The sequence below is a fragment of the Ambystoma mexicanum genome, chromosome 1p, assembly GCF_040938575.1.
Source record: "Ambystoma mexicanum isolate Mex_15411 chromosome 1p, UKY_AmexF1_1, whole genome shotgun sequence".
In the NCBI taxonomy this organism is placed as follows: domain Eukaryota; kingdom Metazoa; phylum Chordata; class Amphibia; order Caudata; family Ambystomatidae; genus Ambystoma; species Ambystoma mexicanum.
Genome location: NC_090921.1, coordinates 1,437,906,864 through 1,437,978,952, shown reverse-complemented (window position 1 = coordinate 1,437,978,952; position 72,089 = coordinate 1,437,906,864).

The window sequence follows — 72,089 nt, the reverse complement described above, 5'->3', positions numbered from 1 at the left end:
GTGCCTGTCCGGACCATCCGCAATCAAAATCGAGGTGTCCGTAGAATGACGTGCTTGTCCGCATGTCTACAAAGTTGTGACACACCTTTAATTAGTTCGGGAATGCATGCCTGTCCAATGGACACCTGTGTGCATTCGTATCTTATCTCCTGGGTCCAGGTAACACCGCCCCTGTCCGGCAGGTCCGAAAATAGTGGTGATGTACTTTGGTTACTTTGAGGAGCCCACCCATGTCCGGTGGACACCTGGGCATATGCGCATCCCACCTCCTGGGTCATACGAACGCTGCGCCTGTTCGGAAATGTCCACTGCACGTGTGTCGCACTTTTTATTAGTTCAGGGAGTCCAACCCTGTCTGTAGGACACCTATGCACATGCGCACAATGTATCCCACGCAATAGGTATCCATGCGGACAGCCGTCCCATTCAAGAACATTTGCGACATCACCATGAGACCGCACCCATGCTGAGCGTCAGCCCTTATTATGGGCAAGGTCCGAACACCAATCCAAGGTGTTTTACAACAAAAGTACACCTTTCAGAAGTCCCAGACTATGCCCCTGGCAATCTGGACACTTTTGGGAACTTTTTGGGCCCGCTTTGGGGTTCCAAGCACTTCCCTGCCCCCCTATAAAAGGCCACACCCCAGAGCTGCTCCTCATTCTGTTTTTGGCTGTCAAAATAGAACAGTGGTCCAGATTGCTCCTTGCTGCTGCAATTGATGTCTGCTGAAAACAGTTTTCCAGATTTTTTCTTACTGGAATGAATTTCTGCTCAATTCTGCTGTGCTGTATTATGTTTGGAGCTGTGCTATAGTAATGTCAACCATGACTGCTGCTACTGCTAGTGCCTCAGCACCACTCGCATCCTCACCCTCACCACCACCACCACCTTTCCAAGGGCTTGGGGAGGGGAACAGTTGTGGTGATGTAGAGAGGGATCAATAAGAGCATGAATATGAGGTAGGGAAGTCACCATTGCCTGCAGCCAGAGTGAGTCTTGGGTGTGGAGGCTTTTTACCACCACTGGAGACGTGCCCAAGGCGCATGCAAACAAGGTGCAGTGCACTGAGTGTGACATTGTGCTCAGTCGTGGCAAACTAGGCTTGTACAGCGACAGCATCACTTCCATGCGGCAACACCTAAGATCGAACCACAAGGCCACAGTTCAGGGGGTTGTCCCCTTCAAACAAGGCAGTAGGTTGAGTTCCTCTGCAGCATCCTCCATACCTGCCCCTGCCACCACAAGGGACACTGCGGTGGGGCAGCGGATCCCTGAACCAGCCTCACAGCCATACGCACCGCAGCAGACCCTTAGCTTTTGAGGGTCACTGTATTTTGCATGTACTGCAATGCGGTACTCTGCAGGGGAGTGGATGAGAAAAACTGCCACCTACCTAAGTGAGGCCCACCCAACATCTACCTCTCTCCACCTCCCTTTCTTATCCCTGTGGTTGGTGCCCCTTCCCTACCCTCCCGTCCCTTCCTTTTCTTGTGTGTAGTGTGTAAAAACAACTTTAAAAAACAAAACAACTAAAAAGGATTTTTTTAGAGCCACCTTTCACAGTTCAAAAATATAATTGCCAATGAAATGATGCAGGTCCCTGCGCAGCCTGTGAATTCTGCAGAGAGCACGGTAGTCCGCGGGCATTTAAAAAAATGGTGAGGTGTGGCGCCATCAAAAATATTGCATTCTTTTCCAGTATAAAGTGGTGGCTCTCAAAAGAGCCTTTTTGTGGTTTTTGTTTTTGGAAGGGTTGAAGTGGCCAACACCTACTGGAAACATGCTTGCCATACTTGCAAAAAGAAATGCAATCCATTTTGGATTCCAGCATCAGTAAGATGAACTCCATCTCTGAGAAAAACTGTCATTGTGGAAGGAGGACATGCCAACATCCCTCAGAAGGCGCAAACAGCCTTGTTGACCTTGCGTCTCGCTTTCTCCATTTGCGGACCAAATGAAAAAGAACGCAGCCACATCTCTCTGTGGGCGATGCAAGAAAAAAATGACTCGGGAGTTTGAAAACATGTCCATGACTTGCCCAAGTGCCTCCTCCGTCGCAAACTGCAGAGAAATTCCGGTAACATGTCCTAAACTGTTCTCTCCATAATGAATAATAATAATAATAATGTCTGGATGAGGTAGTGTCACCAAAGTAGCACAAAGAGGAACCGAATTCCACCACTTCATTCTATGCATTCCATACCAGTGGGCATCCACATGATGGAATCCAAGATGTGCAGCCACTCCACAGTGCTCTGCATGCACTTCCAACCAATTTATCCAGCAGTCCCCCAAAATCCATACTCTCTGCCTCCTGAACGACACAGACATAACCATGGCCATCTGCACTCCTCTCAGCAAACAGACCTTCTGCCACAGTCTCTCCCTGCACACACACTTAGGAAACATTATTCACCAATCCCAGGTGGCCACAGTCCCATTTCCATGCGTGCCATCCTCAAAAGTCCTGGATGTGGCACGTGCAATCCTCGATTTACCACAGAGATTGCAGATAAATCGGCCAATTCAAGGGGATGGGTAGAGAAATTTTACCCAGGGTAGGAGCTTTTTCCTATTGTGGTGCCTCTGAAAAGAGCCTTTTTTGATGTTTTAGATGCTACTGAAGAAACACCTTTTGTTTTCTATTTTTCAGGGTTTTTTCTCTTATTTTCCTCCTTACAGCCATACACTCTGCCTCCTGAATGACACAGCCATAACCATAGCCATCTGCACTTCTCTCAGCAAACAGACCTTCTGCCACAATCTCTCCTTGCACACCACAACCAGGAAACCTTATTCAGCAATCCCGAGGCTGCCACAGTCCCATTTCCATGCCTGCCATCCTCAAAAGTCCTGGATATGGCACATGCGATCCGCAACCTACCATGGGGTTCACGGATAATGGGCCAGTTCAAGAGGATGGGGAGAGAAATTTTACCCAGGGTAGGAGATTTGTCCTATTGTGGTGGCTCTGAAAAGAGGCTTTTTTTGGATTTTTTAGGTGCTACTGAAGAAACAACTTTTGTTTTCTATTTTTTTCAGGGATTTTTCTCTTCTTTTCCTCCTTACTGCCTTACGTCAAACTCTGCAAAGCATCCATTAGATTCCCAAAAAAACATGCATTTCCAAGAAAGGACAACAAAACATCATCTCCAGAAAATTAGTGCGATGTTTTCATTGGAGAAAACAAACACCTCAGCACTTCCCAAAATCACATCCATGCCGCTAATAACAAGACACCTTACAGCATTTTGCTGGGGATTGAAGACATTGGGATAGTTCCATTGTGCTCTTAGCATTATTTGAGAAAAAAAAACACCTTTGCATTAGCCAAAAGCACCCAAACTTGGGGCACTGACGTAGCTCAAACGCTCTCGTCCACAGCGCACCACCAAAACATCAGGACTACCAAAAGTAGCCATGTTTCTACAAACAGCAAGCAGTGCCTGCAAATTGCAGACAGGCGCACTGCATGATAAAGCCTCCACGCCTGAAAAACCAAAATCTGCAGAAAAATCTCTTGCCTTTGCATAGCACTCCAGATCACATACAAATTAATCTCCCACCATCCATACAGTAGCTCCAGCCATCTTTACTACACAACCAACAGAGCAATGAAACAAAGTATTACCATCCTTTTCTCTTAAGCACACCCTGAACACCTGATTGGAAAATCCCCATAGTACACTCCCATTTCCATGCCAATCATGCTAAACAGCCCGGATGCAGCACGTGTAATCAGTGGACTATCATGATGTCTGCAGATCTCGTAAGACAGAGGCAGCCCTTCTTCCCTTTCCACTTCACTCTCTTTACCATTCCCTCATTGGCTCCTGTTAAGCATTTGCACAACCATCCACCAATCGCATCCAAGACCTCTACATCTAACTCTATCATCTCTGTTCAACACTGCATATTTACTGTTAAACACTCAGACTACAGGTCTCCTGTGATTGCAAAGCATCTCCAGCAGAAAGTACTGAAAAACTATCCAAGATTTCTGCTTCCAGATTCATCCACATCTCCATCCATCAACACAAACTACCGGTATGAATACTTTTTGTACATTACATTTCCAACTCTTTTATAAATGCCTTTGAACAGGGTAACTGCCACTTACCCTGCATAACCTACTCAAAAAGCATACTGTCATTTGTCCCATCACCTATCATGAAGTGGCACTTACAATCCTATGTGCTTTCAAAGTTTTCATTTACCCATATCACACATTTTAATGTGCAAACTGTTATTCTCTTCTTTCCTTCTGTCATTTTTACAACCACTTCCCCCAATAACACACCTCCTATAAAATTCCTAAAATGCACCCAGAAAAGGAAAACTGAATGTATCTTACCAAAGCATAGCAAGTACATAGATTGCATGCATAATATTATCTTGCTCAGTTTGCAGAATACAGCATTACTTAAAAAGCACAATAATGTATGTATGCATTGTCAACAGTGTCATTTATAAATGTGGATAAATAAATCAAACAACTGAAATGATTTCTCCACCCATGTAGCAAGCATCTATCTGCAGAAAAGCTAATGGAATCCCATGCACAAAAACGTTCTCCTTTCTAATCTGTACATCTTTCTGAACCTTTTTCTAGCCCTACTACAGCTTGCACTAATCCATTTCCAAACTAAATAGTCCTACAGCAACATACACACTCATACGGCAAACTTATATAAAAACCACTGACCCCCTTAGCAAAAATGCTGATGCTCCCAAGTCCCCATTAACATACAGAGCTATCCAATTTCACAAATACACTAACTCTTCCTGCCAAGACACCCTTCTACAATTTTAAATAATGTATTCTCCAAATGCAATCACTATGCCATTGACAGACATATGTCCTTACTTCCTCCTTTCGCAGTTGCAGTGAACACCACTCTCCTAAAAGCCAGTGGCATCTGAAGTGGAAAATACAACCTCGAAGAAACCTACTCTCAAAATCCCACAAAGTAAGTGCAATACTATCGTACTGTTCTACCTCTTACTCAGACAGTGCAGTGTTCTTGTATTGTAGGCTACACAATTCCATCAACCCAACAATATTTGCTTCACTCTTACTCATTGCACCTCAGCCAGTGCCCACTTCCTATTGTCATCTGAACGCCATTATAGTAACACACAGATACTAATACAGCCTTCCAAACCTAAAGGAACACCCATTATACAATCACACACAGCATGCCTACCCTTATATTCACACACTCATGCACAGTGCGCACATATACATTGCAAAACCCCCACTCCCACACTTTCCTTTTTTCTCCAACAGATACTACAGAATTCCAACCAAAAAGCAACTCCATAGAAAACAATGCATAAATAGAGCAGATCAAACTAAAAGCATACAAAATAGCCATCCGCTTCCAGCAGAATTTGTTCAGAAAGTACAAACAAAACAGCTAATACAGTCACTAAGGTAAACAGAAGCACCTAACAGGAAAGAAACTTTAACTCCTCTTTCAAAATGTCAAAATAAAAAGAAATGTACTAAACAGATTGCAATTACCACGAGTGCTAATAGAGCACCTACAAATGGTTACATAGCCACAAGTAAGCATTCCAAAAAAAATATTTTACAAAGAATTTTCCACCACAGAGACCTTCAGAACCTTATAAATACATGAGAAACATCACACTCGACCCTAAAACTTACTGCAGAAAATCGATCCTGGAAGCTCTTGTAGACAGTAAAGAAAATACTTTATATTCATTTTAAAACAGAATGAAACCACTAACAAAATTAAAAAGTAAACTACAACCAGTACTTTGCAACAAATGCAATATCAGCATAGATACCTTTAGCAACATCTGTGCAGGTGAGTGGAGTCACACCAGCAGCACAGAGCCATATTTCAATGAGGAACCATACAAACAAGGGCAAACAAAACAAATTGCCACACGTAGCAGTGCCCAAGGCTATGAACAGGTAGACAATACCATAATGCAAGAAGAAACACTGCTTTCACAAATTTCCCCATCAAACTTAGCATCAACTCTCCATTCCACCGAACCAATATGCCCCATCTACAAATGGATGTGCACATCAATGTGTAACATGCACCAAAACTCTAGCAAATCTTTGCAGCAGTTCCTAAATCACTATGTGAAAGACAACAACAAAGCAAAAATGAAAATACTACAAACTACGGACTCCTGTCTAGTGCACAAATACATAGGAATACAAACACATTCATTAGCCAGCATTTCTGGACCTGTGTGCAAAGCACCTTCCAGCATATCAAAATGTTAGCTACACACCATTCTGCTGTATGAAATCGTGTTCACAAACTGTGCTATGCAAAAAGACTTGCTTTAGCACTGGAAAATTTAAAAATAATTCTCCTACATGGTAGTGCCAAAGAACTGCTCGAAGAAATACACCACAACCAAAGCAAATATTTTGGAACTGAAGAGCACTTACAAAATCCAGTAAATTTAGAAAACAGTAGCGACAGCCTTGCAGATGTCAACTTTCTATTAGACACATACAAAAAAAAGAATAGCAAAGTTTAAAAGCACGTCTGCTGAAGTATCAAACCAAGTATGTGTGTGTTGTCGCAGGACTTTTTATACAAAGAGCATGAAAACTATAGATATAATGTACATAATGGAAGACAAAGAGGAATAACAATGGTCCCAATTAGCTCTCTACCTTATAGCAGAAAAAAAATACGATATTACTAACCCCTCAATACTGTGCACATGCTACACCGCAAAACTTCACAATAACCAACTGCCTTCACGGGCTATCAGTAATAATTTGGAAATATTCCCACTGCCAAAACAACTCCAACAGCTTAATTTTTATGAGACAATTATAATCCAAACAGTACACCCATTTCAGGCAATAATATCACTTCAACCAAAAACAGCAAAGTCACCTCCATCGGAATTACTGAAAGGCATTCGTGGCAAAGTAGTTTATTTGCCATTAGATCTCAAAGAAAATGTAGACACTGTAGGAAGGCAACGGCCAATAGAACAATCTTTGATTATCCTGGTGACTAGTTGTACCTACAAAAGACAAAAAGAATTGGCAGCAACTTGGGGACTTAAACAAATTTAGAGAAGCCCTGCAATATCTCAAAAACAACAATGAATATTACAAAGAAATAAACATTGAAGAAAACCTGAGGGAAACCACCTAAATAATTCAGGCCTCCCAAGCATGTGGTCAATTTGATCTTCTAGATCCTAATGCGCCTCCAATATTTTAGACCACTATACAATTCACCCACTGCACTCCAAAGACACCATAAACTATGCACTGGAAACATATCAAATGTGGCAAACCAAAGGATCTCCAATCAGTATATGGGAAAAAAAGTTTAGAAGAACAATCCTTTCCTCTACATTTTCCTGCTAGAAAAGGTGGAAGATACGATGAAAGAAGCACACAAATAACAGCATCAAAATATCACTCTTTACAAATGTAAACCCCAGATTCAGACAACACGTGGAATATATATTCCACCTCCTCTTTGAAAGTGAACTAGCAACTCTATGTTATGGAGTTGCACACACATTGAAAACAGGTTCCAATTTTCAAAACATGTCTGCTACGCAGCTACTTCACAAGGTGAGAAAGACAAAGTTTTACATACAAGTATTACAAATCTCTTGTGAAACATGCGTGGTACTAAAAAATACACGTTCCGATGGCACACAGGTATACGGTGCATGTTTAGCAACCTTGGCCCGCCCACATGGTTTGTCACTTTAAGTTGTGCAGAATAAGCAGGTATAGATATCAAAACACAAGGTGAAATCTGCTCTCTTGACCCTGCAAATGTATCATGGTACTTCCAGCATCACTTTATTGCCATGCTGTACTTCATTTGTAATAACAAACGTCCTCCCCTCTGAGAAGTGGCACACTTCTTTTGGAGAAAAGAATATCAAGCCAGCGGAACACCACACATCCACATGCTTTTGTGGATTAAACATGCACCTAAATTTGGTCAGGAAAGTGATGCATCTGTTTTGCAGTTCATTCACAAATATATCACTTGCAAAATCCATTTAAAAAGTACACATAGTGACCTACATGCACAAATTCTGCATTTTCAAAGACTCAAGTGTGGCAAGTACTGTCGGTGCAAATATAAAAACAAAGACATATGCTATACCAAATTCTGCTTTGGTTTCACTAGACCAGTTTCAGCAACAGGACAAGTAAACAGCTTCATGTCTTCGGTTAGACACAGTGTGAAAGGTAAATCTCCTAAGAACACATACTGCATAAAAAGAACCGAAGCATCACAGAACATCAATGATTACAATGCAAGCATTGCCCTCCTATGGAAGGCAAATATAGATGTACAGTACATTGCAGGCAATTCCACTACAGCTGCACGATATGTCACAGCCTACTTAACCAAAGCAGAAAAAATAGAGCTGAAAGACCTCTGGGACACTGTCACAGAAATTGAACAGCTTTGGCATAAAAATACTCTCCCATAGTGAATGTGGCTGCTACGAAGCTGCAGGCAGTTTAACCAGCACCACCTTATATAGGAAATCTGAAAACATAATCTGGCTAAGCCTGTGTCTTGCTGCATTCTGGAAAATAGTTCTAAAATTGTACTAAGACATAGAAACAATAGCCAAACACGATCCCAAAAGCCAGGACATTTTGAAAAACAACTTATTGGACACATACTACCCAAACAGGAGTACTGCTTTAGAAACCATTTGCCTATACCACATAGCCCAAAACTTGGCATACAAAAATAACATTAAACCAGATTAGAAAAAAGTTAAACACATAGTCGAAAGTTGTGAGGGCAGCTTGGTTAAACTTACCAAATGTAGCCTGATTAATCATATGAAGATGTCATTAACAACTCCTCAACACAAAGAACTGTACTACATGGCCCTATTGCAACATTTTAAACCAAGGAGAAAAGAAGAAGATGTATTAGACAACCATGCCTCCTATGAAGATACTTTCAATGCAAATGAAAGCACCATAACAGATATTAAATTTTACACAGTACAAAAACATGTTGGAAAATGAATGCCAACAAGAAGAAGAACTTCAAGCACACAAATATAGACACTCCTGAGAGCAGGCAACATTCTCTGACAGGAGGCCAAGAGCCACTTGGACAGCCACACATATAAAATGAGGCAGCATTAGCCATGACTGAAGTAGAGAACACCATGTGTCAGTACAAGCAATCTGCAGAAGACTTTGCTCTACTGAAATCACAACTAAACAATGAGCAGTGTACCTTTTTCCTAGAAGTAACTATGGTATGTAAGTGGTCAATCTGGTTCAGGCAAAACATTCTTAATAAAAACCATCTGTAAATTCCTCCAACAATTAACAAACAACAATATTTCAGCTGTTTTAACTGGCCCTCAGGTTTAGCTGCCTACAACCTAGGTGGTGTCACTTTACACTGATTGCTACTCCTTCCAGTAGAACACCAAAACAAATTAGACTACTGCAAACTTTCAACAGAAACTGCTATGGAGCTACGCAGTGTTTTGAAACAAATGAAAATGCTCCCAATAGATGAGGTAAGCATGGTCTCCATTCTCATGTTGGCTTTGATACACCTCAGATTTCAAGAGGTCCTCGAAGCAGACTACGAAGAATTCTTTGGAGGAAAACATGTTATTGTTTTCAGATATATCCTTCAATTAACACCAGTGAAAGGTGAACCCATTTTTAAAACCTTAGGACACAAACTCTGCCATAAAACCCTTGGCAGCATAGAAATGTAAATATCTGGCTGTTACGCTCACCTGGACCCCACAGGGGTGTCGATCGGACCCGGACAACTGCGGTCTCCTTCAGCGTGATGTGTAGTGCAGAAATGACTGTCTGGACTGGCCCGCCTAGTCTTGTCTGCTGGACCCGAAGAAGTATTTTCCTGCAAGTGGAGACAGGGATCAACCACCTGTGGGTTTTAGTGATGGCCACCCAACTGTTCTCGCTCTCCCCCACTAATCACCTCCGATAGCCCCTTCGTAACCTCACCTTATGTTCGTAAAAGATGAGCTCTCCATCCTGCGTGTCTTGCAGGGGTGCGTAGATACCAGTTACTTCACTGGTTTGAAGGCGTTGGCAGAGTTCCGGTAAGTATTGACTCTGAAGTCCCCGGCGGGATTGGTAAGTATCAAGTTCAAAGAGTTCAATGTGCCCGATGTTCACTCTTGTCCCCTTCCTTCCTTAAGTTGCAACTGAGTTCGTGAGAAGAATGTCTCGTAGCTGCTGCGGGCGTTCAGGTAAGAGTCTGTGTTACCCAACGCTGTCCAGTAACTATTGCATGCGTTAACGTGTTGTTTTTCTCCCTCTTTACAGATGCGGCATAAAAAAATGTGGAGAGTTATGGAATAATACCGCCGGTGGTAAATCAGGTAAGTCTATGGTGGTAAGAGGTTGTATTTGTTGATTCCCTTGGCTCACCTTGTTTTTTCTTGTGTCCCCTACGTGCCGGATTACGGCGAAGAAATGATGGAGACAGTGCCAGATCGAAAGATGCTGTGAGAACTGGTGAGTATGGCGCCATGCTGGAGCTGGCGAAGTGACGCGTGAAGGACTGATGTACTTTCCAGGTCCGGAGATGAAATGGTTCCGGAATTTGGTGAGGAATTTGAAATAAGTTCATTTTCTAACCTTGTCCTTTTCTTCTTCTTCATTCTAGGAGCTCCGGATTCTAGGCGGGCGTGGCAGAAGACTGGATGCTGGCTGCAGGCACGCGGGCGTGGCAGAAGACTGGATGCTGGCTGCAGGCACGGTGAGCGTCACACTGCTGGATGCAGAATAACGCGAAGCATGTGCTGCTGTTCGGGTGTGGTTTAAATAGCCTCCAAAGTAGTTCCACGTAAGAAGTTCCCTAGAGCCACGCCCGAGTAAGAAATAGTCCTTGTAACAAAATAGTCCCATCCAGGCCTCAAGTAGGCTTGGACTCTTTTGCAGCATGGTCTGCATCAGGTAAGTAAAGTCTATGAGCCTGGTGCCTATGGTGCCAGGACTGATTTCTATGATGAGCCTGGCACCTAAGGCGCCAGGACTGAACCCAGACAGCCCCTAGCCGGGGCTGCTGAGGTTTAAACAAATGTCTGGATGCCTGCTCCTGGAGATGAGGGCCTTGGTCCTGATGCCCGGGGGTAGGCATCATGACACTGGCAACATTTCCAATACAGAGAACGAACTGAAAACATGCATCAGTCTGCAGAGCTCATCTATGCCAATATTTTAAAAAGCATTCGGATTGGTGTACTATCTAAGGAAGCTCAGTCTACCCTTAATACCAGATACATCCATGAGCTATAAGGGCATAACACATATGCTACTGATGTCATGGAACAATTAGCGCACACAATTGTCAATTGTATGGCCTTAATGCGAAATCTAGCAAGCTGCACTCAATTCAATGAAACAATGCTGAAAAAAGAAATGCAACCACTAGTACAAATTTACTCCACAGACAAATTGGACGTACCCGGTATGATAGTACCTATGTGTTAACAAGCCATAGTTCAAATAAATACCTTAGAAAACTCTATCTCTAACACAGCTGGTTTAGAGAATATGTTAACATTGTGTTTAAACTGTAGAGTAATGCTAAAGCGTAACCTTGATGTGGAGCAAGTTTTGGTTAATGGGGCACTTGGTACAGTCGTTGGCTTCCAGACATACCCACGTGACAACAACATTGTCAACAACCACTTTGACAAACTTTCAGAAGTTAAAAGGATAGGACGCTCAACAGCCTGATTCTTCATTTCAAAGACATGCATGTGCACAGAGAAAATCTTTCTCTGTCTCTAGCATACGCAGTCACTATTGATAAATTTGAAGACTCACAAGGTCTCACCTTAGATCATGCATTGATTGATATTGGCAGCACAGTCTTTTAAGAAGGCATGAGTTACGTAGCACTGTCACGCTACGCACACTTGATGGACTATTTCTAGTCAATTTTGATGCAAGTAAAGTCAACACTGACATTCCTTGCATCGCAGAGTACAATAGACAATGTGCACTCTACACACCCCATCTCAAAATGTACCCTTTTCCTCAAAAACACAAACTTTGTGAAAGAAAATTAATGCAATCAGTACTTATACGTGATCTTCCAACTGTACCACTAAAGAAATTGAAATCAGCTCATACTGCATCAATTACCAACACCACAGAAAAATGTACTGAAAAGGAAAATACATACCCAACTGCACAAACAAAGACAAACCACGTGCACTTCCATCAAATGACTCAGACACATAACTATCTGGTCCATTGAAATTTTCCAATACAACTGGTGTACATTGCTATGCAAATGTAGCAATCAGTGTTCTATTCCATTTGCCACCAATTGTTGAACACATTTACTTAAACGGCTCGGACCAGTAGTGTTTACAAATACTCCTTAACAGAAATGCACAATACTGAGAACACTTACAGTGTCTCAGGTATAAGACAGGAATTGGACTTCTGTGCTAGAATGGTGAGATTCACTATAAACACACAAGAAGATCTACAGGCATTTCTAATGTACTTAATACAAGTTCTAGAAAGCAAAAACACACCTATAAATGAAATCTTCCAGATTTCATACATGTGTAAGCATATATGCACTCTCTGCAACCATGTGATGCAGGAACAAGTCCCTAACAAGCTCTTTGTCTATATAGCTATACCTAACTGTGAATCTATTCCATTTCAGCAGCTTGTACAATTTGCAAACCATAGCATATTATGTACTACTTGCAATTCCATTAAACGTTCCACCTTATAGATACAATCACATAGCCAATACGTAATAGTAATGCTTTTAAAATACAATGCAGATGGTACCAAAAACAACTGCAAGAAAACCTTCACAACAGTATCCATAACCAAACACACAGGCACCACAACAAGTGCAGGCCAGTATGCTGCATACATTAAAAAGCAATGTGGATGGTTTCAATGCCATGGTAGTTCCATTACTCTAAAGCATAGATTACCAGCAAATATTCCAAATGCCTACTTAATATTCTTGAAACCAAAATGTACTCACTGATTTACAAAATTAGAATAACCTACTGCCCAACACCCACCAGTACATATATCATTGCAAACAAATAATTACCTTCTACTCATTGGAACTGGAACAACTGCAAACAGCAACTACCCAACAAATGCATCAGTTTTCCTGCTATACAATGTTTTCCCCAATGATTATACTCACAAAAACAATAAGTGAATAAGTGTAGAAAAGACACACTAATATTGTTTCCTACATAGTACTTAAAAAAGTACTGAGTATGAGGGTTTACAAACTGTTGTCATTAACACCTGAAACCACCAACTAGTCCAATAAGGCAACAGCTGTCTAACAATGCCCATACCAATGCAAGAAATACGCACATATTAGTAACTACACACATAGTGCTGCAAAGACACTTCACAATAGTGCAAAATGTAAATGTACCAACAAGAATGCACTTTCTTGAAAATATACCCTACAAAAACGAGAAACTGTAAACAGTTAGAATAAGCCAACTCGTATCTAACTGCAATCATAATACTTCAATATTGTCAAACGGCTAAACTCGACCTTCGGCAACCACCGTGCAACAAACATACCCTCAACAACTTTCAACAGTTGGAATATGCCAACAGGTATCTCACTCCCCTCACAATTCTGCAATATTACTGTGCAATACCACATTACTTACAAAACATCAACAGCAATGAAACACATAAAGACGTACTGCTAAAAAGAGAAAACAGATAAACAGTTAGAATACACCAACTGGTATCTAATTGCAACCATACTACCACACTTCCAAAAGAAAAATCATACACCATTTCAATTCCGCCTGCTGCAACAGTGCATCTTAAACATTGCTCTAACTAGTGCAGACGCCACTAAAACAGACTGTGCCACATAATAACAAATGAACGTAGAAGGTTTTTTAAAATCCTGCATGAATTTTTTTTTCCCCACAGACCCAATGATTATGCGAAAAAACACATTGCACAGTACACTTGTTTAAAGCATGGTACTTATGAAGTACTAATTATGAGGGTCCACAAAGTATACAAATGTCTACAATACAATGCAATACAACATCACAAAGTACCTAACCTAACATGTTATGTTTTCTTTTATCACAGAGAATGAAACAACAATTACTCCTACATTTCCAGATACCATGTTCAAAAACTGCGTAGGCCCTCAACAATACAAACAGTAAGTATAACATTATTGATGTACTATTTCTTTATAAACTGCAAATTGCAATCTATACACATATTTCTGCAATCCATATACCAGTATCACAATGTTGAATACATAGTTATATTATACTGTGGTGCTTGTACCCTGGGCCTAGACTCTTGAGTGCATAGCCTACATTCTACGGTCTACAGCTATGCACCCAATATTCTAGAGCCTGTCCACAACCACCACAGCATAATATAGCCATGCATGCAAACGTCTACCCACTTATCACAGACCACAAACATAACAAAGCCACCTGAGCCCCTATCCACTTCAGTTCACATAGTATTGCAGTACTTCCAGCCAATGGACAAACTCTACTAACTGCCCGCAACCAATACCATCATAATACAGTAAGCAACCAAACAATCTGTCCAGTGGCCATAACCCAAACGTAGAATGCATCCCCTTCTAACCCCGTCCACTTCTATACACATAGTATTCCAATACGTGCAACCAGTCAGCACACTCTTGAGTCTAATAAGGCAGCTGGCTGAGGCCTGTCCACTTTTCTACACATACCATTACCGTACTTCCTCCAGTGGGCACACACATGTACTCTTCAATACATTATCTCTGGCCATGCACCCAATACTCTACTACCTGATCACAATCACCACAGTATAACACAGCCATACACCCAACAATCAGTACTCTGGCCACAACCCACAGAAATATGCCATCCACCTGAAGCCCTGTCTACGGCTACACATACAATATTCCAGTATGTGCAACCGGCCAACACATTCTTCACTCCAATAAGCCAGCCACCTAAGGCCCTATCCACTTCTTTACACATACCATTACAGTACTTCAATCTAGGAGCACACTTTTAACTCTAGATTGCATAGCCTCCAGCCATGCACCTAAGACTCTAGTAGCTGTTCACAATCACCACAGCATAACCCACCCATGCACCCAACAATCAGTATACTAGCCACAACCTACAAACATAACCCAGCCCCCTCAGGCACTGTACATTGTGTTCGACAGCAGCCTGATAGAGAATGTACACATGCTCAAATGTGAACATTCAATCGAGGCCGAGATATGTGGGGAGCCATTAATGAATATATCTTGCGTATTACAAGGCACCAACCTGAAAATCCAAGAAACCTGTTCCCACCCAAATAATATATTCACATGGCCTCCTCAACCGATGCTCGCCAAAGTGCCATATGGGAATCTACTTTGTTCAGCAGCTTTACTGTTCAGTAGATCGACTTTCAGCAAGATTTCCAGTTTTTGTCATTTTGTGGGTCTTGAGTTCCTTGGTAAAACTCAATACTACAAATACCAAAGGGAATTCTTATATAGTCATGCTTGGAATGTGGATCAGATGTCAATAGACAGTAAATTGTCTAGCAAACGTTTCTGGCGATGGACAGTGTGACATTCTAGGATTTTCCACAAATTACTGCACTTACCACTTTGAAGACATGGAAAGTAAAAATATTGTGAATTCTGTCGTGGTGCAGGTGTCTGAATGTTCATTGTCTGTTGCCATGGAGAAACATAACCATCAAATCCATTCAACTTACAATACACGTGATGGCCACCGACAGGCACGTTTCAATAGCAAAGGCAATGCGAGAGCAGTTTCCACACATTCAGCATCAGTTTGATGTATGGCACATTGCTAAAGCAATCAATAAAAAAATTACAGCTATAGGGAAAAAGATGGGTTCTGAAAACCTTAAGAAATGGTGTCAGTCCATCAGCAACCATCTTTGGTGGACCTCCCAAACTTGTAATAGAGCTGTGGAGATTCTACTTGAGAAATGGTGTTCATTGATGCACCATTGTACCAAAGTAAACTCATGGAGAGAAAACCGACATTTCCACAAGTCTGCACATGGGCCTTTGGCGAAGGAGGAGGAACGGAAGAAGAAGTGGTTGGTGCCATCTTCATCTCCACACAAAGCACTTGAAAAGATTGTGTACGATAAAACGCTTTCCAAAAACCTGAAGAAACTCACTGATTTCTGTCACACTGGAGATTTTGCAGGTGTTCCATAATATGTGCCTAAAGTACATGCCCAAAAGGTTGCACTTCAGCATACACAGCATGGAGGCGAAAACGACATAAGCTGTACTGGCCATGACAATAACGTTGGTAGGTGTCAATCAAGAACTTCAGGAAAATTGGGGTTGCCACGTTACTACAAGGCTTTTACTAAATGAAGTAAACAAAGTGTGGTCAAGCCAATATACGAGGAAATGTATTTTACATTTGTCAAAGATCTGACATTGACTGTGTTTGCCATACACACTCATGGACTGAAAGCTGATTTTGTTTACAGGACCCATACAATGCCACAAAACATTGCAAACGAGCCTTGTCCTCCAAAAACCGAGGTTGTCGTAAATCATAGTTCTGGGTTCAAATGATTTGTAGCTCTCTATAAAATGCGTTTACATTCACATCTGGAGGTATCAATGCCAAATCATAAATGCCAAAAAAATGAAATTTAAATGCAAAAGAAACTGAAATTGGATATTGAATTGAATGTGAATTTAATGTGAATTCAGTGTAAATTCGAAGTAAGTAAGATTCCTTTGTTCACCAGACTTAAATAGCGCACATCAGGATATTTGATGGCATAGTGTTGAGGCTCTTAACCTATTGCCTGTCTGTTTTGGCAAGTGCATTCTGCCTCGATCAATTCATCGTGTAATACTTTCTGTGTTCTCTGTGATATATTGGTGAATATATTGATAATTTACAATAGACAATTTTAAAATGAATATTGGTAAATTGAGTACCCCAATGGTGCAGAAGTTAGCTCAGTGTGTTAAGCACTCATTGCAGAGATGTGTGTTCATATACAAGATTACAATAGCATATTCCTGTAAGCATGGCTAAACCTTTCCTATGTCTGAAGTTTAAACCTGCCTGCATATGTACTTGGTCTTGTAGCACAACAGGTGCTATTATCAGCAATATACTTGCACCAGATGGGGGTTGCAATAAAAACAAACAAGTCATCCTTATGGTGAAGGTCTAGAAATTTGTTTCTTCAGATGGGGTGTTGTAAAACCTAAGTAATCACCTACAATGATGAACATAAACTGTTAGCCAAGAGATGACTAAGTATCCAAATTTGGAACGAAAGCATTCATCCTTGCATCCTGGCTTTGCCAGCAGACAATACAGTAATCCCTGTCTCCTCATCTAATATCTCATACATAACTGTACTGTCTCCTCTAAGGTTTGCCTCCTCGATGTCAGTGGTATAGTTTATCCCATTAGTTCATCTTTCTTTTTATGTGGACCATTTCAGTGGAAGGGGTGGGAGGCAGAAGGGAGTAGACCAGATGGTGCAGGACTCAGGCAAACATATTTTAAAGTCTGCTCTACTATTTAACATTTTAAAGTTCAGCTTTACTCTTTTCATCTCTAATGGAAACACTATTTGAAAACCATGTCCCACTTATAATCTTTTTTAAAGTTTTAACGTAATTCCTTTGATTGGTGGAGGGGAGCCCCAAAGATGTCCGTGGCCTGGGCCCTCAAAGTGCTTAAGATGCCCTGCCGCCCAGGTATGCTCAGCCATCTGACACACACAGTGTGTCACACACACTGTCTGAACATGCACCTTTGATTGGTAAGATACTGTACATAACAGTATTACATGGGGGGTTGTCTACAATTGGTTTTTTGCTCCTCCGTTTATACATTGCAGCATTGGTAAGCTAGATAATCTTCCATGTACCAAATGCTAAAATCTATATAACTCACACAATTTGCACTGCAAAAGACATGATAATATCCTAATAGTGTTCTTCCTCAATGCCTTTTTCCCCCTGCATTTTTTGCCAAAATCAAAAGGTAAACTTCTCTGCCTCTGAATGGAGGATTACCAATAAGCAGTGTTTTTTCGATCAGCTGTATGTGGGACGATCAATATGGCCCTATAGGTCCATTTGCATTTCCGGCAATAGGGAGCAACATGTCAGCATTCATGATGTAAAAAGGTGGAGAAGCAAGAATGTTCACTTTTTAAAATCCAAAAAAGACTTGTCTTCTCCCTCATGTAGCACCAGGGTTGGTCATTAAATTTTTTGCTAATGTGCCATATTGTAAGACAAGGACACACAAGGACCAAAAACATTGTCAACTCCAAATTACCTGCAAAATTAAAAAAATGTTTGTTTCCTGGAGTTTATAATTTCTTGTGAACATTCTTTGAAAATTAAAAGCACTTGCAGCATTGTAGACTATTGTTGATGTGTTATTGACATATTCCTTAAAGAAATGCTATTTATGAGAAGGTACGCTTTGTGTGAGCATGTCAGTTTTTATCTTGTGTTTATCTTCCTGTTTCAACGGGCGTGGGTTATGACGTGGCAGGTTCTACTACGCTGGCCACAATGGTAAAGAAAATAACTGGAGCAGATTGTTGGGTCCGATCCGCAGAGCGAACAGAGAAATGGGTCAGTGGAGCAGAGACAGCTATCACACATTTTTTGGAACCTAAATTTTACCTGTTTTTAAAAAAAAAACTGCTCTGCGGATTTTCACCAAATTTACAAAAGCATGCTTTCGGGACCAAGCCACCGCTCATGGCATAAATTTGATGAAGATACAGTAGTTTTTTTTAAAACAGGTAAAATGTAGGTCCCAAAATATTTGTGCTATCTGGCTCCGCACCACGTCCCCATTTCCCTGTTCGCTCCGCGCCAAGATGCATGGCTGTATTATGCTGTGGCGATTGTGACGAAGTACTAGAGTGTCCAGTGCATGGCTGGAGGTCATGTACTCAAGTGTCCAGGTGTGTGCCCACTGGTTGAAGTACTGGAATGTTATGTGTAGAAAAGTGGACAGGTCCTCAGACAGCTGGTTATTGGATTGAAGCTGTGCTGACTGGTTGTACATACTGGAATACTGTATGTATAAAAGTGGATAGGCTTCAGGTGGCTGGGTTATGTGTGTGGGTTGTGACCAGTGTACAGATTGTTGGGTGCATGGCTGTGTTATGCTGCAGTGATTGTGACCAGCTATTAGAGTCTTGGGTGCATGGCTGGAGGTGATGCACGCAGGAGTTCAGGAGTGTGCCCACTGGTTGAAGTTCTGTAATGGTATGTGTAGAAAAGTGGACCAGGCTTATTGGATTGAAGAGTGTGCTGACTGGTTGTACATACTGGAATACTGTATGTATAGGAGTCGCTAGTGCGTCAGGTGGCTTGGGTATGTGTGTGGGTTGTGGCCAGTGTACAGATTGTTGGGTGCATGGCTGTGTTATGCTGCAGTGATTGTGACCAGCTGCTAGAGTCTTGGGTGCATGGCTGGAGGTGATGCACTCAACAGTCTAGGAGTTTGCCCACTGGTTGAAGTACTGGAATACTATATGTACAGAAGTAGGCAGGGCATCAAGTGGATGCCTTATGTGTTTGGGCGTTGGGCACTGGGCAGATACTTGGGTAGTTTACTGTATTATGATGTATTGGTTGTGGGCAGTTAGTAGAGTCTTGGGTGCAGAGGCCATGCATCCAAGAGTCTGCCCATTGGCTGGAAGTACTATAATAGTATGTGAACTGAAGTGAATAGGGCTTCAGGTGGCTGTGTTTTGTTTATGGGTTGTGGTAGGTGGGCATATGTTTGTATGCAGGGCTGTATTATGTTGCAGTGTTTGCGGCCAGAGGTCCATGCACCAAAGAGTCTAGTCCCTGGCTACAACCAATGCAATATAATACAGCCGTGCACTGCACATTGTGATACTGGTATACGGTTGCACAAATATGTGCACAGAATGTAATGTGCAGATTACAAAGAAGTATGACACCAATAATGGTATACTTACTTTTTGTATTGTTGAGGGTCTATGTAGTTTTGATATTGTATGTCTAGAAACGTGTACAGGGCCTTAGGTGGCTGGCTTATTGGATTGAAGAGTGCATTGACTGGTTGTATATATTGGAATACTATGTGTACAGAAGTGGACAGGGCCGCAGGTGGTTGGCTTATGTGTGTGGGTTATGGAAGTGTATAGATTGTTACATGCATGGCCGTATTTTGCTGTGGTGATTGTGACCAGCTACTGGACTTTTGGGTGTATGGCTGGAGGTCATGTGCCCAAGAGCCTATCCATTGGCTGTAAGTAGTGTAATGGTATGTGTACAAAAGTGGACATGGTGTGTGTCAGGTGGTTTTTTGGACTGTCTCGAGATTCTTGGGTGTATGATACTGTATGCAGTGGGATGCCATTGTGGCCAGCTACTATAGTTTTTGGTGTACGGCTGCAGGTGATGCACTCAAGTGTTCAAGAGTGTGTCCACAGATTGAAGTACTGTAATGGTATGTGTAGAAAAGTGGACAGGGCCTTAGGCAGCTGGGTTATTGGAGTCAAGAGTGTGGTGACTGGTTGCATTTACTGGAATACTGTATTATAGAAGTGGGCAGGGTCTCAGGCGGTTGGCTTATGTGAGTGGGTTGTAGACAGTGTACAGATTGGTGGGTGCATGGTTGTGTAATGCAGTGGTGATTGTCATGAGCTACTAGAGTCTTGGGTGCATGGCTGGAGGTGATGCTTTCAAGAGTGCAGGAGTGTGTCCACTGGTTGAAGTACTGTAATGTTATGTGTAGAAAAGTGGACAGGGCCTAAAGCGGCTGGCTTATTGGATTGAAGAGTGTGGTGACTGGTTGTACGCACTGGAATACTGTATTTATACAAGTGGAGAGGGCCTCAGGTGGCTGGATTATGTATGTGGGCTGTGGCCAGTGTACAGATTGTTGGGTGCATGGGTGTGTTATACTGTGGTGATTGTGACCAGGTACTAGAGTCTTGGGTGCATGGCAAGAGGTGATGTATTGAAAAGTCCATGAGTGTGCCCTCTGGTTGAAGAACTGTAATGGCATGTGTAGAAAAGTGGACAGGGCCTAAGCCGGCTGGTTTATTGGACACAAGAGTGTGCTGACTGGTTGCACCTACTGGAATATTATGTCTACAGAAGTGGACATTGTCTGAAGTGGATGCCTTCTGTGTTTGGGTTGTTTCTTCGGTAGCTTACTGGATTCTGATGTATTGGTTGTGGGCTGTTAGTAGAGTCTTGGGTGCAGAGGTCATGCATCAAAGAGTTTGTCCACTGGCTGGAAGTACTGTAATACTAAGTGGATAGGGGCTCAGGTGGTTGTGTTATGTTTGTGGGCTGTGGCATGTGGGCAGATATTTGCATGCATGGTTGTATTATGATGTGGTGGTTGTTGCCAGGTTCTAGAGTATTGGGTGCATGGCTGGAGGCCATAGATTGTAGGCTATGCACTCAAGAGTCTAGGCCCTGGATACAAGCACCACAATATAATATAGCTTTGCATTCAACATTGTGATACTGGTATATGGATTGCAGAAATATGTATACAGATTGCAATTTGCCGTTTATAAAGAAGTTTGACACCAATAATTGTATACTTACTGTTTGAATTGTTCATGGCCTATGTAGTTTCTTTGCATGATATTTGGAAATGTAGGAGCAATTTCTGTTTCGTTCTCTGTGATAAAAGAAAACATAACATGTTAGGGTAGGTACTTTGTAATGTTGAATTGAATTGCATTGCAGACATTTGAATAGTTTGTGGACCCTCATAATTAGTATCCATAAGTACTATGCTTTTGTGCAATGTTCTCAGTTCCTGTATTTGTTCGCATAATCATTGGGTCTGTGGGAAAAAGAAATCCATGCAGGATTTAAAAAAAGCGTATATGTTTAATTGTTGTTAAATTGCACAGTCCATTTTAGTGACGTATGCACTAGTTACAGCAAAGTTTAAGGTGCACTGTTGCAGTAAGAGGAATTGAAATGGTGTATGATTTTCCTTTTGGAAGTGGTGATAGTATGGTTGCAGTTAGATACCATTTGGCGTATTTTAACTGTTCATCTGTTTCCTCTTGTTAGCAGTATTTCTTTATGTGTTTGGTTGCTGTTGATGTTTTGTAAGTATTGTGGTATTGCACAGTAATATTGCAGAGTTGTTGGCGTATTCTAACTTTTGATCGTTTGGAAGTTGTTGAGGGTATTTTTGTACCACTGTGGTTGCTGAAGGTTTAGTTTGGCAGTTTGACTGCTGCAAGTAATATTGAATTATTATGGTTGCAGTTAGGCACCAGTTGCCATACTCTAACAGTTTATAGTTTCTCATTTTAACAGAGTATGTTTTCAAGCACGTTCATTCTGGTTGGTACATTTATATTTTTCACTATTGTGAAGTGCCTTTGCAGCACTATGGGTGTATTTACTGATATTTGCATATTTCTTGCATTGGTATGGGAATTCTTAGACAACTGTTGCTTTATTCTACCAGTTGGTGGTTCAGAGGTTACTGAAGAACAGTTTGTAGACCCTCAAAAAGTACTATGTAGGAAACAATATTAGTGTGTCTTTTCTCCACTTATTGTTTCTGTGTCTATACTAATTGGGTTATTGGGGGAAAAAAAGTATAGTAGGGCAACTGATGACTTGTTGAATTGTTGCTTCATGCTAAGTTGTTCCAGTTTCACAGAGTAGAAGGTTATTTTATTTTTGCAATTATATTTGTACTGGTTGGTATTGGGCAGTAGGTTATTCTAATTTTGTAGATCAGTGAGCACATTTTGATTTCAAGAATATTAAGCAGGCATTTGCAAGATTTGCTGTTAATCTCTGATTTAGAGTAATGGAAGTATTGTTGCAATCAAACCATCCACATTTCTTTTTAATGCATGCAGTATAGTGAGCTGCACGTGTTGTGGCGCCTGTGTGGTCGATTATGCCTACTGTTTTGAAGGTTTTCTTGCCAAGTGATACTTGTCCATGTGTGAAGCTAGTAAGCTTGCAGTTGTTTTTGGTACCATCTGTATTGTATCTTAAAAGCATTACTATTACGTATTGGCTATGTGATTGTATCTGTAAGGTGGAATGATTACCGGAATTGCAAGTAGTACATAATATGAAATAGTTTGCATTTTGTGCAAGCTGCTGAAATGGAATGGACTCACAGTCAGGTATAGATACTTAGACAAAGAGCTTGTTAGGGACTTGTTCCTGCATCACATAGTTGCAGAGAGTGAATATATGTTTCCACATGTATGAAATCTGGAAGATTTCATTTATAGGTATGTTTTTGCTTTCCAGTACTTGCAGTAAGTACATTAGACATTCTGGTGGATCTTCGTGTGTTTATAGTGGATCTTACCACAGGTGTTGCTAGGTCTGGAAAAGATCTGGGGCTACACTAATATCGTGACTGGCGGGACTCGGGGCTAGCTAGCATTTTGGTTGTAGACCCTGAGATTCTATTCGGGGCTCCAACCAAAAGACCCGGGGCTATAGCCCCTTAAGCCCCGCCCTAGCAACGTCTCTGAATCTCACCATTCCAGCACAGTAGTCCAATTACTGCCTTATTCCTGAGACACTTTAAGGGTTCTCAGGATTGTTTGTTGCATTTCTGTGAAGGAGTAGCTTTTGTAAACCCAACTGGTCCAAGCCGTTTAAGTAAATGCTTTCAACAATTGAAGGCAATTGGAATAGAACATTGATGGCTACATTTGCATAGCAATTCACACCAGTTATATTGGAAAATTTGAATGGACCAGATAGTTCTGTGTCAGAGTCATTTGATGGAAGTCCATGTGGTTTCTTTGTTGTGCAGTTGGGTATGCATTTTCCTTTTTAGCTGTGGTTGTGGTAATTGATGAAGTATGAGCTGATTTCAATTTCTTTGGTGGTACTGTTGGGTCATCATGTATTAGTTCTGATTGCACTAGTTTTCTTTTACAAAGTTTGTATTTTTGAGATACAGGGTACATTTAGAGATGGGGTGTGTAAAGTGCAAAGTGCACGTAGTCTATTGTACTCTACAATGCAAAGAACGTCACCATTGACTTTACTTGCATCAACATTGACTAGAAATAGTCCTTCAAGTGCACGTAGGTGTGACAGTGCTACACAACTCACGCCTTCTTTAAAGACTGTGCTGCCAATATCAATCAATGCTTGATCTAAGGTTAGAGCTTGTGATTTATGAATAGTGACTGCATATGCAAGAGACAGAGAAAACTGTTCTCTGCGTACCTACATGTATTTGAAAATAATGAATCAGGCTGTTGAGCGTCCTATCCTTCTAACTTTTGAAAGTTTGTCAAAATGAATATTGACAAACTGAGTGATGTTGTCAAGTGGGTATGTCTGGAAGCCAACAACTGCACCAAGGGCTCCTTTAACTAAACCTTGCTCCACTTCAATGTTACACTTTAGCATTACTCTACAGTTTAAACACACTGTTAAAACGTTATCCAAACCAGCTGTTAGAGATAAAGTTTTCTTAGGTATTTAGTCATGCTGTGACTTGTTCACACATAGGTACTATCATACAATGCACAACCAGTTTGCCTGTGTAGTAAATTTGCACTAGTGGTTGCATTTCTTTTTTCAACATTGTTTCATTGAATTGTGCACTGTTTGCTATAGTTGGAATTAAGGACATACAGTTGACATTTTTGTGTGCTAATTATTCCATGACATCAGTAGCATATGTGTTATGCCCGTATAGCTCATGGATGTGTCTGGTATTTAGGATAGACTGTGCTTCCTTAGATAGTATCCCAATCCGAATGCTTTTCAAAATGTAGGCATAGGTGAGGTCTGCAGACTGTTGCATGTTTTCAGTTAGTTTTCCGTATTGGAAATGTTGCCAGAGATTTACATTTCCTATGCTGCTAAGACTTTTACAGCACAGTTTGTGTCCTAAGGTATTAATAATAGGTTCATCTTTCACTGGTGTTAATTGAAGGAGATCTCCGAAAACAATAATGTGTTTTCCTCCGAATAGTTCTTCGTAGTCTCTTTTAATGACCTCATGCAATCTGAGGTGAATCAAAGCCAACATTGGGTTGGAGACCATGCTCACCTCATCTATTAGGAACATTTTCATTTGTTTCAAAACTCTGTGTAGCTATATAGCAGAGTCTATTGAAAGTTTGCAGTAGTCTAATTTGTTTTGTTGTTCTACTGGAAGGAGTAGCAATCGTTGTAAAGTTCCACCACCTAGGTTGTAGGCAGCTAAACCCTTGGGGGCTGTTACAACAGCTGAAAGTTTGTTGTTTGTTAATTGTTGGAGGAACTTGCTGATGATTTTCATTAAGAATGTTTTGCCTGAACCAGCTTGACCACTGACATACAGGAGTACAGGTTTATAGAATTGGCAGGTAGTTGTTTTAGTTTCGTGCTGCACACCATGTTTAATTTCTTTAGTTACTTCTAGGAAAATGCTACGCTGCTCATTGTTTAGTTGTGATTTCAGTAGAGCAAACTCTTATGCAGATTGGTCATACTGAAACACGGTGTTTTCTACTACAGTCATTACTAATTCTGCCTCATTTGCTATGAGTGGCTGCCCAAGTGGTTTTTGGCTTCCTGTCAGAGAAGGTTGACTGGTCTCAGGAGTGTCTATATTTAGTTGAGCTTGAATTTCTTCTTCTTGTTGGTGTTCATTGTCCAACATGGTTTTGTACTACATAAAGTTTATATCTGTTATAGTGCTTTTACTTGCATTGAAAGCATCTTCATAGGAGGCATGGGTGTCTAATAAATCTTCTTCTTTTCTCCATGGTTTAAAAAGTTGCAGTAGGGCCATCTAGTACAGTTCTTTGTGTTGAGAAGTTTTTAATATGAGCTTCATATGATTAATCAGTGTTTGTTTGGTAAGTTTAACCAGGCTGCCCTCACAACTTTCGACTATATATTTACCTTTTTTTCTCATCTGGTTTAATGTTATTTTTGTGTGAGAAGTGTTGGGCTATGTGGTATAGGCCCATGGGTTTCCAAGCAGTACTCCTGTTTGGGTAGTATGAGTCCAATAAGATGTTTTTCAAAATGTCCTGGCTGTTGTGATAGTTTTTGGCTATTGTTTCTATGTCTTGGTACGATTTGAGAACTCTGTTTCTGTATTCAGCAGGACCAAGGCTTAGCCACACTATGGGCCTCATTACGAGGTAGAAGGTAGCCATGGTGCTATCAGGGCCATGCTACCCCCCTGCCCGCATTCCGGGTCGGGGTTCTTGGAATAGGGATTTACCGGGTCATTCCAACCTTGGAGGACCCAGTAAGTCCACATTCCGAGAACCATTCCCCATTCCCATCCGAGCCCCCATAGGGCTGAATGGGAATGGGGATGGAGCTTATAACGGGCCGCTAATTGCTCCCGGAATAGGGCGGTAAGGGTTTACCAGCACCGGTCTACTTCCCGGTGCCCGTTAACCCTTACCGCCCACCTCGTAATGAGGCCCTATATGTTCAGATTTCCCATATAAGACAGTCCCGGTTAAACGGTCTGTGGCTTTGCATTTTTATGCCAAAGCTTTACAATTTCTGTGACAGTGTTTTGTCAGATGATATGTCATCCCAGAGGTCTTGAAGTTCTGTTTTCTCTGCTTTGGTTAAGTAGGATGTGACATATCCTGCCACTGCAGTGGAATTGTCTGCAATGTACTGCATATCTATATTTGCATTTAATAGGAGGGCAATGATTGCAATGTAATCATTGATGTACTTTGATGCTTCGGTTCTTTTTATGCAGTATGTGTTCTTAGGGGATTTACATTTCATACTGTGACTAACTGAAGACATGAAGCTGTTTACTTGTCCTTCTGCTGAAACTGGTCTAGGGAAACCAAAGCAGCATTTGGTGTAGTATTTGCCTTTGTTGTTACATTTGCACCGACAATACTTGCCACACTTGTGTCTTTGAAACTGCAAAATGTGTGCATGCAGGTCACTATGTGTACTTTCTGAAGGGATTTCGCAAGTGACATATTTGTGAATGAACTACAAAACAGTTACATCACTGTCCTGACTAAATTTAGGAGCATCTTTAATCCACAAAAGCATGTGGATGTATGATGCTCCTCTAGCTTGATATTCTTTTCTACAAAAGAAGTGTTCCACTTCTCAGAGTGGAGGAAGTGTTTTATTACAAATGAAGAGCAGCATGGCAATAAAGTGATGATGGAAGTACCTTGATACATTTACAGGCTCAAGAGAGCAGAGTTCTCCTGGTGTTTTCATGTGTATACCAGCTTTGTTTTATTTTTCTACGCGTAGGAAAGCGTGCAAGTCTTCCCATGCATATTCTGCACAACTTAACCATGTTGGTTGGCCAAGGTTGCGTAGCATACATCGTATATCTGCATGCCGTCTGAATCAGTATTCTTTCGTACTACGCATGTTTTCCAAGAGATTTGTAATACTTGATTGTAAAACTTCATCTTTCTCTTGCACCTTTTGAAGTAGCTGCGTAGCAGACATGTTTCGAAAATTGTAACCTGTTTTCAATGTGTGTGCAACTAAATAACATAGAGTTGCTAGTTCACTTTCAAAGAGGAGGTGGAATATGCATTCAACATTTTGGCCCTCATTACGACCCAGGCGGTAAGTTACCGCCTGGGCCGTGACTTTACCACAATGGCTTAAACTACGTTTACGCCATGGTGGTAGGCGGATTTACCGCCCCATTCCGAGGTCGGCGGGGCGGTAAGTCCCCAATCCCCATTTACCCTTCCCCATTCCCATTTTTGCCCCATAGGGCATAATGGGAGTGGGGAAGGCGTTAATTACGCCACCGTAAATTACGGTGGCGTAATTAACAAGATGGTCCCTTAGCGCCATGGATTTTAACACCTGCTAAAAGCAGGTGTTAAATCCGCCATGGCGCTAAGGGACCTCGTACTCAGGCGGTAAGGGTTGGCGCTGTTTACGGCGCCGTAAACCCCTTACCGCCTGAGTTGTAATGAGGGCCTTTGTCTGAATTTGGGGTCTTCAGAATACATTCGTAAAATGCAGTATTCTGATGCTTTTATTTGTGTGTATCTTTTATCATACCTTTCACCTTTTCCAGTAGGAAAAAGTAAAGGAAAGGCTTGTGTTCATATACTTTTTTCCCATATGCTAATTGGGAATCATTTGGTTTGCCGCATTTGATATGTTTCCAGTGTTTTGTCTATGGTGTCTTTGGAGTGCAGTGGATGAATTATATGGTGGTCTAAAATGTTGGAGGCTGTAGTAGGATCTAGAAGTTCAAACTGGCCATTTGCTGAGGAGTCCTGAATTATATCGGTGGTTTCCCTCTGGTTTTCTTCAATGCTTATTTCTTTTAGTATTCATTGTTGTTTTTAAGATATTGCAGGGATTCTCTAACTTTGTTTAAGTCGTTTGTTTAGTTGCTGCCAATTAATTTTGTCTTTTGTAGGTACACCATTCACCAGGATAATCAAAGATTCTTACATTGGCCATTGCACTACTAGAGTATCTACATTTTCTTTGAGATCTAATGGCAAATAAACTACTTTGCCACAAATGCCTTTCAGTAATTCAGAGGCAGGAAACTTTGCTGTTTTTGGTTGCAGTCATATTATTGCTTGAAATAGTTGTACTGTTTGGATTATAATGGTCTCATTCAAATTAAGCTGTTGGAATGGTTTTGGCAGTGGGAATATTTCCAAGTTATTACTGATAGCCTGTGAAGGCATTTAGTTATTGTCAAGTTTTGCAGTGTAGTAGCTAAACAGTATTGAGGGGTCATTAATGTTGTATTTGTTTTCGGCTATGAGGTAGAGAGCTAATTGGAACCATTGGGATTCCTCGTTGTCTTCTATTTTGTACATTATATCTACAGTTTTCATGCTCTTTGTATAAAAATTTCTGCGACAACGCACACATACTTGGTTTGGTACTTCAGCAGATGTGCTTTTAAACTTTGCTATTTATTTTTGTGTGTGTGTGTGTAATAGAAGGTTGGCATCTGCAAAGTTGTCGCTATTCCTTTTTAAAGTTACTGGATTTTGTGCTCTTCAGTTCCAAAATATTTGGTTTGGATGTGGTGTATTTCTTCGAGCAGTTCTTTGGCTGTACCATGTAGGAGAATGCCATTTAAATGCTCCTCTGCTAAGGCAGGACTTTTTGTGAAGTACAGTTTGTGAATGAGATTTCTTATAGTAGAATGGTGTGTTGCTAACATTTTGATATTGTGAACAGTGCTTTTTCAAGGAGGTCCAGAAATGCAGGCTAATGAATGTCTTCATAGTCCTGTGTATTTGCGCACTGGACTGGAGTCCATAGTTTGTAGTATTTTAATGTTTACTTTGTCTTTGGCTTTGACATACTGATTGAGGAACTTCTGCAAAGATTTGAAAGATTTTTGGTGCACCTTACACATTGATGTGCACGCCCATTTGTAGATGGGGCGTAATGGTTTAGTGGAATGGAGAGTTGATGCTAAGTTTGCTGGGGATATTCTTGAAAGCAGTGTTTCTTCTTACATAATGGTATTGTCTACCTTTTCATACCCTCGCCCACTGTTATGTATGGCAATTTGATTTGTTTGCTCATGTTTGTATGCTTCTACATTGAATCTTTGCTCTGTGCTGGTGGTGTGACTCCACTCACCTGTACAGATGTTTCCAAAGGTATCTATGCTGAAATTGCATTTTTGTTTTGCAAAGTACTGGTTGTAGTTTACAAATTAATTTTGTTAGTGGTTTCATTTGGTTTAGAATTAATATAAATACTTTCCTTTGGAAGAGCATTGCAATGTCTACGACAGCTTCCAGGCTCTGTTTTCTGCAGTACGTTTTAAGGGTTGAGCCTGATTTCTCCACTGTTTTTAGAAGGTTTTGAAGGACTCTGTTGTGGAAACTTTTTGTAAAACATATTTTTTGGAATGCTTACTTGTGGCTACTTTGCCATTTGTAGGTGCACTGTTAGCACTAGTGGTAGTTGCAATCTTCTTAGTACATTTCTTTTTATTTTGACATTTTGAAAGGTGAGTTATAGTTTCTTTCTGTACACATTTTGTTGGAGGCGGGTGGCTATTTTGTACACTTTTAGTTTGATCTGCACTATTTCTGCATTGCTTTCTACAGAGTTGCTTTTTGGTAGGCATTCTTTACTATCTGTTGGAGAAAAAAGGAAAGTGTGGGTTTGGAGGCTGTGCAATGTATATGTGTACACTGTGCATGAGTGTCTAGATATGAGCGTAGGCATACATACAGAGGTGTGTGATTGTGGAATGGGCTGTTACTTTAGGTTGGGAAGGCTGTATTGGTATCTGTGTGTTGCTATACTGGCGTTAAGATGACAATAGGAAGTGTGTACTTGTTGAGGTGCAATGAGTAAGAGTGAGGCATATGCTTTTGGCTTGATAGAATTGTGTAGCCTATAATACAAGAACACTGCACTGTCTCAGTAACAGGAAGAACACGATGACAGTATTTCACTTACTTTGTTGGATGTTGAGAGTAGGTGTCTTCTGAGTTCTATTTTCCACTTGAGACGCCACTGGATTTCAGGAGAGTGGAGTTCACTGCAATTATGAAAGAAAGAAGTTAGTATATATGTGTTTTAATGGCACAGTAATAGCACTTGGAGAAGACAATATTTAAAATGATGGGAGGATCTGTTGACAGGAAGAGTTAGTGTTTGTGTGACATAGGACAGCTTTGTATATGAATGGCGAATTGGGAGCATCAGCATCGTAGCTATGGGGGTCAGTGGTTTATTTATAAGTGTGCCCTTTGAGGTGCACATTTGCCAGTATGTGTGTTGCTGTAGCACTATTTCGTTTGGGGATTGATGAGTGCAAGTTGCTGTAGGGTGAGAAAAAGGTTCAGAAAGATTTACAGATTGGAAAGCAGAATGTGTCCGTGTGTGGAATTCCATTAACTTTTCTGCTAGATGCTTGCTATATGAGTGGAGAAATAATTTCAGTTGTTTGATTTATTTATCCACATTTACAAATGGCACTGTTCTCAATGTACACATGCATGGCTCTGCTTTTTAAGTAATGGTGCATTCTGCCAACTGTGCATGGTAAGTGGCAGGCACCCGGTTCACATGCATGCAATCTATGTACTTGCTATGCTTTGGTAAGATACATGCAGTTTTCCTTTTTTGAGTGCATTCTAGAAATTGTGTAGCAGGTGTGTTAGTGGGGGAAGTGGTTGTAAAAATGACAGAAGGAAAGAAGAGAATAATAGTTTTCACATTACAATGTGTGATATGGGTAAACGAAAACTTTCAAAGCACATAGCATTGTAAGTGCCACTTGTTGATAGGTGATGGGGAAATTACTGTATGCTCTTTGAGTAGGTTATGCAGGGTAAGTGTTGCAAATGTACTGTACAAAAAATATTCATACCTGTAGTTTGTGTTGATGGATGGAGATGTGGATGAATCTGGAAGAAGAACTCTTGGATAGTTTTACAGTAATTTCTGCTGGTGATGCTTTGCAATCACAGGAGGCCTGTAGTCTGAGTGTTTAACAGTAAATATGCAGCGTTCAACAGCGATGATAGAGTTAGATATAGAGGTCTTGGATGTGATTGGTGGATGGTTGTGCAAATGCTTAACAGGAGCCAATGAGGGAGTGGTAAAGAGAGTACTTTTGGCTAGAGGTGCTTTTCAATCACAGGAGACTTGTACTCACAGTGTTAAACAGTACATCTAAAGTACTGATCTGTGATCACACAGTTAGATGTAGAGTTCTTGGATGTGATTGGTGGGTGGTTGTGTGAGTGCTTAAAAGTAGCCAATGAGAGAGTTGTGCAGAGAGTGAAGTGGAAAGGGAAGAAGGGCTGCCCCTGTCTTACGAGATCTGCGGACACCACGGTAGTCCGTGGATCACAGGTGCTGCATCCTCGGCTTGCCAGCATGCTTAGCATGGAAATGGGAGTGTACTATTGGGATTATCCAATTTGGTGTTAAGGGTGTGTTTTACAGGAGCAGAGGGTTATACTTGCTGTGTTAGTTGTATGATGAAGATGGCAGGATATTGTTTTTGGTTACTTGGTGATAGTTGTGTTTCTGATCTAGAGAGGTATGCAAAATCCAGAGGTGTGTCTGCAGATTTTGGGTTTCCAGGCATGGAGGGTTTGTGGTGGAGTATGCCTGGATGCAATTTGGAGGAACTGGTCTCTCTTTGTAGAAACTTGTCTACTTTTGGTAGTCCAGACATCTTGTTGGTGCACTGTGGAGGAGAATATTTGGGGTACTTTAGTGCCCCAAGTTTGATTCCTGTTTTGAGGTTCTTCGTGGATAGACTACACTATATTTTTCCATGTGTAAAGGTGGTGTTTTCAGAAATATTGCCAAGAGAAGTATGGGAGCAACCAAATGTGTTTAATCCCCAGCAAAATCTTGGAACGCTGCTTGTGAATAAAGGCATGGGTATAGTTATGCAGTGTGCACATATGTTGATTTTTTCCAATGACAACATTGACTGCCGTAATATGCATTTATTTTAATGCTGATGGAGTTGTGTTGTCTATTATGGGCAATGCTAGTTTTTTTCGGAATCTGAGGGTTGCTGTTAAGAGGCTGATATAATGAGGAAAGGAAGATAAAAAAGAAAACTAAAAAAACAAACAGAAAATAAAAGGTGTGTTTTTGAAGCACCTATAAAAAAGGCTCTTTTCAGAGCATTCACTAAAGATGAAATACCTTATCCTGGTTGAAATGTGTTCCCCCACACCTGTGCAAAACACAATATGTCTGAAGACACTGTGGTACTATGCGGATCACATGTGCCACATCTGGGACTTTTGATGATGGCAGGCATGGAAATGGGACTATGGAGGCCATGGGATTGTACAATAAGGTTTCCTGGGTGTGGTGTACAAGAAGAGATTGTGGCAAAAGGTCTGTTTGCTGAGAGTGCAGCTGGCTATGATTATGGCTGTGTCTTTCAGGAGGCATAGTGTATGTATTTTGGGCGACTCATGGATACATTGGTTGCAGGAGCATGAAGAGCACTGTGGAGTGGCTGCACATCATGGATTCCATCATATGGATGTGCACTAGTATGGAGTGCGTAGAATGAAGTGGCTGAATTTAGTTCCTCTTTGTGCCACTTTGGTGATGCACTATCATCCAGACATTATTATTATTCATTATGGAGGGAACAGTTTAGGACATGTTACCGGAATTTCTCTGCAGTTTGCGATGAAGGAGTCACTGGGAAAGTGAAGGACATGCTTCCAAACTCCTGAGTAATTTTTTCTCGCATTGCCCAGAGACGGATGTGGCTTCCTTCTTCTTCATTTGGTCTGCAAATGGAGAAAGTGAGGTGCAATGTTAACAAGGCTGTTTGCACCTTTTTGAGAGATGTTGGGATGTACTCCTTCCAAAATGAAAATATTACGTTTCGTAAAACGCACATTTTTCAGAGTTGGAGTCCATCTTACTGATGCTGGCAATCAGCTTTTTCTGAAAATTATCAAAATGCATTGCAGCCCTTTTTGCAAGTATAGCAATAATTTTCCAGTACGTGTTGGCCACTTCAACCCTTCCAAAAACAAACAAACAATACAAAAAGGCTCTTTTCAGTGCCACCACTTTGTCTCAGAAAAGAGTGCAATGCTTTTGATGGTGCCACCAACTGCTTTTTTTTTAGAGGTCCACAGACTACCGTGCTGTCCACAGACTTTACAGGCTGCGTGGGGGCCTGCATCATTACATTGGCAATTCTATTTTTAAACTGTGAAAGGTGGCTCTGAAAAGAGCCCTTTATTTGGGAGGGTTTGTTGGTTTGTATATTTTTGGTGTTTTGATACATGAGACACAAGGAAAGGAAGGGAAGGGAAGGGAAGGTAAGGAAGAACCACCAACCACAGGGATAAGAAAGGGCAGGTGGAGAGAAGAAGATGTTGGCTAGGCCTCACTTAGGTAGGTGGCAGTTTTTCCTCATGCTCCCGGACTGTAAACTCGAAAGCACTTCAAAATTGCTCCCCCCTGCAGAGTACTGCATCACAGTACATGCACAATACAGTGACCCTCGAAAGTTAAGGGTCTGCTGTGGTGTGAATGGCCTGCAAGGCTGGTGCAGAGATCCCCTGGCCCACAGGAGTGTCCCTTGTGGTGGCAGGAGCAGATACAGAGCATGCTGCATAGGAACTCAACTCACTGCCTTGCTCGAAGGGGATGACCCTCCGAACTGCCACCTTGTGGTTTGACCTTAGGTGTTGCCACATGGAGGTTGTGCCGTAGCTATACAAGGCTGGTTTACTGCGACTGAGCACCGTCTGGCACTCAGTGCATTTCACCTTGTTTGCATGATATTTGGGCACATCTCCAACGGTGGTAAACAGCCTGCACACCCAAGACTCACGCGGGCTGGCAGCAATGGGGACTTCTTCTACCTCATTGTCATACTCTTCTTGATACCTCTCTACATCACCACATCTGTTCCCCTCACCAGGCCATTGTAAAGGTGGTGGTGGTGGTGAGGGTTGGGGTGGGGGTGCTGCTGAGGCAGAGGCAGTAGCAGCAGGAGGAACCTTGGATGTCATCAGGAACCAGGAACAGCAGGAACACAGGAATGTGAAGTAGCTAAACAGCAGCTTGTAGCAGTAGTCCTTGTGAGCTATTATCAATAGCAATGAAAATAATGCAGCAATGACAGCAGTGACAGCAAGTGCCCAATCACAAGCAGTGCTCTGTCTTGGAAATCCAAAAGCAGAATGAGGAGCAGCTCTGGGGTGTGGCCTTTTATAGGGGTGCTGGGGAGCACTGTGCAGACAGTAGTGCAGTCTGCAGACACTTTGAACCCCAAGCTATGCTCAAAAAGTTCCAAAAAGTGTCCATATCATCAGGGGCATGGATTGGGACCTCTGCAAGCATGAAGTTTTACAGTAAAACTCCTTGGATTGCCCAAAGAAGCACTTTTTTGTTGTCAGTGGGTCAAACCGTATCCACGAATAATGGCCAACACTCAGCGTGGGTGCAGTCACATGGTGATGTCGCGGATGTTCACAGATGGGACAGCTGTCTACAGGACACTTATTGCGTGGGATACGTTTTTCGCATGTGCATAGGTGTCCTGTGGACAGGTTTGGGCTCCCGAAATAATTAAATGTGCGACACATGTGCTGCAGACATTTCCAAACAGACACAGTGGTCGTAGGAACCAAGAGATAGGATGCGCATGTGCCCAGGTGTCTGCCAGACAAGTGTGGGCTCCCAGAACTAATCAAGGTACGTTATCACTTTGTGGACATGCCGCACATGTGAGATGTTCACAGGACCCATGAGATGAGATGTGCATGCGCCCAGGTGTCCGTTGGACAGATGTGGGCTCCCCAAACTAATTAAAGGTATGTCACAACTTTGAGGACTTGTGGACAGGCACGGTGTCCTACGGATACCTCAATTTTGATTGCAGACAGCCCGGACAGACACAGTGTCAGTAGGACACCTCCATTTTGATTAATTGCAGACATCCCGGACAGTTGCGCAGTCCGCTGACTTTTAACAGGCTTTTAAAAAAAGGAAACTGAAGTAAGGGCATATGGGAGAGAAAGCTTACGCTGTTTATTATTATTATTAAACTTATTTTAATACATATTTGTAGATTAACATAGATAAACAGTTACAGTAAAGGGGACATGCACATCGAGCATCTATCTTCTCTCTTTCTCTCTCCAACCCTCTCTTTCCTCGGATTCCAAGCTGGAACTCTTATACTTCAGCCACGCTCTCCTGTCTTGTGAATGTGCTCGCTGTCCATCACAGCTGAGTTATTTGAAGAACAGTATTTGCACACATAAATACACACAATTAGGAAAGGGAAGGTGTAGCAGAAATAGAGACGAATAAAAGGGAATTGGTGTTTTCCACAGGCTGGGCATCAAGGGAGGAAGGGATTGAGGTCTCATCATAACGTTTTTGGTTACAAGGAATGTATGGGGATGGTTGGCTGGACAGGGGGAAGAGGCACAAGTGCAGGTGGGTCAGTGATATTTAATATTGTCCATTATATGTCTCACTACAAAAGCTTTCAAGTCCGCAAAAGTGTTAATTAATTGGTCAATTAACAAAAAAAGTCACTGTATTTGATAGGTTTTTAGTTGCACAACTTAACAAAAAACGTCCCTTTAACAATGTTTTTTCACAAAATATATATATATATACATATGTTAACTATGTATTTTGTACTAATTTTTAGTTTTGGCTATTAGGTGGCACTAAAAGCACTACCTTTAAATCCAAAAATATAGTCATTCAAGCAAGAGCTTTAACATAAGAGCTTGAAATAGGGGCTTTGGATGTAGGTTTGTAATGCTTTTCAATGCACATGACATATGAGGATAGATGGGTGTATGGATGTAGTTTGTCTATGTGTCCCACCCATTTAACGCCCATTGCTATGTGAAATCTATAGGATTTTCCTCCCATTCCCACCCATTTTCCATCCAACCACACCTCTTGTACTGTTTTGGTTGAATTTGTACTTTGTGGGAAATTTGTCAGCCATTTTTACTTCCAAAATGGCAGCCGCCATCTCTTAATGTTATTTAAACGTTATTTGACTTGATTGATGCTTTAAAATATATTTACTGCAGTTTTCAATTTATATTGCTCATTTCACAGTATTTATTATTAAAAATAGACATATGAGGATGGATGGATGTAGTTTGGCTATGTGTCCCACCCATTTAACACCCATTGCTATGTGACATCTATAGAATTTTCCTGCCATTCCCACCCATTTTCCCTCCAACCACACCTCTTGTTGTACTATTTGGCTGAATTTGTATTGTGTGGGGAATTTGTCAGCCATGTTTAGTTCCAAAATGGCAGTCGCCATTTCTTAATGTTATTCAAAAGTTATTTGACTAGATTAATGCTTTAAAATATATTTACTGCAGTTTTCAATTTATGTTACACATTTCACAGTATTTTTTATTAAAAATAAACAAGGTCGTATAATAGTTACATTTTGGTTTAAAATGGCTCTGAAGATGTACATCTAGTGATTGTGGGGGATTGGTTTAGTGTTTTGGATGTAAGAAGCACCTGACTGGGTGTGCAGTTTCTTAGTGATGTCACTATTATGTGATTGGGTCTCGAGTATGGTTTTTTGCCACACAGCAGACATTTTCTTTCACCAAATCCTAGTTTTTTTTTTAACTCTGACTTTTCCATCATTCTTCTTGTATCTGTCCAGCGTGCAAGCTCGAGCTTCATTTATCACTGCTAGTCGGCTCCCTATTTACATGCCCTTAAACTGTTACCAGGGATTTCACATCCGACAGAGCCTGCATATCATAAGCCTAGCATTCAACAGAGTTTTTGGCCATCTTATCTGATGTTGTCTAGTAGACAACTTTTCGACTGTTGAAACTTTAAGGGGTGTGTTCAAATTTGGATTTGACAGCACAGTAGACACTGCACTGCTTACCTTTTAATGCACGTCCACAAAAACACAGGATGCCAGTCACTCAAGGTTTCCCTCGTCGTGTGCCCTTTCATTAGTGGGGGACAAACAAAACCACAAATCCCAGAATGCAAAGTACTTTTGACTGATGTGGCAGAATAAATGCTGTTATTTGAATATGTTTTTGTACCAGATAGTGGCAGGACCTCTCGCAGAGCTTTCCATGCTTCAATCCGAGTACAGTGTACTCTGGCTCTTTCTGGGACATGCCCTTCCACGACTTGACAGGGTAAATAAAAAGCTAGGAGACCACCCCAACCTGCCACAGCTCACTAGAGTCACTCCTGCTCCTCCTTTTCCAGATCCAGATGGCAGCCACGGCCACCTGAACCCAGCTGCACAGTGCAGGGGGTGCAGTAAGCCAATAGCACTCTGGCCCAAGCCCCCATGGTCACAGTTGAGCAGCACTGGGATTCAGGGAGAGCACAGGGGCATACTCTTGAAGCACCAAGCAGACTAAGCTTTAGCATGGGTAGATTGTTTTGATGTGCTCGAGGCAATGAATTTTGGCAGCTACGACGGTCCGAAAAGAAATGTGGAAAACAAGTTTGAAGCTCAGTATATTTGGCTAAGCATTTCATCATATCATGGCCACAGACGCCATTTCCTATTAACCATTCCCGCGCTCATCAGACATCAAACCAATTGCTACAGAAATGGAAATGAAAGCAGTGATAACATGAGCACAATTCTGTTTTGCCTGCAGTACTTTCAACCATGACGTGTTCTCAAAAACTTTTTGAGGACTCTGTGGATTATAAGGTCTGGAAGGAAAGAGTTTATCTCTTAGCCCAAGCTATTGCATTCGAAAACTGAAAACACAATGAAAGTATTCAATTAGTCGCACGATGCCAGCAGAAGGTAAACCAATTTACATTGTCGGTTCAGTATTTCTCCTTCCATACAGTCGAGTACATACCTTCGAAACCTGTTGAGTCACCAATGAACACAAACTAATTTTTGGTTCTATGATTTCACCAACGTTGTATGTTTCAGGCAGTTGTTTATTAAGATCTTTAGCCGTCCCACAAGGCCATCTATACCCAACGAGCAGAAATGTCTTCCGAGCTATTCCTGACAATCCGATAACATCATGTGTGAAAATGAACTAAAAAAGGCATGTTCGTCATCAAAAAGATACTATTGGATGTGTTACGGAGGGGGGCAAGTTTGATGAAGAGTTGAGTCTTCGATGACTGCAGGAAAACTGGCAAGATCAACTGAAAGTTTGTGGCTGAGGTGTGGCACCCCAGACAAAGTGGCAGGCGCGCTCGAACGAAGGAGGCCGAGGCAGGCCCAGCAGCCCAAAGGTGGATGGTGGTCTGCAAGGAGAGCGCAGTGGGTGGAAAGCGAAGCAGGAACCAACTACAGCTAAGAGCACTGTACTGGTACTGAAGAAGAGTTTGCTGGAAGCAGTCCGCAACACAGCGCGCGAGCTGCTCACGGCACACGTGAATTGCAACGGATTGCCTACTGGAGCGAGAGGTGTAGCCCCCAAGAAGCGGACTGGATAAGGCACAAGAGACACACAGGCCTGGCGGTGCGACAGCGTGTTGTCACCACGGGGAAGGAGGGACGGGGAAGGAGGGCCTGCATGTTGCAAAAAAGCTGGGCCTCGGCACAAAGGCAGGACTGCACAATGTCGGTGAGAGGAGGCAAGACCAAAAGTAAGCAACCCACTATGGACATTTTTGCCAAGCCGCAACAGACTCCGACCACCCCGGTACAGGGTGCTGCCGCCGCGCCTGCAGAAATATCCCCCTGATTCTAACAGCCTTTACGGAGTTGAAGGCCTCGTGGGGTACAGCGATGGCAGACCTAAGAACTGCTTTGGAAACCAAAATAGATGCGGTTGGGCTAGAAGTTAACTGTTGCGACAGAATGTGAGAGCACTGGCTGAAAGAACAAGAGGCCTAGAAAGTACGGTGAAAACCAATACGGAAACCAGCACGAGTTACGCAAAGGAAGTCCACTTTCTGAAGCAACAGGTCACCAACTTGGAGAACCACGTGGAGGTGGCTGAAGGGAGAGCGAGACGGAGCAACATTCAGGTGGTCAGCCTACCAGAGGAAGAGGAAGGTCAGGAACCCACGGGCAATGTGGAGAATTTGATCCTAAAAGAAATAGAAGCTGCCAAACTTTCCCAAGGCTTTGCCGTTGAACGGGCACACAGGGCCTTAATGAGGAAACCTCGACCTGGAACCCCCCCCCTCGGGCAATAATACCAAAGATCTTGAACTATAAAGATAGAGAGAGATCCTGGAGTACATTCGCAAAGGTGCAAATTCAAAAGGGCATCTGCAACCATTCCGGCATATCCTGACTACAACATGTTGGTACAGAGACAGCGTTACAGCTATGTGGCGATCAAAAGGAGAATGTGTATGGCCGGAATCAAGTACATGCTTTTCTATCCTGTGAAGCTCAAGGTCCTGCACAAGAGTAAGGTGTACTATTTCGATACCCTGGAGGACACGGCGGCATGGCTTGATATGCAGGGTTGCCCATACCAAGGCGAGCAGAAAGACCACGGAATCATGATAAGTGAGGGCGACATGTTATGTAGAATGCGAGAATGGGGGAGGGAGGGCCCGGGGGAAAAAATGAAAGGATTGCCGCATGAATAACAAGGGTGGGCGAGGACAGATTACATTGAAAACTGCAAATAAGAGACATTTGGACTTGTTGGACTAGAATATTAAATGTGAATGAAAATTGGGTAGCACCAAGCGCGCTTACATAGAAGCAAATGGGAGCGGCAAGATGGAGACGACCTACCCCCAATAGTTAGAGTAGTAGGGCCACCATTAGGGCGAGCTCACCCTGCTGAGCGGTGAGTAAAGGCAATTGCCAGAAAAGGGCTAGATGTGGGGGTACCTGAGATCCAGACATGGAGCTGGGTGACAGTTGGGTAGGGTGTTGGGGCGGGAGGAAATGGAGGGGAGTGAGTTGGGGCAGGGATGGGGGGAGGAAGGGAGGGAGACGCGGAAGTTTGGGGGGTTTGTTGTTTGGGGAAGTTCATGCTGGGAGACGAGCCTGCATAGAATGGGGATGTATCTGGTCATGGACTGCACTTGTGGGGGGAGAAGAGAGACTCTGATATGCCATGGGGGATCTTAAAATAATTACTTGGAACGTCAGAGTGCTCAATATTTATCTAAAGAGGAACAAGGTCATGTTATACCTACGCAGACAAAAAGTAGAAATAGCCCTGCTGCAGGAAACCCATCTCACACAAGACAAGATGGAGATGATCCGGAAAAAATGGAGGGGGACTATGGCGGGGACATCATATTTGGCATATGCCAGGGGAGTGATCATTTGGGTGGCGCCACATGTTCCGTTCCAACTGTTACAGTCCGTGGTGGAGGCAGACGGGAGGATGGTCATGATGAGAGGACTGGTGGAAAACAGGGAGATAAGCATTATAAACATGTACGCCCCGAATCAAAACTGCGGCATATTTCAGAAACTTCTGCAACAAACTTAGTACGTGCTTGGGAGGGGCGGTGATTTGGGGAGGAGACTTCAACTGTGTGTTAAACCCTATGGTAGATAGGTCAGATGGAAAAATGGACAGACCCACACCATCCGCCAGAGCACTGCGTTCGCTGTTAGAAGATTTCAGGTTTGTGGATGTATGGAGGGCACATCACCCTCAGGAGAGGCAGTATTCGCACTACTCAGCGCCACAAAATGTGCACACTAGATTGAATTATATGTTTGCCACGCAAGATTTAATGACTGAGATAACGGAAATGGAATATAAAGCGAGGGTCCACTCAGACCCTCGCCACTAATCCTGAGATGGCAATATCGCCCCCCCCGAGGGCAAAGATCCTGACATGGCACCTCAGAGCAGAGGTGCTAAAAGACACCATCTTCCGGAAGGACATGAGGGAGGAAATGGTAAACTATTTTGAGATAAACGCTGGCAGTGTAAAGACAGCAGGCATGCTTTGGGAGGCCTTTAAAGTGGTGGTGAAGGGAGTAGCTCTAGCGAAATCCAAAGGGCTACAAGGAGAGATCCAGGCTGAACTGCAAGATACGGAGAGGGAACTAGAAAGGGCACTAAGGGGAAGAGGAAACACCAAGGAAGATAATGAAAGAATCCTTAAGCTGCAGCAGAAATGCGCGGGGCACTGGGAGAGATTGTGCAATTTTAATTATAAGAAGTATGCGGAGAAACAGCATGCGGGAGGGGATACACCAGGGAGGGTCCTGGCATGGCTATATAAAAGTGAGACCCCCAGGCCCACAATCAGGATAATAATGAGGGAGGACGGGAGCTTATTGGGGAGTTAACCAAGAATTTGTGGAGTTTTATCGACTCCTGTATGGAGATGATGAGGACAGTAACTGCACAGAAATAGCTGAAACACTAGAAGATATAGGACTGCCGCAGATTAGTGCCTAAGAGTGGGAGGAGCCGGTTGCCCCGATTACCTTAGAGGAGTTGGAAGAAGTAGTGCGACAGTTGCCTACTAGTAAGACCCCAGGAACCGATGGACTCCCAAGCAAATTTTATAAAACATATAAAGATGAAGTGCTCCCTCCGCTTTTAGAAATGTTGAATAAAGCGTATGAAGTGGGTAGGCTGCCAGAGTCCCTCAGAGAAGCAACAATTATACCACTGCCCAAACCTAATAAGCTCGGTCACAACTGTGGATCATACAGACCCCTGTCAATTCTTAACCAAGACAGCAAAATATTGACGGCTGTTTTGGCAAACAGAATGAAGAGGGTTATTGCTAAATTAATACATCCCGACCAGACTGGCTATGTCCCGAACAGGAACATATCCAACAATCTCAGGCGACTCCACCGAGTTGTTGAGTATGCAAATGAGGATGAAGGTGAACTGGCCATTGTATCTCTAGACGCAATAAAGGCCTTTGATTCGGTCAAATGGCCGTGGCTCCTGGCAGCCCTGGAGGGTTATGGGATAGCGCCTGGGTACTTACAGTGGGCTAAGATGCTATACAGCGCTCCGTTGGCTAGAGCAAAAACAGGGTCGGTAATATCAGAGAGGTGGCAGCTTCAGAGAGGTACTAGGCAAGGATGCCCGTGGTCTCCTATGTTGTATATTCTTGCCCTGGAACCCTTGGCCATATACCTGAGGCAACAGTATGACCCGATAGGCATTGCTGTAGGAGGGGAACCGCATCTGATCTCTTTGTATGCGGATGACATGTTGTTGTACTTAAGACACCCAGAAGAAAACCTCCAGTACATTCTGGAAGTGCTGGAGGGATATGCAAAGCTGTCTGGTATAGCCGTGAACCCCCCAAAAACTAGCATATTTCCACTCGGCAGATACAAAGGGACCCCGCTGGAACAGCTACCGGTACTACAGATACCATGGGCGGTGCGCACATTCCGATACCTTGGAATAGACGTATACCATTCAGTAGAGGAGGAAGACCAATATAATACAGAGGAGGTGATCAGAAAAATTGGAAATAGTATGAAGTTCTGGGTGAAACTACCACTAGCGATGATGGGTCGAGGGGCAATGTTGAAAATGGTGGTCCTACCAAGACTCTTGCATTATTTTGGAAATATCGTGTATCTTAAAACAAGGTGGACTTTTGACAAGCCAGAGAGCATGTGCAGGGACTTCCTTTGGCATGGGACGAGGAATAGGGTAGCCCTTTGGAAGCTGCAACACTCATATAAAAAAGGGGGAATAAAATTGCCAAGCTACGAAATTTACTATATAGCAAGCCAGCTGCAATAAGTAGCCAGGTGGCTCTCTGAAGAGTCAACCTCGGCGTCCAGGTTGTTCCGACGGGACTGAGCCCATACTTCCTAAAGGAAATGATGTGGCTGCCTAAGGCAGACATGGAAGGGCGCCCAAAGATGATGGTACTAGGGTGGAGGATATGGTGCAGGGCCTGAAAGCTGATGGTGAATTCATTCCCGTGCTCCCCGCAGGTACCACTAGTGGCTTTGACCGGCAAAGAAAAGCAATTGAGGATGGTGATCAGGAAACACTGGGAACCGGTGGGGATAGCAATCATGGGTGACATATGGCTGGAGGGGGACATAAGGGATTTTGCGATATTGGAAGAAGAAACTGGGTTACATATGGGACAGTATATTACATACCACAGGGTGGTGCGGAAAATTAGGGAGACATGGTCCGAATTAGCACTAGCAGAAGAACCGGACACTACTATTGACACAATATATGACATTGCAGATGGGGGGGACACAAGATATCTAGAATATATGAGATGATGATGTCCAAAGTGGGGAAGGAGGTGGCGCAGCTGAGGTGGGACTGGGAAGAGGAAGTAGGAGGCCCAATGAGTGATGGGATGTGGGAACGAGCCCAAAGGTACCACAAAAAAGTGTCGAGAAATGCAAGACTGCAGCAAATACAATTGTACGTAACCCACAGGGCGGATATGACGCCGCAGGGAATAGCCAAATTTAAAAGTGTGGGACGACAAGCATGCCCCAAATGTGATGAGGAAAATGCCGAAATGGTGCACATGTTTTGGTCGTGCCCGGTTATTGAGCGTTTTTGGGGCGAGGTGGCACACAAGTTGGCTGAAAAAGGAATTAAAATTGTAGTGGATACGGTGTGGGCTTGTTTGATAGGAGGGTTCCCGAGATCACATAAACTCAAGCATGTGAGTAAATTAAAGGACTTAGCGTATGCGCTTGCAAAGAGGAGAATTGCTATGGGGTGGAAGGCATGCCAGAGACCACAAATAGAAGTATGGTGGAAAGATCTACAGAAATGGGCCGAAGCGGAAACTGTGGTATTGCAGGATGCAAGTAATGTTGGGGGGGAGGAAGAAGCTGAGACCCTGATAGCCTGGAAACAACTGATAGCAGAGCTATTTGGGTCACCACGAGAACCAACGGAAGACATGGAGGAGGAATCCTTATCACAAGAGGCAGAACCAGAACACGGAAAGTAATAGGCTCATAAAGAGGGGAGGGAATGGGAGAAGCAGAGGACATGTTGCAGAGATGTATGTTTATAATGTTATTGTATGCACTGCAAGTTTGGTTTGTATTGTTTGTTGAAATAAAATTAATAAAAAACTTTTTTTTTTCAAAAAGGGATTCACTGGTCCACATACAAATGGTAAGGTTATTCGGGTTTTACAAATAAATGGGAATAGGAAAGGGAACAGTTTATCTGTTTGGATAAAAGGCAAAGTAAGAGATAAGTGGATAAATCCACACAATGCCCAGTACGACTCAGAGCCAAGTGGAATTAGCGTGAAAAATGAAAGGGTGTGGGAAACGTAGTTTGGGTTATTAACGTTGTTGGGGTACACAAAAGGCAAAAATAAACAGGAAAAAGAAAAGAGACATCTTTTTTTTCATTTTGGTACCAGGGAAAGAATAGAGTGCAACGCCATTAAATTCACAGAGAAAAGAGAGCAGATAAGGATCTATAAGCATTAAAAGCTAATGCTCTCGCAAAATATTACCAAGAAACTTCACACTCAAACTCCAACAGGCAAACAATACCTACAAAAGGAATGCCAACGTGAGCTTTGTATTTTATAGGGCCACCCGATTTGGTGGCCCTATTTTTATTTATTAATAACTAAATAAATACAAATAGGGCCAACAAACCTCCACAGATCATGCAAGTCTTCCTGAAATGTGTAGTTGTTCTGATTTGTCTGCAGAACATGTAAATACAGGTCAGAACTACGAATACTCCAAGATCTCTTAGGTCCACTGGATCTAACCCATGTGTTTTAGTGCAGCCCATGAGATGGTGAATATAGAAGTTCCCCCACCTTTAGTTGCTACCTATAAAATCAATCCCAAAACCTCTGAGTCTCAATTTGACATTCAAAGCGAACACATTTAATCATACAGTCTACTACTCAACACAAGAGCCATGTCAGCCATTTTATGAACTTGGGCTTAAAGATGCTAACAATTCTGATTAACAGTGTTTTTTTTACAACAGATAGAGAAGTTGGGAATTGGGGTCTAGATATTAAATCAATGGCATGCCCCTTAACTGTTACCTTTGCTCTGAAAATCTGGCATGGCTGCTCATGGAGGGAGATAGGATGCTTGGGGCCAGGTTCGAGAAAAGGAGAACAAATGAGAGGAGCTCAGAGAAAGTGTGAATTTAGAAATGTGAAGGCTATCTTATTTTCAAAGATGACTTGCACATTTCAGGAGGGGGTGAACAATAGCACAAAGTTGCATGCATTGGTGCAGGGAGATTGCTCCTGACACTAACTCATGACCGGGTCAAAAATGAGCGTGACACCCTGTGCCTCTCAGGGACCCATTTCTGCACACGTACAACCACATCCCGTTTTTGAATTCGGGATGCACTTTTAAATGTGCAGAAATAAGCCCTGATTTGCGCAAACTCACAAAGGGGTGAACATGGGTGAACATGGCCTCTAAATGAGTGCATCTAAGATGCGCTTATTCAGATGTCAGTCGTGGATTGGGTGCATCTCATCACTTGCACCCAACAAAGTTTTGTGAATCTGCCTATTGTTCTTTTCTCGTCAAATTAGTTACTTTAAACCCACATTTCCAGAGACAAAAACATCTTCTTCCGCTTCCTCTCAGGAAGCGCTTTATACCCGGCAAACAAAACAACATGTGAAGAGCAAGGATAGGGAACAACATGTGAAGAGCAAGGATAGGGAACAACATGTCGCATATTGATATGTAGATGTCATGTGTTAATGTGTGGTCGGGAAATAAAAGGTCAACGTTTTCCATCCTCCTCTACGGTTATTGGGATTCTGATTGTATAACGAGATGTTAGAACAATTGTTGGACCGTGATGACTCCATAATAACATACGTGATGGCAGTCTGTGACCCCCCAGCATTTAGCGAATGAAAGAAATGCAACACCTTGTCACTGAGATCATTGTCAACTGACAAGCAATGGCCTTTAGAAAGGACTGGTGTTTAGCTGCGTGTAAGAGTTTAATGACAGTGTATGCAAGAACTGCGCAGCCACTTATGAGCCATCTGAGCTTCGGTTTTTTTAGAGGGCAATTTGTACATGTGCCAAGTAGCTTCATATACATTTGCATCTGTTTCAACTTTTATTAAATGTCATGCTAATTATTTATCTGGATATGTTTTTATAATAGTGCAGTGTGAACTACTCTTTGAACTAACATTATAGCACAAAATGGCAAAGGAAGCCATTCGGAGCTGCGTATCGCCATTCAGCAACTTATAGTGGGCAGAAGGGGCAACAAAGAACAATCCGAGATTGGGCACTCGCTTGCTCGCTCCAAGTAACCCCAGGTCTTTTAGTGGAACCTTCTAACTGTTCAGTAGTTATAGAAATTGATGTTGCCATTTACACTTACAATGAGAAAAGGGGATTTCATTAATTCTTGAGAACTTTTTTTTTGGTTTTTAAAAAAAATATTTTTATTGAGTTTTCCAACAACTTGACATATCCTTTTGCAACATCCCCACCTCCCCCCTCCTCCCCCCTTCTGGATCCCTCCCTCTGCCCCTCCGATTCAGAGGACGTAGATCAAAGTTCGTTGCTTTCTCTTGTCATTTAGATAATGTTCAGGATGTGAATTTTGTACGGGCTCCATTGTAGCATGTAATCGCTCTGTAGATGTGACAGAACTGTACCCCAGTTTGATTGAAACCCTTCCGGTGCTCCCTGGATCTTGAAGGTCATACATTACAGAGAAATGAAGTTCCACACCTTCTGGAGCCATTGTTGTTGTGTCGGGGGTCTTTCTGCTTCCAATGGTGGGCTATCGTCAGCCATGCAGCGATAAATCAACCACATTGTGTTTTCATATATAGGCTGATACCATCTTGTTCAGTGATTTGAAGATTGTTCTCGGGAGCTTGATTGGTAGAGTCTGAAAGTGGTGCAGGAGATTTGGTAGAAAGGTCATTTTGATCGCTACCATCCTGCCCCACCATGAAGTGTTGAGAGGGTTCCATTTCTCCAGCATGGCTTTAATCTGTGTTAAGAGATTCGGATAGTTGGCGGTGTAGAGTTTTGCCGTTGAGGCCATCAGCTTTATTCCTAGGTATCTGATGTTGTTTAGTGCCATGTTCATGGATGTTGCACGCGTCAGCTCTTTGACATCTTCAGGGTTCATTGTCATGTTCAGGATTTCTGATTAATGTATGTTAATTTTGAGGCCTGATATGGCTCTGAACATTTCTAGTTCCCTATGTAGCACTGGGAGATAGTGACTTGGATTAGATAGGGCCACTAGCATGTCGTCTGCGAATCCCATTGTTTTATGCTCTAGGCCTCCCATCGGAATGCCCTTGATCTGTTGTTGTTCTCATATTCTGATTAGCAGTGGCTCCAGGAAGAGAGAATACAATAGGAGCGATAACGGACATCCTTGTTTTGTGCCCCTCGTCAGGGTTACTTTAGGTGACAGCATACCATTTACTGATATCCTCATGGAGGGGGACCCGTTGTTGGCCCTGACCATCCATATATATGTTTCTCTGATGCCCATGTGTTCCATCATCCTGAAGATCTGCTTCCATTCGACTGTGTAGAACGCCTATTCTGCATCTAGTGCCACTAGTATTGCTGGTGCATTTGTGTGTTCTGTTTTCTCTATAAGATGGCACACCCTCCTGGTATTGTCCGCTGTCTGTCTCTTTGGAATGAAGCCTGCTTAGTCTCGGCGCACCAGAGTCGTTAGGTGCCTGCAGAGTCTATCCACCAATACCTTAGTGTAAAGTCTGGCATCCAGGTTGATTAGCGCTATTGGGCGGTATGAACTGGTTAGGGTTGGGTCCTTCCCTGGTTTGGGAAATATCACTAGTTTGGCTTCATTCAACAAGGGCGTAACGCTGCCCTGCAATTTGAAATCATTGTATAGGACTGTTAATCTTGGGATTAGTGATTCTTGGAACGTTTTGTAGAAGGCTTCGGTGAAGCCATCCGGCCCTGGGGCTTTGTTCTTCGGTAGCTTCTTAATTGCTTGTGCTATCCCTTCCGGTTGGATATCCATCTCAAGAGCTAATTTGGCTTCTACCGATAATTGGAGTAGTGGGATGTCCTCCAAATATTCCTTTTGGTCTTCCTCGTTCAGTCGTTCTATTTGGTATAAGGTCTGATAATATGTCTTCAGTATATCTCCCATTTCCACATTGGTCATTTTGGTTTCCCCTTGCGGGTCCTTCAGCTGCATGATTGTTAATTTTCACCCCTTGTCACGAAGTTGCCGTGCTAGGAGTTTGTCTGCCTTGTTGGCTAATATGTAGTATGTTTGCTTAGTCCTTAACAGTGCTAGTTCAGCTTTTTGTGTCTGGAGTAGACCCAGTTTGCCATGAACATGTTTATGGCTAATTTGGTTTTATACACACTCATCGCATGTGTTCCACCTCTCCAACTTATGTGCGCACTCTAATCAGACCTACACCTAGCTGGCATTGTATATCATCATCCTGCATACTGCATATGGCTATAATGCATTATCTAACCTATGTATGTACCATTGAACAAACCCCACGTAGTTCGGATGGCATGCCTCTATGCCTTCTATTGATATGTCATTATGTGTGCATCAACTAGCCTAACATGCTGTTCTGCAGTTTATTTTCTTAAATACTGCATCTAGACTATTCCTATATTTGCATTTTTGACTTTGTACTTGACCAATGTTGCACCCCTTACAAATACTGCATCTAGACTATCCCCATATTTGAATTTTTGATTTTGTACTTGACCAATGACCAATGTTGCACCCCTTACAAATATTGCATCTAGACTATCACCATATTTGCATTTTTGATTTTGTACTTGACCAATGTTGCGCCCCTTGCAAATACTGTATCTAGACTATCCCCATATTTGCATTTTTGATTTTGTACTTGACCAATGCTGCGCCCCTTACAAATACTGCATCTAGAATACCCCCGTATTTGCATTTTGAACTCTGCACTCAGCCACACAGTTTAGACCAGACCTAGTTAGCACACCAACACAGAATTTGATACAAGCTCCCCCGCCTACAGCACCCATACCAACAATGCACACACCTCTGTGCATCCCGCTCCCTAACTGCCTAAACAACAAGTATCATACACATCCTGCTCCTAGTACTAGCAACATACCAATACCACACCACTCAATACAACACCATGTCACTTCCACTCAACCACGATAACAAACCCTGGCCAACTGACTGCCAACTGCATTGCCAGACACAAAACACTCTACCTTGCAATACCCCCGAGAGGAACGGCAGACTCCGCTCAAGACTTGCAAAACTCTATGAACCACTAGCTAGAAACCTGGCATCCTCTAACAAACGAACAACAAAACATTGGCCCACTCCGACCACCACCAACAGCCTCCCCTCCAAGACCCAAACTACAGCTAGTCCCACCTTATCAAAAATAAACAAACTAGCCTCAAGAGCGGCTTAATAAACTCTAGATCGCTAGTTGTACACGCTACAGAGATAGCAGACATCATCCACTCTGAACAGCTAGACCTCCTAGCAGTCACCGAATCTTGGCTACACGCCACAGCAGGACCCACCCTCTCACTGGCCATACCAAATGGATATACCATATTCCGATCAGACAGAACCGATACTCGGGTGGAGGCGTTGCACTCATAATGAGAAACAATCTACCTTGCAGACTAGTGCCCTCCCTGGTCATCAACTCATGTGAGCTCATGACAGCCAAACTAAACATAAATAACCCAAACTCTCACAATATACGTGGTCTATAGACCTCCAGGCCCCATTGGGACCTATGACGATGACATATCAAATACCATCTCGAATAATCTAAAAAACTCCTCTCAAGTCCTACTACTAGGCGACCTGAATTTAAGCTATAACGACCCAAAGACATACATGCATCTAATGTGGCTAGCATCCTAGCGGAACAAGGATTTACCCAAAGAGTGCTTGCCCCCTCGCATAACAAAGGCAGAACCCTGGACTGGGTAGCAGACTACAACTGCAAAGCCACAATAGCCTCCATATCCCCCCAGATCTGGAAAGATCACCACCTCATAACATTTACCCTAACTACCGCCAAACCCACCCTGGCACCCACACCTCTAGCTCCGTCCATTCCGACCAGAAACAAAATAAACATCACCTGTGACAAACTGCTACCCCTCATCCTCCCTACACTCAACACTATCCTGGAAAACTTGGACCCCGAAGCTATGGTTAAGGAATTTGACCATATCATGACCACATCTCTAGATTCTATTGCACCACTCAAACTTAGATAAAGCAAACCCAAAGCCCATCTCAATTCATGGTACACCCCATACCTAAAATCATTGCGCAAACAAAAAAGGCATTCTGAGACATCCTGGCGAGCACAACCTTCTGACGAAAACAAAGCCAACCTCAGCTCCACCACAGCCCTATACAAAAAAGAAATCATCCTAGCTAAACGTGAAACTTACAACGCTAGAATTGTCCAAGCCAACTCTAGCATGAAAGAACTCTCTGTCATCCTCAAAGAGCTAGAAGCACCCATCCCTGTGCCAGACAACTGCATCAAAAAACAACTGTGGTGCTCCAACATACAGCAAGCTCTAGCCAACAAAGTTACTACCCTTCAAACAAAAATTGCCAAGAAAAAAGCCACACTCGCAGCAACAAACCCACTAGCGCCAACCTAAAGCAACCAAGTAACTCTACCAATCACCCCAGATTTAAGTTTTCCAAAGTCACCACAAAAGAAACAGAAAATACCATACTATCTCTCAAACCCACCAACTGTCAAGGCGACCTATGCCCCGCTCAACTTCTAAAGGATGCAGCCAGAGATCTGGCCCCCTTTATCACAAAACTTATCAACTCATCCTTCTCCACCAATACCATCCCATCCAACCTCAAAGAGTCATGGGTGCTTCCTCTACTGAAAAAGCAGTCCCTAGACCCACTAATACCCACCAATTACCGCCTGATTACTACAGTGCCATTTCTCTTAAAGATCCTAGATAAAATGTCATTCTCCCAGATACAAAAATACTTGGAAACCAAGTCTCTACTAGGAATTAGGCAATCAGGCTTCCGGCCACAACACGGGACAAAACAGCCCTCATAGACCTCAAGTCACAAATAGATGAACTCCGGGATGAAGGGAAATCAGCTCTCCTTCTACTCCTGGATTTATCAGCTGCCTTCAACCTGGTCGACCACAGGGTCCTATGCAGCCACCTGGACTCAGCAGCTCACTTCTCCAAAGAAGCCATAGCATAGATACAATCATTCCTAACCAACAGGACTATGAGAGTCTTCTCTCCTATGGCAGCAGGCAACCCCATCCCCATAACTTGTGAAGTGCCCCAGGGATCTTGCATCTCACCCACCCTCTACAATATCTTCACCAAGCCCCTTTTCGATAATCTGGACCTTCTGGGTGTCACCTACACTAACTATGCAGATGACACTCAGATTCTCCTACCACCTACCAGTGATTACGACAAGGATTTGCCCTTGGTGAACAGGATATATCTCATCATCCAGGCATGCATGGCCACCCACAGTCTATGCCTGAATGATTACAAAACAGAGATCATCATCCTGGGCACACCCTCGACCCTCAAAAAAATCAGCCCTGAATACTGAGCATTCAACATAGACAATACTATTATTACTGTCGCCAAGGAGGTTAAAACTCTGGGTTTCTATCTGGACTCCACTCTCTCTTTCAACAAGCAGGTCAATGCCTTGGCCTCGGCCACGGCATATACATGCAATTTGATTAGAGCAGACAAGGCCATCCTGTCGCAGGACAGCTGCATCACCCTAGCCAGAGCCCTCTTCTTATCCAGGCTGGACTGTAACGCTCTATACATAGGAGCCAATAAACAAACCATCAAAAAAATCCAACTCCTACAAAATAATGCACTGAGAGCAGCCCTAGAAATCTACAAGAGAGAACAAATCTCTAATTCCAGAAGAGCCAAAAACTGGCTGTTCACTCATGATAAAATAAAACTAAAAACTGCCTCCCTCACCCACAAATGCTTGAATAATGCAGCACCCTGTTACCTATCCGACAGATTCACTTTGAAGCCTACCACAAGAATCACCAGACTCGCCAACACCAACTACCTCTGGGTCCCCAGATACAAACATGCCAAAGTAGGAGGCAGCAGCTTCCAGGTCAATGCAGTTCCTATGGAACTCGCTATCATCACCCGTAAGAATTGATCAAACCTATCACAAGTTCCGCCAGAGCATCACTAGATGGCTCAAAGATGCCGACATCTAGGCATATACCTTGCAGTCTCTGCCCAGCACCTCTCTCTACACTGCATGCACCAACCACACCAACCACTTTGTAAAACTATGCATGCCTCAATGTACCTGCCTGTATATATCGTAACTTTATTGTGCCCACATGTAACCAATCGGCACCTGCACACAAATGTATTGTACATGTTGTAACCAAGCTTTGAATATCCTTATGCCTTGCGCCTGATTACCCTCGGGTCTGGAGCGCATTACAAATAATAAACTAAACTAAACTAAACTAAACTAAACATAAGTGGGGTTGATCACGTGCTCCCTCCTTGTTTCCGCCAATTTCTTCTCCAAATCCTCTCGCATTGTGCTAACAGTTTATCCTTTCTCGCCTTTAGAGCTATGATTTAGCCCCTTATTACTGCTTTGAATGCGTCCCATACCATTCCAAGGGGCATCTCCCCGGTGTCGTTTTCAGTAAGGTATGTGTTGATTTTCTCCTTTTTCGTTGTCACTATAACTAGGTCTTGCAGGATTTCTGCTGAAAATCTTCACAACCAGAGCCACTCCCTTTTATTCAGGATATTGATGGTGGTTATTATTGGGGAGTGGTCAGGCAGCGAGATGTAGCCCACTTCTATCTCGGCCACCTTCCTGACCTGGTCCGTCGATGCTCACATGTAATCTATCCTCCACTGAGAATTGTATATGTGCGAGTAATGTGTAAACCCTTGCTGCTGTCCATTCTTGGCCCACCATAGATTATGAAGCGATAACGTCTCGAACATCTGTTTCAGGGTTTATGAGGGTGAGCCTGCCTCTGTGCGTGTTTTGCCACTTATGTCCAACTTGCAGTCCCACGCCAGATTTAGATCTCCATACAGGAGGATCTCTCATGTTGCGATGTCTTTGAGCACCACTAGGGTGTCTTTAAGGAAACCCTCCTGACCTCTATTGGGAGCATAGATGGACGCCAGCGTGAGGTGTTTCCCTTCTAGCGTCAGGTTCACGAAGATGTATCTCCCCTCTTTATCCGGTTGTATGTCCTGCACTTGTACTTTCAATTCGTCCTGTAGGGCAATAAGGACTCCCGCGCTCTTGCCCTCTTTGTTGGATTGGAATATCTGCGAGGCTCCTCTTATTCTAGTCCTGATCCTCTCTGATTTCTTTATATGTGTCTCCTGATACATTATGATGTCTGCTCCCGCCCTCCACTCCTGTCTGTCCAGTTTTGCCCTCTTGGCTGGTGTGTTCATCCATCTGATGTTCTGCGATATAATCTTTAATTAGCCCAATCTCTTCTTATCCATGTTTGAACTGTTCCATGGTTTTGATCTGTGACAACTCCTTGACCTTTACTGTACCATTGTTTTGAATAACCTCCTCCGCTCTCCCTTCGCTCCCTCTGCCCCTTCCCATTCTTCTTTTCCCCTTCCACCCTGAGTGGGGGACTGGGTAACTAACCACGTCCGGACGTATCGTCCTACGCTCCCAGCCCCTTCACCATCTCACATACCCTCTGCGGGGGATCCTAAACCTCACTATGGATTCCAGACTCAACTTATTCTCTTCTTCCCTGGCCTGCACATGCCAGTACGGGCAATTTTCGATTAGCTATAATTTACATCACTTGTGGTGTGAAAGGCAGTCAAGATAGTCGTTGGGTTTTCCCATAGGATGGAGCAGTGGTCTCACTTGTTCCTTCCACCTCTGCTTCTCCTTGTCACTTTGGTCCAGCCTTCTGGCATTGTCGGGCCTCATAGCGTCTGCTGTGGGTGGTCTTTGGGTGTTTCGACCTCATTTTGAAGCCCAAGTATCCGCTCACCCTCTTCACATGTTGTAACCTTGTGCTGGGCCCCCTCCCACATAAATAGGAGGCTGAATGGGAATGTCCATTTGATTTTACTTGGTTGGCCGCCAGATGCTAGACCACTTGTCCCATAATTCACGTCTTCACCAGGGTGGACTGTGCTAGGTCTTGGCATAGATGTATTTTTTGGTTGTTAATCCTAGTGGGGTGGCATATCGTGCCTTGTGTAGAATCTGTTCTTTCTGTGCATACGATACCATGTCCAACAACATGTCCCTCGGCCTGGTTCCTGCTGCTGCCGTCCTCTTGGGGCCCACTCTTTCCTGCCTATGGTTATTTGCAGTTCTTTCCAGGTCTTCCGCCAAAATGTCTAAGAAGAGTTGGGTTTGGTGCCTCGTAGGTCCCCATCCTCAATGGTTTCGGGTAAGTTCTTAACCCGTATATTCAATCGTCTTGACCTGTTCTCCAAGTCTTTGCATTGGAGTTCTAGGTTGGCTGAGAACCGGGAGAGCTGATCCAGTACCTTGTCTGTTTACTGTTTGTCTTCTTCCACCTGTTGGACTTTTCTCTCCATGATGTCCGTTCTTTCTCCCAACTTTGCTATGTAAAATTTCACTTCCTGTAATGATTGTTTGAAGTCCTGCTGTAGAGTCTTGAATTATTCTTGGATGGATTTCAGCAATTGAGATTGTAGGTCCTTAAAGCAGGCTTGCATGTCTGCTTTGTTCATTGTTCCCTCCTACATGTGTTGGGGGGGTGTGCCTGGGAGTATTTTGTTTGGTTTGCTATTGGCTGGGTCTTGTGCAATCCAGAGCTGTTTCAGATTCCTGCTCTGTTTTCTCTGGGGTGGGGATTGCGCCGGGGTCATGGCCCTCAATCTTGACATCAATGCATAGCTTTTCCACTATCCTCTGTTGGGGGTTCCGCAGTTGTCTCTGGTTCCGCTTGCTCTATCTGCTCCCCTGTTGTTGGTGAGGGCTTGGTCCACCTGGTACCCAGGGGGGGGCCTTCTTCAATTTTCCTCTGGTTGTCATCCCAGTTCTGGCCCTGGATTTCATCTGTGTGTCTTTTTGCAGGAGTAGTAGTTTGTGGACGTAGGACCTTGCCCACTGGTCGAGGGCTTTGTGTTGGCGCAGTCCCTAGGCCCACTCCCCTCACCGCACTCCTCCAGACTCCCTCCTGTTTATGCTCTGGTTGGCTTTGGAGGGTTCGTTGAGTTTGGATTTGGTGGCCAAGAAGCCTCTTGTAGGGCCGCTGTGTTTGGGGCTTCTTATCTGTACTGGTTGCCTCAAGGATCCCCCGGGCCCCCTTAGTGCTCCTCTCCGATATTGGTTGGCCCTTTATTCAGGCCTATCAGTGTCTCCTGGCGCCTTCCTGCCCTTCTGTTGCTTAAGTTCACTCTCCTTGTCTGCCAATTCTTGGGGACCGATGCTCCCGCATATCTCTGGCCCCCAGTCCCCCTCTCCTTTTCTGTTTGCCTCCCCTCCTCCCTGCTTATCCCAGTTCCCAGTGGGTGTCTGCTTGATGGGTGGGGCGGCAATATGACTTTGGTGGGGCCAAGAGTCCCCTGTTTTCCTGGGGGGGTCATCTCCCGCACTGGTAGGAGGCTGCTTGTGGTGAGCTTGGTGTACTCACCGTGATCACTCTGAGCCCAGTTCTGTAGGACGCTTCTGATGTGTTCCATGAGCTTTCTGGCGGGCGATGCCCATGGCCACAGTGTTGCTCGATGGCGTCTTTCTTCTTATGTCTTGTCCCCGGGTGTCTCTGTGAGTGCTTCCCCTCCGGTGCGTGCTGATGGGGGTGGGAGAGCCTGTCCTCCAGCTGGATGGTGCGCAGACCGCCTAGAGCGTTTCCCTCCGCTCTGCTTCGGACGTCCAGTGGGTCTGTTTGCTCTTTCTTGTGGCACAGCTTCCAACCCTCCAACCTGCGTTTGTTTGGGGTCTCGAGCCCCACACATCTGGCCATCTGCCCTCCTCTAGCACCCCCCATCCATTGTTAACCTTGGTCTCCTCCTTCCTCCGCTATAAGCGGCCTGCTCCTGTCCACCGGTGGCGTCTACCTGGAGTTCCTCTACTCGCCATCGCTCGGGGCTCGTTGTTGCTTCTGGGGGGAGCTCGAGGAGCGCAGCGGGACTCTGCCCCTCAAAGCGTTGTGCACCCGTTCCCTCTGCTGCATGGAGGGCGGTTCCCCGTTCGCTATCGGGGGCACCCTTATGGTTTGTCATTCGGCCGCTGGTTGTGCCGTTCCGACACCGTTCCTCGCGGTTTTTCTGCAGGCAGCTATCTTCCAGATCTCCTTCTGATGACCGGATGCTTTCCCATCAATATGTTCACCCACTGAAGTTTTACACAAGCTTTCTTCCTGATCTTTTCACCTGAACTGCTTCAATGATGAGCTTAGTCATGCGGCCCGACGGGGAGTGACAGTAAGTCACGTCCTCCTCTGCCGGCCGCCACCTTGGAATCCTGAGAACGTTTTTTAATATCATTCTTTGCTAGTTAGTTTATGACCACCAGAATAACCACATCTTATTATTGGTGACATATATAGTCAGTGAAAAAACTTTCATAAAGGGACATTATGGTTAAGTTGCACTGATAAAAACCTATGAAATTCAGTGAAAAAATGTTGTTAAAGGGATGTTATGGTTACAAGTAAAACCGAACAACCCTTGTAATATGCCAGTTATGGTAAGCTAAGCAACCATAACTCGTACCAACACCGGTGCACTGCTAAGACTAACACCCAGGACATCAAACAACCTTAACAAATAACAAACTCTCTTACTATATGCACACACTTTTTTTTACAATTACAGCATAAAAGAAGATTGAAGAAAATAGCTATCGCAGAAAGAACATTCTTGACATCCTACCAAGTAAGTACATTAGTATAGCATGTACATCTCTACAATTGTAACAACATACTTTCACTATTTTTTAGCCTATCATATTCTATTCTACTCACCAACATTGTATTTAACTGTTATTCATTGTATTGCAGCATTCACACTCCTTCAATTTCCATCCATAACTGTTCTTTATTCAAAACACAGCCCATTCCTTACTGCCTAAGAACACATTTATCGCTCAACAACTTCTATACCACAATTTAATTCCTTTATGTACCATAACCCTATGCACATAATGTCCTAATTGCAACACAACAACTTTCAAACTCATTACATTCCAAATCACTCCGATACATTAGAACACAGAGACACACATCTACAACCCTTTTCCATTACACCCACAAAATCCTCATACCTATGCAGTAAATCACACCATTATAACAACCACTGTTTTTCCTCAAAACATAATGTCCCTACTTATTCCATCACACCACTACTCCCTTACTCACAAACCCAACCCTATCACACCTATATAACCTGTTAAACCACACTTATTATCCCACTGCACAATCACACACACACACATCCATGCATAATACATGGATAAATGTTCCACAACTTTCAAACACAAACTTTCTTTTTTTTCCCAACAGGCAAAACGCAATGCCTACTAAAAAGCAACTCTGTCGAAAACAAAGAAAAAATAGAGCAGATAAAAATAAAAACAAGCCATATAGTCATCCTCCTCTAAAACAATGGGCCTCACTACGAGTTAGCTGGTAAGAAATCCTAATTACCGGCATAACAGTGCCACCATGTCTGTGAACTCCAGCAGCCGGAGACACCAGCATGCTGGTAATTCCAACAACCCTCCCCCAAAATGCCAACACCTGCACACTCCGAATCCGGCATCACGCTCCCAGGTCCACAGGCACCGGTAACAATGGTGCCGCAAATACCGTGACCAGAAATACAGTATTCGCCGGGAAAGGAAATCGACCGGCAGCCATTAATAAAACACAATCCATTGCAATCCTCAGAGCACAGGACACATGCTCGTATTCTGAGCAAAGATTTTACAAATTCAAGATGACATCAAGAGTTTGTGCAACCCGGAGGCGCAAGCTACGCTTTAGGGAGGAGGAGCTAAACATGTTGGCGGGCACTTTTGTCCAACATGCAGACCAATTGTTCTCCACCGACCAACGCAGGCAGAAGATCATCTGGGAGCAGGTTGCACAGAAAGTAACAGCAGTTGCCCAACCCCCTGCACTGTGCCTGACTGCCACAAACGGTTGGATGACCTATGCTTCAGGGTGCGCAAACTCCTGTTGGCCCAGCGTAGACAGCGTATAGCCACAGGTTGTGGCAGCGCATCTTCTATCCACCTGCAGCCCTGGGAGGAGACGTGCAGCAGTGTGCTGCCCCTCGAGTCCATAGAAGGTGTTGGTGCTGCAGAGGCCGGAGCCATGACATCCAAGGAGGCTTGTGAGTACACGTAACCCCAATGTCACATCAACCTCCCTGTCCACCCTGCATACACTACAGCTGCAAAGCACGTCAAGTGTGTAGTGCACAACATCAATACAGCCCTGCCGCCCCCCCAACTGCAACCTAGTTACACTTAACGACATACACCTTCACCCAAACCTCATTCCTACCCAAATCACACATAGAACATAGCACATACACTCTGTATCGCCAACATAACATGCTCCTGCTGGCACTCATACACACATCGCCTTGCCACAACAAAACGGGTGTGTTTCAGCGGTGCTAGCCCAGGCACAAAGTCACGTCAGTGCCAAGCACTCACACCACCCACAATTGACCGGCGTCACACCCCAAGGAAACATGTGACTCCCTGGTCCCAGCCAGCCCAAACCATGAGCAGAAATTTCCACCAATCGCTGTAAGTGCTACAGGCAGCAGGCACATGAGGACCCCATCCGTGGTACAACCCTCCCCAACACAACATCATACAGCTTGTGTGTCACACCCCTACCACCCTACCCAGAAATTACAAGTATATCCTGACAGTAGCTCCAGCACACCACACACCATGTAGGTACATCACACATCCACCCACACAGTATCCATGACAGAAGCATGTGTGCACCATGCCATGTCCCCCACCATGTCCCTGAAACAGCACTGTCATCAAAATGCCAAAACATTAATGTCTGCCTCATGAATCCACATTGATCACTGACGCCCTGCCTTTCTGACTCCCTCAGTCACATCATCTGTCAATGAAGATGCCCATCCAAGCACATCAAGGGGCACCAGGCGTTGACGTCAAAGGACCACCACCACCTCAACCCAGGACTCCACAACCTCAACAGGCAGACGTACAACTGCATCCCCAGCTGCATCCATCTAGCAACTGCAGGCCCCCGTGGTCCCTTCAGCACTGCCATTGCAGGCACCTGTTATCCCTCCAGCACTGCCACTGCAGGCCTCACAAGCTGCACCCACCCTGGCAGCCCCAGAAGCAGCACTGCCATCACCACTGCCACACGGCCACGCACATGTGTGCTTTGGAGATGACACAGCGGACAAGGGTGGTCTGGAAACTATAGACCACTCCATTGCGGAACCCCTACTCTTCAAGCCCATGGGCCCAATTAGCCCCCAACATCCCCCTCTTCCCCAGTGTGAGGGATATTGAAGGCTGTCTCACCAGGATGGAGCAATGGCAGGATGCACACACATCCCTGGTGCAGCAGCACTTTCAGGAGGCCCAGCTCATGTGTGAGAGCATGCAGGCCAGTGGACGATGTAATGCATGTGCACTTGGTCGCTGCACAGGTGACATTGTCCAGATGTCAGAGAGGGTAAGGGAGGGCAACAGTGTGATGTCTTCTATCCCTAAAACAATGGCCATGTTGCTCCAGGCTTTCCTGTACCGACGCCCCTATGGCACTACCACCCACTCCATCACCAAGCACAACACCTGGTAGGTCTGTGCACAGCAGCCCAAGGTGGCATTCCATGTGGCTGTCCAGCACACAGCCGCACACCGGGGCCAATAAGGGGATGCAAATAGGCCATGGACGCATACTTATAACGTCTGTGACTAGTGATAATGTACATAGCAAAACATGACAGGATTTGGGTAGAGACAGATGGGGAGAGGTAGTGGGGAGGGATAGTTGGGGAGATGGAGTGGGGAGGGATAGTTGGGAGGGGGCGTTGGGAGGGATAGTTGGGGAGGGGGAGTGGGGAGGGATAGTTGGGGTGTAAAGTATTGGGAGTTCAGTAATTTGACATTTGTATATATTTTCTTATCACAAAATATTGTTGGTGTTGCAAAAAAAACAGACTGGACATTTATTTTTCAGTGTGAGTGATTTTATTTATGTGCAGTGCCCAGTACCCAGTACCCAGTGCGCTAGCTGGCCTGTGCCGCGTGTGTGACAGGTGATTAGAAGTAGTGGTGTATAGATTCATCTTGTGCGTCACGTCCATTCATGCCATCACGGCACTGTGCTCCTCATCAATGTCCATTCATGCCATCACGGCACTGTGCTCCTCATCAATGTCATCCTCAGACTCTGGTGGGTGCCTGTCCATGTGGGGGGTCAGGGGAACGTTGCGCCTGATACACATGTTGTGCAACATGGCACAGGCAAGCACTATCTTTCCCACCTTTTCAGGACTGTACATTAGTGCTCCCCCCGATCTGCTCAGACATGCCAAATATCTGTTCAGAGGTGCACTGAGTATGTACGTGGGCATGGTTGTATGCCTGCTCGTGGATGTTGTGTGTTTGCCTAAAGGAGGTCATCAACCATGGCATCAGTGGATAACCAGCATCCCCTGCACGGGAGCAACGGAAAGTGTACAGTGCCATTCTTCTGGCCATATCATGTTGGCACAAGCTGTATAGTATTCATTTGCATGCAAAATGCAGTTAAGCTTGCATATGTCCAATTTCGGGTACCAGAAATGCACTTTGTCAGAATGCGTGTTGGGTGTGTGGTGTGCAGTGGCATTCACATGGTCCATTCACAGACAACATGACCTCTGACCCTTTTAGTATAACTGACACAAATGGAACTGCTGTATGTGTCATTATTGTGTTACAAAGAAATAATACCAATATGTCCATGTACTAGGGAGCATTTAGATTTCAAATGAGATGCATCTTTGCTTGTGTAGTTCTAACAGGCAGGGTACTGGTTCAATTGGTGTGCAGACAAATGGTGTTCTGTGGGTGGGAGTATAAGTATTCACTGGCTGTGCATCATGTGTTGAGGGTTTGCTTGAATGTGTTTGTGCTTCTTGTTGCCACTTTGGTGTGGGGCATTCTGATACATTTAGTTCTTTTGTTTATTGCTGTACAGAATTTATGTTATCATGCATGCACTGCAACTTTTTTCAAAATTGAGACATGCCTGTCAAGGCCTTGAACTCAGGCATGCTATTACTGTGTTGCACCTTGAGTAGCACCTGTACACTTGCATATTAAATGCACTCACAACGCAAAGTCGTGCTGTCTACCCTTACTATTGTAACTTTACTTGCTGTAGTATTTTTGCATTTAATGATCCTTGCTCATATTGTATTCTACCTTCCCCTTTAACCTCCCTATCTGGCCTCTGTGTGCTTTCATGGTGTTTTTGTGATTGTATGAGTGCGAGGAATAATGGATTGATGCATATGCTGTGCATAGCCACTGGTGATGGGTGTTATACATGCCATAATACAACAGTGCACATGCCCTTGTAGTTAGACTCACCCAGCAGCCGGGTAAGCTATGGTGTTTTCTGGCCCCGCTCAATTTCAAAAGTGCACATGCCGTTGTACTTAGACTCACCCAGCAGCCTGGTACGCTGTCCACCGTGACATGCCATGTACTGAGGCAGCGTGGAGTGGGTAGCACCCCAGAGCCATGGGTTGAACCGGGAAATCTTGCAGAGCAATGGGTGATGAGGTGGAGGGCATCACACATCATCTGCATGTTCAGTGAATGATAAGGTTGTCTGTTGCGGTACACCGTCTCCACAGTATGCCTGTCCACCAGCTCCACATGTGTGCAGTCAAAATCACTGGTAATGTTAGGCATGCCTGCAAGGGCATGGAAGGCTATCTTCGTGCATTAAGTCCTGAGTAGGCTGATGTGGTCTTGAACGTGACGCAGGAGTGCATCAATGACCTGAAACATGACATGCGCAAAACAGGGTTGCGATATCCCATGCAGCTCACCAACAGTGTGCTGGTATGTGCCTGTGGCTAGGAAATGTAGCACAGACACTACCTTGAGCAAGGGGGGGTGGCTGTGCAGATATTTATGAGGCTGACCAGGTTGTCATGGATCAGGTCCACTATTGAAGTAATGGTGTCCCTGTCTAGCAGGTACAGGGTGTGGATCTGGCTTTGGCTCAGGTTAAAGGGTGTAGCCCTTAAGAGTGGAATTGGTGGCTGTCGCTGAGGTGCAACCTGCTGGACATTGGGGTTTTGCTGGACCATGATGGCCCTCCTTCTCCTCAGAGGCCTCTGCTGCATCCTCTGCCTCCCTGCCTCTTCAAGTGATAGACCTGCAGGCATGGCCTCCAACTCCAGTACTGCTACTGCTTGCATGGTGGCATTGAAAGGGGTGTGGGGTGTGGTAGTGGTCCTTTTGCACTGTAGCACTGCTCATTGGGACTGCCTGTGCTGATTTTGTGCTCCCGAATCGACTTAATGCCTGGTCCGCGATGCCGGCGTTTTAACATTTCTACTGGCATGTCCATGCCGGTAATTGCTGGTAATTGTGTGTCCATGCAGTTTGGAATGTGCACTTACTTACGTCATGCCGGTATCTCAGGCATGGCTGCTGCGTCTCTCCACAGATTCCAGCAACGGTGTTGCTGGATGCGGTGGGTAACTTGCGGTGCCAGTGTTACCGGTTTCACAACTCAGACTATGCTGGTCTGGAAAAAGGTGCCAGTACGGATCTACCAGCAATGCTATTTCCAGATTGGCATACTTGTAATGAGGCCCAATGTATACAAAGCATTAAAACATGCAGTTAGTAACCTCACTTAACAAAACAAACTGAGACACCACTAAAACAACTAAGGCCTCTCTTGCAAAAAGTAAAAGTAAAACAACATGGACAAACAATAGCAGACCAAGTAATGAACCTAACACTGTATCTACCAATGTTAACATATCCACAGTAAAGCAATCCAAAATATTAATTCTACAAAATATTTTCCACCCTAGAGTTACTATCAATCTTATAAAGACAGCTAAAAAGTCACGATATACCCTTAAAAAACTACAGCAGAAAACAAATCTTCAAAGCTCTAATTTACAGTGCATTTCTACTAAAGAGAAAGTTGTTCAGATTATTGTTAAACTAAATTATTAATCAATAAATTACAAGAAAACCTTTTAAACATGCACAGTGACATCATAGATACGTTTTCAAATTTCTATGACAGTGAATGGATTCATATAAGCAACACAGAACCATATTTCAAAGTAGGTGCTTATAAACAAGAACAAAAAAAACAAAACAATTGACATAGACAATAATGCCCCGTCTATGAAATGGTAGGAGAAACCATTATGGCAAAAGAAACCCTGAAAGACGAAACTTCCCCAACAACCTTTCAACCCAATATTCCTTTTGCACAAACAAACTGTCCAGTGTACAAATGGACGTGCAGCTCAATAAGTAATGTACAACAACAATCCTTCAAATCTTTATGACAATTCTTGAATGTGAAGCTAAAAGACAAAAGTATAATAAAAACGTACAAATCATGGATTCCTCCCCAGTGGGCATCCACAAAGGACCGTTAGGACATTCATTAGCCTGCATTTCAGGAACTGCTTGCAAAAGCATGTTCCGTCACATCAAAATGTTAGCAACACATCATTCCGCTATATGAAATCTTGTGCTTAGACTATACTATGCAAAAAGTCCTGCTCCAGAACCACAACATTTAAATAGCATTCTCCTACATGGCACTGCAAAAGAACTCCTTTGAGAAATATAGCAGATCCAAAGTAAATATTTTGGAACAGAAGTTGACTTACAAAATTCAGTAGCTTTTAAAAACATTACCGAAAACCTCACAAACCACCCACCTTACAAACACATACAAAAAAGAAATAGCTATGTTTCAAAACACATCTGCTGAAATACCAGACAAAGTATGTGTCTTTTGCTATAGAATGTTTTCTAAAAAGAGCACCAAAGTATTATATATGACCTACAAAATAGAAGACAATGATGAATCCCCATGGTTCTAATTAGCTTTATATCTAAAAGCAGAAAATAAATACAAAATAACTAAACCCTTAATAGTTTTCACATACTGCAATACAAAGCAGGACAGTAACCAAATGCCATTGCGTGCTATTACTAATAATTTAGAAATCTTGCCACTAACAAAAGCTCTAAAACAACTTAACTTGTAAGAGAGCATTTTACTCAAAACAGTACACCCATTTCAAGCTATAATATGCCTTTAACCAAAACTGGCCAAATTGCATCCATCTGAGTTATTAAAAGGCATTTATGGTAAAGTAGTATATTTGCTATTAGATCTTGAAGAAAATGTAGAAACGCTAGAAGTACAACAGCCAATAGATCAATCATTGATTGTACTAGTTAATGGTGTGCCAACAAAAGTCAACACAATTTGGCAACAACTAGTCGACTTAAACAAAGTTAGACAAGCCCTACAATACCTTCAAGAAAAGAATGAACATTAAACAGATATAAATATAGAGGAAAACTTAAAAGAAACCACCTAAATAATTCAAGATTCACCACAAACTGGCCAATTTGAACGTGTAGATCCTGTTACTGTAGCCTACATTTTAGACCATTAAACATTTCACCCACTCCATCCCAAAGACATCATAGAATATGCATTAGAAAAAAGGAGGAAGATATGATGAAAGATCCACACAAATAAGTGCATCAAAATATTGCTCTTTAAAAATGTATTCTGAAGACCCCAGATTTAGACGAAATGTAAAATAAATGTTCCACCTCCTGTCTAAAAGTGAACTCTATGTTATGGAATTGCATACACAATAAAACAAGCTCTAATATTTGTGGGGAGCAATTATAGGCCCTAAACGGAAATCACTGTCACTTGAAAATCTGAATTAAACATTGCCACCAAAAAACAGCTGTGCTTGGCTTTCAATGGCACATGTGTGGCCAGCATTTGAACACTGTAACTCAGGAACAACTCTGCGTTTGCTACTATTTTATCTGAATGACAAAAATGTAATCGTTTGATCAAGAACGGCCCTGCGTTTGCTTTTATTCCATCTGAATAACAAAAAGTAAAACATTGCACCAAGAACAGCTCTGCATTTGTTTTTATTCCATCTGAATGACAGAAGTTAAACATTTCACCGAAAACAGCCCTGCCTTGCTCTGATGTCATCTAAATGATAAGACATAGGCACTACATAAAATAATGGCCTTGTTTGACTTTTAATTCAGTTGAGGGGCAAGAAACGCAACACTCCAACTAGAAACGGCTTTGTTTTCCTTTTCATGTGAACCATGGCACGTTACACACAGCAAAAGAAAAATGACTTTCAAAAGCCACTGGGAAAAGATAGCACCGCTTCAGGGAAATCTGTTGTGGGGGGGAGGTTGTCTAAATCCAGGTACATCATGTCTTCCCCCACAAGACTTCAATTGCCTTTGAAGTGGCCCACAACACTGGACAAACCAGTTTGGCCGAAAGCAGGAAACTTCACAAGGAAATTACCCGCTCTCACTGAAAGTCGCACCTACCAGTGAACCATTCCACAGTAGCATGCAATGTGATTAAAGGCGACATAATTCCCTGCTCTGCCAGACTTTAAGGAAGGGGCTCAGGCAGGACAAGAATGTGAAGTTTGGATGGAGGGGTCAGCCCTTCCTGCAACCTCCTACTAAAGATGAACTGACAAACTTCCAAGAGGCTCATAAAAATCTTTGGTTGCATGCTTACCCAGGAAGACAGTGGACTGTGGGGGATGATGCACCCCTCCCACAAAGCAGGACGTATCCTTTCAATTGACATTTAAAGATTGATTTCAATTTGGGCATTTTTCTCAGCACTCAGAATAAGAAATTATTTTGTTTTATGCTATTTCTCCATGCAATTGCCAGGCGGTTTTTTAGAGACTAAGTGCATGTTCCCAGGACTTTGTGGACTGAGATGGTCAGTAAAGACTAGTTTCTGGCTGTTTTAAAAGTGGGACAAATGTCACAGTTGATGCAAAGATGGAGATAGACATTATGCATAAGCTTGATCATTTGCAGAGGTATAACTGTATAACTGTGTGAAAACGACAAAAATGCACCAAATGGCCATGCTACATCATACAGATTTGGCAATCGATTAATCTAATTCACCGGGACCAGCCACAACAGCATATTTGGTTCACATGGCCGGGGCGAGTATAAGTATGACGTTATGTGGCATAACTCAGTTTTGATAAAAAGTTGACCTGAGAACAAAGAACTGTAATAAATGCCAAACCGACAGATGGTGCTCTCTCCCCTTGAACCAATAAAGCCAGGGGGCGGAGAGAGGAATGGTAAACTGTCCTATCCAAGGGCAGGAGTAATTATAGAGTACTCACCCTAGATTGTAAAGTGAGTGATGTCATTTGTGCTATATAAGGGGCACTGTACTAGGTTAGACAGACAGAGACCAACATACAGGGGAGACAGGAGAAGGAGGACAGAGAGCAGGCAGGTGAACCATACCAGGGAGAGTGCAGTGACCAGACCCCCTTGTCTAGCAGTCCAGAGTGTCCTCAGTTCCAGCTGGCTGTCCAGATTCCAATCCAGGAGAGTGCAGTCACGAGATCCCTTGTCCTAGGTGTCCAGGGTGTCCTGAGATCCAGCTGGCTTTACAGAATCCCAAACCAATGCTTACTTTGTAAGTAGCAAATAACCCCAGCCCTAAATTGCATAAACCTTTCCTTTTTGTAACATTGCATCCAATATTTTCCCCATTGAAACCCCATTGAAAATCCCATTGAGCCCCCCATTAAAAATCGCATTGAAAGTCACCAAATTTCCAGTATATTTCATTCACCTTCTCATAGCAGAATCTATATTAGCCTGTGTATGTTAACATATTCCTTTGATACATCTCTCAGTTGTCTGTATAAATCCTTTGCATTATTTTGAAGTAAATCAACTAATTCTCCATTGAAAATTGTTGCTATTCGAAATAAACAATCTTTTCAAGTGTTTTTATTTAATTATTATAGTCATTAAAGTATTGCCTCAAAAGAATTAGTCTCTGTGTAACTGAAAACCGAATTTACCTGTGTATTGTGTGTATTACCCCACAAATTCCTATCTGCATTTGTCTTATAAAAAAATAAAACAAATCGTAGTCCCATTGAGAGCAATCAGTTTTCCCTAGAATCCTATCTGTTACGTGCCTTTGTCCTTGTCCTCGAAAACCGATTTCCAATTTTGAAAGCTAAACATCTTCCTTAGCTACCTGTCATTGTGAATCCAGTGTAAAATGAACTTTCATTTGCCGTTTGTATTTTTTCTTTTGCAGTTGCTTTCTCCCAAAACCAATTTTTCCCTATTCTTTCTACTTTGCCCTGGTTTGCTGTTTAGTATCCTATAAGCTTCCCTATCTGCTCAAATGTAGCAACACAAATTTCCTTTTATTCTGTCCAACAGCAGTTGGGAGTAGCCGTCTGAGTAATAATCAAAATCCTATTCTGCCATTTTGCTCCAAAAATGGGTTTTCACTTTCTTTTCTGGCCTCCCATCTTGGGGTGGTGGGCTTTATTCCACATTCGATTTTCTCTCTCAATCCTTACTCCTTGCCACTGCCTTCCATTCAATGGAATTAAGTTAGCTGATGTGTGGGGGTGAGTCTTGCAGGGAGGAGTACTAAACCTTGGTGATATCACTTGATTAAAAACTGTTATTTTTTCAGTTTTGCCATTAAAGATCTGTGTAAACTGTGATAGGATATCTGAACCTAATTGTTCTGCGGGAATCATTGCATTTGTGTTGCCACATATTGGTGGATGCTGTATTTTGAGTATTTTTTCCTTTTTCATTAAATAATACATTAATAAATATCTTATTGATACACACCGGCCTGGTTCCTAGTCCATTGTGACATGGGGTGTTTGGGGAGGTTGGGTGCGAGATAGGTTGGAGGCCTACTCAGAAAGAATTCATAGTATATTAAAGATAAAAAGTGTTTTTATTGTGAGCCACATTCATTGTCGGGGAAGGAGTCTCTGTCTGGAGTATGGCTTGTAACAAAACTGTGACATTTTTCAAACATATCTGCTATCCAACTGCTTCAAAAGATAAAATAAAAGGATGACGTTTTGCAGTCAAGTATCACAAATCTCTTGCCAAACATGCGTGGTACAAAAGAATACTGGTTCCTATGTCACACTGATGTACATTGTATGCTAAGGAACCTAGACCCACCCACATGGTTTGTTACTTTAAGTTGTGCAGAATACGCTTGGGATGACTTGCACGGCTTCTTACACACTGCAAAACAAAATATAGAGGGAATAGATTAAAAAACACCAGGAGAACTATTCTTCTCTTGATCCTGTTAATATATCATAGGACTTTCACTATCGCGTCATTGCCATTCTGCACTTCATCTGCATTTAAAATACCCCTCCACTTGAAGAAGTGGAACAAGTCTTTTGGAGAAAAGAATAGCAATCCAGAGGAGCACCACCCACGCACATGCTTTGTGGATAAAAGATGCTCCCAAATTTGGCCATGACAGTTATGCCACTGTTTTACAATTTATTCAGAAATACGTTACCTGTGACATCCCTTCAAAACCACGCGTACTGACCTATGTACACAAATCTTATGTTTCCATAAACATAAGTGTGGCAAATATTGCTGACGTTGATATAAAAATGTAGTTAAATACTATACCAAATGTCGCTTTGGTTTCCCTAGACCAGTTTGCACAACAGGACAAGTAAATAGCTCATTTTTTTCAGTGAAACACAGTATAAAATTGAAATGCCCTAAAAACACATACAACATTAAAAGGGATGAAGCATCCAAGTACATCAATGATTACAATGCAATCATTGCCCTCTTGTCGAATGCAAAAATAGACATGCAATACATTGAAAACAATTCCACTGCAGTAGAAAGATATTTCACAACCAAAGCTGAGAAAACAGAGCTAAAGGGCCTCTTGGATGACATATCATCTGAAAAAACACAGTCAGAAATATTTTACAGCCTTGCTATAAAAATGCTCTCCCATAGAGTATGTCGGTGCTACAACGGTGCAGACCGTTTAACAGGTATAGCCTTATATGGCAAATCTTAACATATTGGCCCTCATTACAAGTCAGGCAGTGGACCATGGTGCTATTAGCACCATGGTCCATGCCAGATTCCGCCATGGTGGATGGTGGAATTACCGCCCCATTCCAAGGTGAGTGGGGCGGTAATTCCCCATTCACCATTTGCCCTTCCCCATTCCCATTTTTGCCCCATAGGGCATAATGGGGATGGGGAAGGCGCTAATTACGGCACCGTAAATTATGGTGCTGTAATTAGCACCAAGGTCGCTTAGCGCATTGGACTTTAACACCTGCAAAAAGCAGGCGTTAAAGTGTGAATCAGGGTTAAACCCTTAACGCCTGACTTGTAATGAGGGCCATTGTCTGGCAAAACCTTGGTCCAGCTTCATCCCGAAAAAGAGTACTGAAATCCTACCAAGAGATAGAAAAAATAGCCACAAATGATCCTAACAGCCACGACATTTAAAAACAACAATTTAATTGACACATAATACCCAAACAAAAGTACTAGTTTGGAAAACATGTGTCTGCATGACATAGCCCAAAACCACCCCTACAAAAACAATGTCACACCAGATGAGACAACTGGCAAATATTCAGTCAACTTGTGAAGGAATCCTAGTAAAACATATGAAACCCAGCCTAATTAATCATATCAAGTTATCATTTACATCTCTGCAAGATAGAGAACTTTATTACATGGCCTTACTCCAAATTTTTAAACCTTGGACAAAAGAAAAAGACATTTTCACTGACCATTATTCATTTGAAGCTGCAATCAAAGCAAATGAAAGCAGTATAACAAATGTCAATTTCATAAAATACAAATAAATGTATAATGAATGCCAACAAGAGGAAGATATTGAAGCTATACTAGATAAAGACGCTCCTGAGGCAGTCAACCTTCCCTTACAGGAAGCCAAGAACCACTTGGAGAATGACTCATTCTAAATGAAGCAGAATGAGCCATGACTGAGCTAGAACATACCATGTATCAATCTAAACAATCCAAAGACTTGTCAGTGTTCAAATCACAGCTAAATGATGACCAACTCACCATGTATCTAGAAGTCACTGAAGAAATTGAACATGGTCTTAAACATGAAACTCAAACTTGCATCTATAAAAATTATAAACCTCTGCTCCTATATGTATGTAAGAGGTGAAGCTGGTCTGGTAAAACATTCTTAATTAAAACAATCAGCACATTTCTGCAAGATTAAACAAACAACAAGCTTTCAGTTGTTGTAATAGCCCCCACAGGTTTAGATGCATATAACATAGGAGGTGTCACTTTACACCGACTACTGCTCCTCCCAGTAGAACACCAAAACAAATTAGAATACTACAAGTTATCAGCAGAAGCTGATATGGAAGTATGCATAATTCTAAAATAAATTAAAGGGCTCCTGATAGATGAAGTAAGTATGGTTTCTAACTGCATGTTGGCTTTAATTCATCTCAGAATACAAGAAGTCCTAAAAACCGACTCGGAAGTACTGTTTGGAGGAAAACATGTCATTGTTTTTGGAGGCCTCCTAGAATTATCACCAGTTAAAGGCCAACCTATTTTCAAAACATTAGGACACAAACAATGCTGTAACACACTTGGCAGGATTGGACATTTAAATCTCTGGCAATATTTTCAATACAGAGAACTCAAAATGTGTGTCAGTCTGCAGATCTCACCTATGCTAGCATTTCAAAAAACATTAGAACTGGTCCCCTTACTAAAGATGCAAATCCATCTTAAAAACTAGACTAAAACATGAAATTTATGGGCAAAACACATCTGCCCCTGATGTCATGGAACAATGAACTCAACAAAACATAAAATGCATGCCCTTAATGCCAACCGTTCCATCTCAATTAAATGATAAAATATTTAAAAAAATAAATGAATTCGATACTGCATATCAGCTTCACAGACAGACTAGAAGTGCATGGCATGACACTCCATATGTGTCACAAGCAACAGCATGACTAAATAACTTAGAAAAATGCTGAATTAGAAAAATGGGGAATGCAGTGTGACTTGAGCCATATACAAGCACTGCTACTGATGGGGAACCAATGTAAGGAGAGAAGAACACACATTAGGTGGTCCTGAGGTTTAAGCCCAGGATTATCCTGGCTGCTTTGTGTCATATATTTTTAGGTTGCGAGATTAGTTGGGAAACCAAGTCAGAGGCTATTTCTGTAATCCGAGTGTGAGAATACAACAGCAGAAGTCACTTGGATTATATGGGACATGTTAAGCATTGGCAGGATATGTCTGAGGATGTTCCGCCTAAAGAGGCAGCCAGGGGAGCAGACACAATTAAGCAACTCAATCAACAACTTCAGCACAAGCAAACAGACAGGGAGCCCTAAGATGGCAAGACAGCCCTAGAATAGAGACAGGCCAGACAAGAGGCTTGACACTGATG